The sequence below is a fragment of the Protopterus annectens genome, chromosome 8.part0 (genome assembly GCF_019279795.1).
Source record: "Protopterus annectens isolate FY-2018-M chromosome 8.part0, PAN1.0, whole genome shotgun sequence".
In the NCBI taxonomy this organism is placed as follows: Eukaryota; Metazoa; Chordata; order Ceratodontiformes; family Protopteridae; genus Protopterus; species Protopterus annectens.
Window position 1 is genome coordinate 1,565,232,101 of NC_056741.1, and position 72,089 is coordinate 1,565,304,189.

Consider the following 72,089-nt stretch of genomic DNA (forward strand, 5'->3'; position numbering starts at 1 on the left):
TCGACACTGGTGTTCACTCCATGCCTTTGTCACCAGGCACCTGTTGCAATACATCTGTACACATGTGCCTCACTCAGAATATCTCTCTCTCTTATATATATATATATATATATATATATATATATATATATGTATATATGTATATATATATATATATATATATATATATATATATATATGTATATATATATATATATATATATATATATATATATATGTCTGTATACATATACACATATATATATATCGATGTACATATATTGCTATAGATATGGAGAGAGGGGGAGTGTGACAGAGAGGGGGTGAGAGTGACAGGGGGTGGGACAGGGGAGTGTGAGATAGTCATATACAGTCATATCTGTAGATAGTCAGATCTGTCTGTCTATGTATATGTATCTACATATATCTATATCTGTATATGTGTATTACATATATATGTTTGTACATATTCTATCTATCTACATCTGTCTATGTATTCCTACATCCCTCTCTATCTATGTATACATATATGCATATTATATATATATATATATATATATATATATATATATATATATATATACATACATATATTGACATACATACGTATCCATATGATAGATAGGTATATCAACATGTTTGTTTACAAAACTGTATACACACACTAACATACTGCTAAACATACATAACTGTGAAACCTACATTGTACATTGCACTACAACCTACATTCAACCTACATTGATATGTGCACATAGATGCCCTCACATACATATGTATGTACAGCCTTCACTGATAGTTGCTGTATGTCCCCTGCCCTATGCACATCTTCATATACATATAGATACAGACCAATGACACATATGGAGGGTTCACAGTATGTAGACTTTTAAAGTATTACTTTACATTACCTGTGTTTGTCACAGCTGCTTGTGTTGCCTTTTAGATCGGTGTCCTGCTGCTGCTCCAGTTGACAAATGACAGCTTTCTAGTAGGTTTTGTTAATACGTGTTTTTGTTTGTGTTTTTTTTTTTTAACTCTCTCTCTCTCTCTCTCTCCCTACCTCCAGAGAGTGCAATGAAAGTATTGCATGTGTGGACTGGGAGTACAGCATGCTTTTGTAGGTATCTGCATATGTCCATGTGATGGCCTCTGCACCAATTGTTAGCCAGCATTTGCTAATTGCATGCAGCCAGTTGTGTGCTGATTGCAGTTCTCACTGTGATTTCAGAACAGTGCTATAAAAAGGTATGTGAGATAGGCGTAGCCCTTTCAGATTTTAAGGGCAGGGACCATGCTGGTATGCTGTGGACACTGTTCTGTGAGTGTAAAGGTTAGTATCTCTCTCATATTTCCAGCTGTGTTGTAGACTAACATTTCTCCATTCATTTCTCCAGTTTCCTGTACTAAGTGTGTATGTACACTGACACCTAAGACTACTACTACTGTTAATGTGGGTGTGTGTGCTTTCCTGTGGGACATGTGGTGTAACTGGTATATAGCAGTGGCTCTTGCACTTTGTTGCTATGGCTTCATTATTTGCCCTTTACATTCACTACTTGTATGCCTGCTAGGTGTCTTGACTGTAGTGTGTTGCTGTGGCTTTCCTATCTTCCATGTACATTCACACCTTGGAATGCTTGCTATATCTGATAGGGTGTTACTGCATGCAGTGTGGTCTGGCCATGGTGTGGGCCTTGACATCTGTTAGGGTATTTGAGTATGCTGCTGAGCAGGCCCCAGAGACTCTCAGGTGCATCTTTTATCTGCCTCATGGAATGGTACATATCAGTGGGGTACACCCATTAAATTGTCTGGTATTCTGCAGTTGTGACTGTGGGTTAGCATGAGCATATGTATTACTAAACTATTTCTGCCGTGCAAGTGGTGCATACTTTCAGTACTTCATAGTTACCATTGCATGTGTTGTAACACCTTTCTGCCTACTGTTTGTACATTTCACAGGGAGTCTGTGGGGCATCCCTGTAACTCAGTCACTGTTGCTATGTCTAGGCTCTTAACTATTCAAATATGGCAGTGTCATACCTCTCAAGTGTACAGATATTTGCAGGATGTCCACATTTTTGCCTCATATTTTGGTCCATATCTCATAAAACAGCTTTTTCTGGCAAATCACTCAGAGCTCAAGTCAGGCTATAGTGACAAACATTTCAGTTTCAGACTTCGTACCCTTCCAAAAATCCAAAATAATGCAAAACCTGTTACTCTCTCAACTGTCTAAGTTTGTCGGAGCAATATTTGAAATGTGTCCCTGTTTTTGGGCCTTTGCTCCACATTTTTTATTACTTAGTCCAGATGTCTTGCTGTAAGAAGTTGTGGGGTATGGGCAGTGATTATCCTGCTGTGAGTATGTGTGTGGCTTGCAAGGTGCTAGAGTGACATTATTACCTACTAGCTACCAACTAGCATGGCTGTTTCTGTTCACACACTACTATTATAGAAATCCACTACATTTGACAGTAAATATACATGACATGCTTTGTGTACTACACATCCTATATTCCCTTTACATTCATTCCTACTATTGCATGATATATTTATTGTAGCACAATGTTCTTATACAGCAGTCATGGCTTAGTGGTAAGTCATGCAGACTACTGTTTCCAAGGTCCTGGGTTTGGGACTGACAGTGGGATTTTATTTTGCTTTTGAGCAGACTACAGGCCTTGTCATTCAGAGTGACTAAGGCACTTTTAAGCAGTTGTAAGCGGGTTAGCGCTGGTTTGCGAGGAGCTCACGCATGCGCACTGTCGTTTAGCTCCGCGCACACACGTGCATACCCGCTTACAACTGCTTAAAAGTGCTTACTCTTGCGCACACCCGCACTAATTTCTTTGAAAGAAATGAAAATGGGGAGACAGGAAAGTGGTGAAAAAGGGGTCACAAAGAGGGTAGGACAGTAGGGAAACAAGCTCGGGTTTTGCAGGAGGGATGTAGGTAAGGCCCATAGCTGCCCATTTCTTCATCAGCAACAGCTGTGCATATGTTTGTAATTTGGTGTGACATTTGAAACCTTCCACCCCTGAGAGAGGTGTAAGGACAACAATAATACTTGTTGTACAGCCAGTTGTAATTGACAGTTTCCATGTCCAGCAGACATGTGTGCAAAATGGGCAGCTATGTATGGGGCATAATTTTTTGTGGGTACAGAGTGCCCTTTTTTTTTTTTTTTTTTTCAGGTGAGAGTGGTATGTCAGGTACAGGAAGTCGGTATAGCTGGGGAGGTAGGTTGGGTAGGTTAACAGACAAGACAAACAAGACGCATACAGGGGCGGTATATGACACATGTGGGGGGGGTTACACAATTGATGAGGACAGATGTTTGGATATCTCGAGCCCATGAGCCCACAGATGGCAACAGTGGAACTGAGATTCCCACCCATGGGCAGTTGCCACTGTGCCTTCACTGCCCAGGACAGGGCTGTGCTGGGGGCTGTGTACACCGGGCAGCAGGCACGCCCGTGAGTTGTGCCACCCATGCCATAAGCTGGCGTAGGGGCTCAAGCACAGCGTCCCGGATCTCCCTACACACCACAGTCCGGACACTACGGAGGGTGAGTGGATGTTCTCCTCCGGCCACACTTGCAGAAGGGGGACGATCCCCATCCCCTGCAGCGCTTCCAACCGCAGGTGGCACAGGGCCACCGGAGGAGGGTCCGGCCTGGGCACTACTGCCAGGTGCACTCGCCAGCTGAGGAGGGAGAGGTGGGTCCGCTGGAACCCGCCTTCCCTGTCGTCCTATGTTTTGCATTATGTTATGACAGTTTGGGTTAGTAACGTACAATACCATTCACAATTAGTTGTAACAGCATGCATTAGTATTCCCATTAACCAAACACCCATATATTCAAGCCATTGAACAGCAAGCATAACACATGCATAATTTGAACAGCAGTACACAATCCAACAACATGCAGGGTTGATTGATGGCAACAGGCCATCAGGTTTGAATGTATGAACAGGGCAGATGCATCAACGTACATGCAAATATGTATGAACCAACAGGACAAATGTCCAGGGGTGTTAATTGTGATTGCACATACCAATTTCACGTGGAATGGATTATATGTGGTTATAGGGTAGGGTGAAGAAAATTTAATTAACTTCAAATACCAATACATATGCTGTACATTTCTACTAGCTGCAGATATATACACACTACAGTTCTGCCTACAGTTTCCTATGTGATAACTACTTCAGGTTGGTGATAGGAATGTTACTGCTACATCAATATACATTTCATTTTTATCCATACACATTCATATCTGGCTCTGTTCAGCTACATCATCCTGCTACATTTGCTTTATTTAGCTATAGACAACTGTGGATGTTTGGTATTTCAGACAACCATACTATCTGCATATTGCAGACTGAGAGCAACATATCCAGATTTTGGGACACACATTCCAGCTGCAGTACCGTTTTCAACACATGTTACTGTTTGGTTCTGCCTGTCACATTCATTTCATTCTGTACTGACTGCAGTATACTTTATTCAGGAGTTATTACTACTTTATTGGTTTATTCATACCTCTTTCTCACACTCTCTCACTTGTTTTATTTTTACAATTCAGGATGGTACTTAATTCTAGGCTTTATTGACATGTTTTACCTGTAGTTATAACAATCCTTTCCAACAGTCTCACTTCTGTCATGTTTCTGTATTTCAACAGGGATATATTTCACACATGTGTTTTACTCAGCTTCTGCAGCTGTACTTTTCAGCCTGCTGCAGGTTATGTACTATTATATTACAGGTGGGACATCTTTATTTCAGACCTGTTTCATTTTTATGTTTGGATTACAGGCTGCATCACACTTTTGTAATCAAGCAATATTTGCAAACCCTCTTACACTGTTACTTGCACATTTTATTAATTAGTGACTACACTGCACTCTTTTGCTAACTGTCATACTTATATATTTATTTACAGTTACAGGGAGAGAATTACTGACCTGTCTGGTGGCGCAACCGCACCAGCCTATCGCCATAGGCTTGACGGTTCGCAGAACGGACACCTGCAGCTGTAATATAAATAAAGTAATATTGGAATACACATCTCCATAATATCAGCTAAGTTAATTTCTTACATAAATAATTACATGTAACTTACTCAGTAGTGGGGCGTTGGGCATTTGCCGGGCCTCCTGGATCCAATGGTTCAGTTGGTCCTGCTTCCATCTCTTCAGGTCCGCATGGTGGTGACAGACCTGCTCACCAGTCCTTGGTATTCCTGTGGCACTGGTGAGATCATGAGCCAACCGGTCCCATGCCTCAGCCCTATATGCTCCCCACAGGACCTGGCCCTGCATGAGTTGGGCCTCATGATTATGGACGAGGAGCCAAACCATATATTTGGACTCCTCAATACCCAACCTCTGTGCTCGGAAGCAACTACCCTCACCTACACCTGACATCCTGGCTGCAAGTCGGTTCTACAATTGGTTATGCTGTGTATTCCCGCCTATGGGGCTTATATATGCCGTTTTTCCCGCACTTATCTGTGATTGGCCATTTTGGAATTGTATCAGCTTCACAAAACCTGCTTTGTCATGCTCGTCTTTCTATTCATTCCTATATATATATGCTATTACTGCATTTCTAAGTGCAACTGCCATGGCTTAGTGGTTCAGTACTTTGATTATGGTGCATGGTATCCTGGGTTCGAACCTGGCCATTGCTTTTTATATTTTATGACTGTCTACACAGGCTAGGAGGTGTGTCTGTGTAAAGGCAGTTTTGATACAGCTTGCTCAACGTTGCCCATCGGTTAGCTTGTTGGCGCGGTGCGCAGCTCCGCGCAAATGGGTTAAGCCGGTTTACGCGTGGTTTGGCTGTCAGCACGCATATTACGCTCAGCTCACCTACGGGCACACAGTTTCAGCGTGTTAAAACACTGCTCAACACTGGGCACTCATTCTACACCTATTAAACCACTGCTCACCTACGGGCACTCATTCTACACCTGTTAAAACACTGCTCACCCACGGCCACTCATTTTACAACTGTTAAACCACTGCTCACCTACAGGCAGATATCCTCAACTTGTTAGACTGTAGCTCAGCTATGGGCACATCTCACATTTTTTTTTTATTTTTTTATCTCATATTTCTTCAAAATACATGGCCCATTTCATTACATTTTATATAAAATATAATTTTATATATGTACATATATGTCAGGGACTTGTTTCGTGCTTATTTCACTAAATATAAAAATTGATGTTGTGGGGGCTCGAACCATGACTGCCTCCTCTTCAGCCGACATCTCTACCGCTACACTATTGTTTCTTGGCTTACTTTGCATATTTAGTTCTTATATGCTTTTCCACTGACTGCTAACTGTGGCTGAGCGGCACGCCAGCAAACGAGCGCACTCACGGGCAAACATCTTTACAACTTAAAAAAAATATATAAGATGTTCATTTATACATTTTATGTTCATAATCTGTGGGGGCATGTGTTGTGTTGTGTTTATTCACATTTACACAGACTCTGTCGTGGGGGTTTACTTTCGGGACTTTTACTCTTCTGGGGGCATGTCCGTTTGCAGGGCTCGCCCTACGGACACGCTCCCTACTGTCTTCCACGGACCGTGTTAGCCTTAGGTGTGATTCAGCATGCCCTCATGCATATGCATGACATGCTGACGTCACACTGTTTAACTGCAGCCTCCATGTAAGCCTTGTAACTCTTACACAGAGGCTTCGTGAATCCTGCCCATGGTCTAGCATGCATATTTTCTGTATGCCTGGACTGTCATGTGATACTGTTGGAACTTGGTTCTTTGAACTTAATATTTTTAGTTGTGTGTACTGGCTATGAGATCTGGTGACTTGGGGTAAACAGAAGAGTTAAGCCTTTTTTTCCCACTAAGTTTTCTCTTTACTATGAAATTGTGTGTCCTTTGATGTGGTATATTTATTGATTGGGTGTCTGGAGGCTAAAAACTCTGTGTTGGGGGGCGCTTGAAATGCAGGGAATTTTTTGTCTTGTAATTACTGGGATGCGATAATGTGTGGTGATTTATGTTGGTAATAAGTTTCTTGCTTTGACTATTTCAATACCATTTCATTGTCACCTTCTATTTTCCACTCTCACTCCCCCCTCTCTATTTATATGGTTACCATGACACTTGTGAGTACACAGTTTCTTGATAGTCATCATGGCTGTATATAAATTGTCCAACTCACAGATTAGCCTGTAATGTTTTAGTCGACAAGGGTTATTTTAACTATAATACTTTTCTGAAGAATTCACTTTGATAGTGGTTGTGCAGCTGTAGAGTTATTCTATATTAGTAAGGGAATCCTGAAAATGAAGTCTCCCATGTAAAGCAGTTACTGATATGGTATGTGTGCTTTGCGGTTGGATTTGTGTCCATGTGCTGGATTAGTGTTTTAGGTAATGGTGATAGTGATGAGTTTGTTTGTGGCTTTGATTGTTTTAGTGTGTGCATGTTGGCAGTAGTTGTTGTTGGGTGGTCTCATGTGAAGTAGTTTACAAATTACAGAAGTGTTTTAGCTTTTCTTCTTTTGTGATTGATTTTGCCCAGTATTGTGCATCAGTGATGGTGTGTGTGCTTCAGGTGTTTTTCTCCATGATGTGTGGGTTGGTGGATAGTGTAGACAATTAATAGTGATATATTCATATATGTGTGTGTGTGTGTGTGTGTGTGTGTGTGTGTGTGTGTGTGTGTGTGTGTGTGTGTGTGTGTGTGTGTGTATCTGTGTGTGTGTGTGTGTGTGTGTGTGTGTGTGTATATATATATATATATATATATATATATATATATATATATATATATATATATGTATATAGACTCTCTGTGTGTGAGTAAAATGCATTCCATATATTTTGTTGACTGCAGTATTTTTTTTTCCGAAGAACTGATCTGATGTCTTGCTTCACTGGCTCAGAACCATGTGTTCTAATAGAAGGAGATTGCAGTGCTGTTTTTTAACCCTGATATCTTAGAGTAAGTGTATATAAAATTGCAGGAGTGTGGGGATGCAGAGGAGCATTTTGTTTATATATGCATATATATATATATATATATATATATATATATATATATATATATATATATATATATATAGGTCTACTACGGTTGATTGAAAACTCACTTGACTGAAAATGAAATTACTAGGACCACTTCACTGAAAGCTCACTTCACTGAAAACTCACTTGACTGAAACTCATTTCATTGAAAGTCATAAATGGCCTTTTCCCCACCGTAGTGTGACCCTGGAGTTAGTATATAAAGTAAGGGGTGGGGGGGCGAAGCCCCCCACATATCTTGGTTATATATTCTGTTTTGGAAACAGTTATTTATTGCACTTGTAAGTATCACTGTGTATAGTTTAAAATGTTTATAATATGTGCCCCCCCCCCCTTAGTTTATATACTAACTCCACGGTCGCACTACAGTGGGGAAAAGGCCATTTATGACTTTCAGTGAAATGAGTTTCAAAGAAATGAGTTTTCAGTGAAGTGGTCCTAGTAATTTCATTTTCACTCAAGTGTGTTTTCAATCAACCGTAGTAGACCGATATATATATATATATATATATATATATATATATATATATATATATATATATATATATATATATATACACACAGTGGATATAAAAAGTTTACACACCCCTGTTAAAATGCCAGGTTTTTGTGATATAAAAATTGAGACCACAATAAATCATTTCAAAACTTTTCTCACCTTTAATGTGACCTATAACGTGTGCAATTGAACTGAAAAACAAACAAATCTGTTAGGGGAAAAAAGTAAAAAATAAAAAATGTACAATAAGCTGGCTGCATAAGTGTGCACACCTTTAAACTAATACTTTGTTGAAACACCTTTTGATTTAATTACAGCATTCAGTCTTCTTGGGTAGGCATGCCATCAATTAAAGAGACTCATCAATGCCAAATAAAGTTCAGCTGTCCTAGTAAGATTTTCCTGACATGTACTCAGTTGCCTGCTACAGCAAAAGCCATGGTTCACAGAGAGCTTACAAATCATCAAAGGGATCTCATTATTGATCAGTCAGGAGAAGGGTACAAAAAAATTTCCACAGCATTGGATATACCGTGGAACACAGTGAAGACAGTCATCAAAAAGTGGAGAAAATATGGGGCAACAGTGACGTTGCAAAGAACTGGACATCCCTCCAAAACTGATGAAAAGACAAGATGAAAACTGGTCATGGAGGCTGCCAAAAGACCTACAGCACCAGTGAAGGAGCTGCAGGGATTTCTGGCAAATACTTCTTGTGTACTATAAGTGACAACAATCTCCCGTATTCTCCATATGTCTGGGCTGTGGGGTAGGGTTGCAAGATGGAAGCCTTTTCTTACACAGAAAATATCAAGGCATGGCTAAAATTTGCAAAACAATACATCAAGTCTACCAAAAGCATGTTGGAATATGTGTTATGGTCTGATGAATCTGATGAGACTAAGGTTGAACTTTTTGGCCACAATTCCAAAAGGTACATTTGCCGCAAAAACAACACTTCACATCACCAAAAGAACACCATCCCCATGGTGAAGCATGGTGGTGGCAGTATCATGCTTTGAGGTTGCTTTTATTCATCTGGAACTGGGGCTTTAGCCAAGGTGGAGAGGATTATGAACAGTTCCAAATACCAGTCAGTTTTGGCCCAAAACCTTCAGGCAACTGATAGAAAGCTGAAGATGAAGAGGAATATCACCATTCAACATGGCAATGACCACAGGCATACATCCAAATCAACAAAATAATGGCTTCACCAGAAGAAAATTAATGTTTTGGAATGGCCCATCCAGAGCTCAGCTCTAAATCCAATGGAAAATCTGTGGGGTGAACTGAAGAAGGCTGTGCTCAAGAGATGTACTTGCAATCTGACAGATTTGGTGCACATTTGCAAGGAAGCATGGGCAAATATTGCCAAGTCAGGGTGTGCCATGCTGATAGACTCCTACCCAAGAAGTCTGAATGCTGAAATTAAATCAAAAGGTACTTCAACAAAGTATTAGTTTATGGGTGTGCACACTTATGCAACCAACTTATTGTATGTTTTTTATTTTTTATATTTTTTCCCCTAACAGATTTTTTTTTCAACTGAATTGTACAGGTTATAGATCACATTAAAGGTGAGTAAAACCTGGCATTTTAACAAGGGTATGTACACTTTTTATATCCACTATATATATATATATATATATATATATATATATATATATATACATATATATATATATACACACACACACACACACACACGTTAGTGTGTGTGTGTGTGTGTATGCATATGTATATATTTATAATGTTTATATTTGTGCCCCAGACACCAGTCAAAACCTGTAAAACAATACAAATAAAAAATAAACATTTTAAACAAAATTACACATTTCATGTTTTTGCAGGAGGCACCCCTTGTAACTTATATATATATATATATATATATATATATATATATATATATATATATGCTGGTGGCATATGCGCAGTTGCTTTTCAGTGTTTTATACTTTTGACAGTGTGTACTTTCACTTTTTTGGCTTTACAGTGTTTCCATCTCGATCATATGCAGTTTGTATGGTAAGTTGATGTTCTGACAGGGATCCATATATACACAATATGGTTACCCTACGTTTCTTTGACTGTACAGTATATTTGATCAACAAATGCAAAGGGCGTTAGAGATTGCTGAAGGTTCATATAGTCAAATCTTAGATATCTCAAAGGTATGTTTCAAGACAGGTAAGTGGGGTTTGGAAGGCATGGTACTGTTTATTCCTTTGCTGTGTGTTTGGGTGTTAAGTTCAGGATCAGGGTTAAGTGAAGGGATAGATATTATGTGTCTGCGTGCAAGTGTGTATATTTTAGGGTTACGGTTGGGGTTAGGTGAGGGGATAGATGCCGTTTGGTAGTGTGTGTTGGTGTGGGTTTCTGTGTCCGAGTATGTCTTACATAGTGGTTGTGTTAAGAAAAGTTTATTTTAAGGTAAGGTGTAGGGTTATGGTTAGCAAGTATTATTAAGGTGGTGCAGGGGTAAGATACTTCATCTGCTCCTGCTGGTCTGACTTCCATTGTTCCTCAAAAGAAGGGTGTGTACACTTTTTATATCCACTGTAGCGTAGCTTAGTCAGTTCTTCAGCTGATAGTGAGTGACATTGCAGTGGCCATCAGTCATTCCTCAGTCCACTCACTTATCTCTGCAACTTCCTCTGGTTTATTCCTTTTAGCCACAACAAACCGGGGGTCAGCCATATCCTCTTCAGGTGCTCCAGTGTCCAAACTGGGCAGTGGGGAAACATCTTTTCAAGAGCAGGGAGATGCTCCTCAATTTAGCCATTGAACGAGACCTGTTGACAGAGCAGAACTACCTTCTCTGAGCTGGTCATTAGGGATATCTGTAAAGAAAAACAAAGAAGTTAAACTTTGTTCATCTGAAGACATGGTGTCTATTAGAAAAGATTATCTTCTTAGCTTATTAGGGCCTTGGATCCGACATCGGATCCGAGCCAGCATACTCAGAACACAGCTTAGCTCAAGCTCCTCCCCTCCCATAATGCTCTGCTGCCCTACACTCCATCAGATCTCATTTGCCGCTCAGTCAGACACACATTGCTCAGCTCCTCTTAGTGTAAGTGTTTATTTGAAAGGTTTCTTAATCTTAATTAAATCTAAACCCGCTCCATGGCTTACAAAGAAAACCAGGCAGAAAATTCAACAGTGAAATAAAGTTTGGATACTGTGGAGAACAACTAAGAACCCTGTAGACCAACAACAATTCAGGCAAAAACAAATGAGACTAAGAAAGCTATACTCGAAGATAAAAAAAAAAACTTTTACTTCCACCTCCAACAGACCAACCAAAATAATCCACAAAAGTTCTGGGCTAGCATAAACAGACTAGTTCAACCAGTCCAGTCCTCATCACCAGCCCCTATAGGATCAAATTCCGACAATCCAAAGCAAACTGCTAATGCTTGTAATACCTTCTTCACTGAGACCATCCAAACACTTGCTAATCAGCTAACAGCCAATAGTTCTGCCCTTCCAACCAATACTACTAACTCTTACCCAACTCTAAACCTGAAACCTGTCCTAACTTCCCTCATCTGCAACCTCTTAAGTAAACTAAAACCTACTACCCCATCAGGTGACCAGCTATCTGCTGAATACCTGCAAAAGGCAGCCAAAGTCATAGCTTATCCTGTATCATTGCTGATAAATAGAACCATACAAGAAAGCACTATTCCTAGCGTCTGGAAAATCTCCTACATTATCCGCCTACACAAGGCTGGAAACTCCAGAGAATATTCTATCGTCCCATAGCACTACTTTCCCCATTAGCTAAAATAATGGAAAAGTACATCCACAGACAGTTACTAGTGGCCAAATCTCAACATGGCTTCAGGCCTTTCTACAGTACAACAGCTGCACTCCTATTCTTCACTGACAGCATCAATAAAAACCGTAAAAACAATCTTCTTTCTTCAGCACTTTTCATCGACCTTTCAAAAGCATTCGACATGGTCAACCACCACTTACTTCTCAATATTCTAAAATCCTTCTCTCTGGACACAAAGACTATAAAATGGTTCCAGTCCTACCTTGATAATAGACAGCAGGAAGTGCTATGGGACTACAACCTCTCATCCCATCTCCCAGTTACCCTAGGTGTTCCTCAGGGCTCTATATTGGGCCCCCTCCTTGTCTCAATATTTATCAATGACCTCAACCTAGCTATTCCTTTAACTAACTGTGTACAATATGCAGATGATTCGACAATAATCTGCTTAGCTAAATCTCAATCCCATCTACAGACTCTAACTCAGTCAATGTTCAATAAAACAGAAAATTGGTTTCTACAACGCTGCCTCCTCTTGAACCCCCCAAAAAACTCTTCACTCCTACCCGTAAATCACTCTCAATGAACTTTTCAGTCTTATCCAATAATGGTACACTCATATGTCCCGATCCAACAACTAAACATCTAGGGGTAACCATTGATAACAACCTGAACTTTGAAACCCATATCAACAATACCATAAAAACTGTCAACAGGAAACTAGGCTCCCTCTATAGGAAAAAACCCTTTCTCTCCCCAGTAGCCAGAACCACTATTGCCTATTCCCACCTTATCTCCACACTTCTCTATGCTTCTTCCATATATACTAACTTGTCAAAAAATAACCTTAACAAGCTAGCCAATGCTTACAATAGCATTACCAGATTTGCTACTGCTTCCTCCTTTAGGACCCATCACTGCCATAACCTGAAACAATTAGGCTAGTTAGAGCTTCTGAATCAGATTCACTTTAAACAACTCACCATTGCGCACAAAACCCTTTTCCAACCTACCAATATCCGAATACTTGCTAGTCTCAGTACCCAATATAAGAACCTTTCAACTTTACTCTCATCTAATAAACTACTAGTATCAACATGTAAATCTAATAACATGGCAGGAGATGCTCTGTTCTCAAATGTAGTTGGAAAGTATTGGAACCAACTCCCCCATGAACTTACATCACTGTCTTCATTTACACTATTTAACCACAATCTGAAACTCTATCTTAAAACCCATTGGTTATGTCCCTGTACAAATCCAGACTAATCTCATATTATATCCCAAATACCCTCTCTTAAGACCTAATTCCTGCTCTATCTGTGTCTTTTTAGATCAAGGCCTATCCTTGACAAAAACATCTTATCCTAATAGAGGTAATTTAAAATACCTAGTTAAATTCTTCTGCATATAATTCTAAAGCATCCTACCTAATGGCAGGCAACAAGTATTGTTTAAACTGTGAGCATTGCTGAACTGTTGAAACTTGAAGTATGTATTTGTTTAACAATTACTTTCTAGTTACTGATGAGGTCTTGTACATAAAGTCTAAAATATCTTATCTAATGCTTGTAACATGTTTTTTGTACAAACTGTGAAGACTACTGAACTGTTTAAAATTTGTAGTATTTAACTGTATAACAACTAGTACCTGTATGTTAGTAGTCTAGTAATCTCGTGGAGCTTATCTCCCCAGGACTGTACCTGAAAATGGACATAAATCCAGTTAGACTATCCCAGTCAACAAATGTAAAATAAATAAATAAAAGTTAAAGTTGAATTAAAAAGAAGCTTAGTAACATAATTTTACATTAAATAGTTTAATAGGTGTTCAGGATGATTCTTCTTCCAGGGCACGGGGAAGAGGTTTCAATGGTAGACATCACCCCATGGACAGAGGAGGCTGGCAAAACCAAGGTTCTGACTGACTGTCTATCCCTGGAGGCAGTCGGGGGTCGGTTATCGCTGCACCCGCTAGACTGGGCAAGTGCTGCAAATGATCAGTGGGTGCTAGCAATTATATCCAGGGCAGTCCTCTGCTGGACGTGCCACCCAGTCAGGAAGAGGCAGCCTGACAGGAGGTTGTAAGCCTTCTTCAGAAAAGAGCCATCCAACAGCTCCCCGCAGGACAGAGAGGATCCATAACTTATTCCCGCTTCTTTTTAGTTCCAAAGAAAACAGGGAACCTATGTCCTATTTTGGATCTTAGTCGCATGAACCAGTTCATGCAGAAGTTGAAGTTTCGGGTGGTCACTGTGCAGTCGATTGTGCCTCTCTTGCACAGCAACGACTGGATGTGCTCATTGGACCTCCAGGACGCGTACTACCATATAAAAATAGATAGATGGTCCAGGAGGTTTCTCTGCTTTTGCTTGGAACTCGATCATTTTCAGTTCCGGGCCTTTCCCTTTGGTCTCACCTCAGCCCCCCCGGGTGTTCACCAAATACATAGCGGTGGTGGCAGCTCATCTCTGGCTGCAGGGAATCCAAGTTTTTCCCTATTTGAATGATTGGTCTTGACAGCCCCCACAAGGCATCAACTACTTGACAATATTCACACCATACTTTCCCTGTCCCATCTGCTGGGTATTACTGTGAACATGGCGAAATCCTCTTTGATTCAAACACAAAAGCTGGAGTTCATAGGCACTCTGTTGGATACCACCTCCCTGATTGCACCCTTACCTCTTCGATGGGTGTCACTTATTCACAACCAAGTTCAGGCCTTGGTGGAGCTAACCTGTCCACCAGCCTCACTCATTCTCAGGGCTCTAGAATCGATGGCGGCCGTCATTTATGTGGTACCGATTGCTCGATACCATATGAGGGCCCTTCAGTGAACCCTTGCAGTTCATTGGTCAGCATTGCGGCATCCCCTAACCTTTCCCATTCGGCTCACCCCAGTGTGTCACAAGCATCTTTTGTGGTGGATTCATTCACCGGATCTTCTAGTGAGCAGGCACTTTGTTCCTCTGACTCCTGTGGCAACAGTCACCTTGGATGCTTCCCTCCTGGGGTGGGTGGGGCATTTCCAGGGACAGATGATCCAAGGGACATGGTTGCCCTCAGAGTCCAAACTGCACATCAACGGTTTGGAGATGAGGGCAGTCCTTTTGTCATTGCAAACCTTTCAAGACTGCCTTCCTCAGGGAACAATTGAGGTTCTAAGACAAGATGGCTATTGTGTGGTATGTAAACAAGCAAGGGGGCACACGTTCTTATCTGCTGTGTCACAAGGCCATGAGGGTCTGGCAGTGGGCGATGGCCACAGGGCGCTTTCTCATTGCAACGCACATTCCTGGAGCATCCAATGTGTTGGCGGACAAATTGAGCAGGGCTATATTGACTCCTCATGAGTGGTCCCTGAATCCAGTGGTGGCTCAACAGATCTTCCGTTGGTGGGGTTATCCGAGCTGCGATCTGTTTGCATCTCCTCGCAACCACAAATGCAGCAACTTCTTTGCATTGATCTCTCAGAGGGGGAATCCCCCAGGGATGCGCTCACCCACGATTGGCCTCCGGGTCTCCTGTATGCCTTTCCGCTGTTATCTCTAATTCCCAGAGTACTTCAGAAAGCCAGACGCCTCAAGAGTCAACTGATCCTCATTGTCTACTTTTGGCCTTGGCAGGTGTGGTACCACCCCACACCTACGGTCTCATTTGAGGCATCCACCCTGGGTGCTCAATCCAATTCCAGATCTGCTATCCCATCCTTCTCTCCAACCACTCCCAAACCTTCAGACCCTACGTCTGACAGTGTGGTATGTCCACTTCCAGTGATTTTGGCTAAGTCCAGGCTGGCTTCACCCATAAAGGAGATTATTCTTGTTTCCCAGAGGTCCTCTACTAGGAAAGTTTATTCCAGTAAATGGAAGAAGTTTTCGGTTTGGGTGAAGGATAGGAATTTAGACCCCTTCTCCACCCCTATTCCTGAAATACTTCTCTTTTTGACCTCTCTCTTTAAGGAAGGGGCTAGATTTTCCACTATCAAGGTATAGTTGGCAGCGATTTTGAATTTTCACCTTGGTGGTAATTCTGCCTTGTCTGCGCACCTCTGTAAGGCCTTTTTAAAAGGGGGTTTTCTATTATGGCCTCCTGTAAAAAAACATTTTCCCCCATGGGATTTAACCACCCTTTGAACCAGCGGCTTCATGTGATATTAAATTTCTTTCCTGGAAGACTGCCTTTTTAGTGGCAATAACTTCAACAAAAAGAGTTTCGGAGTTGCAAGCTCTTACACCGCCCAACTTAATTTTCCACAAGGACAGGGTGTCTCTAAAACCAGATCCAACCTTCATGCCTAAATTGGCCTTACCAGCAAATCCCAATCATTGTATTCGTCTACCAGTATTTTTTCCTAACTATTCCTAACTATTCCAATAAAAGGGAATATATTCTGTACACATTGGACGTTCATCATCAGCTTCGATTTTATTTACATAGAAGGTGATAATTTAGGCATTCAGACCATTTATTTGTCTCCTTGTCTTTGAGTAGGAAGGGCAGGGGTATTTCGAAAGTCACAGTTTCCCATTGGATTTCGCAGTGTATTTCCTTCATTTATTCTAAAAAAGGTATTTCCTTGGCTACACCAGTGAGGCCTCATTCTACCAGGGCAGTTTCTTCTTCCACTGCCTTTACAGATCGTCAATCTTTAGATGACATTTGTGCAGCAGCAACGTGGTCTTCTCCCCACACTTTCATTTCCCACTATAAGTTGGATTTGATTTCCAGAGGAAGGGATTCATTTGGCTTCACGGTTCTTTGGTATGTCCTTCCTTGAGACCTCCCAGAATTTAGGTAGCTGAGAACTCTTACCCTAACGTGAGGAATGGTGACTAGATAACATCAGATTTATAGTTATGTACTTACCATAACTTGGCATCTGTGTTATCTGTAGTCACCATTCATCACGATCCTACCCTCCAGCCCCCTTCCTGGAAGATTGCCTGGATTTGGAGGTTCTGTTTTGTTTAAATACTTTTGTCTGTCTTCCTTCCTTATACAAACTCGATCTGAGGGAGTTTAGGGTAGCAGATCATTATGGGAGGGGAGGAGCTTGAGCTAAGCTGTATTCTGAGTATGCCGGCTCGAATCCGATGTCGGATCCAAGCCCCTAACATGTTGAATGGTGACTACAGATAACAAGTTATGGTAAGTACACAACTATAATTACAGGCTGTTAATCCTTTTTATAGCTTCATAGGTAAGTACTAGGCTATCTGCCCAAGGGCATTTATAAGCCTAGCCAAAATGTGTTGGCTTTTGCCGCCCCCTTAGATTAGTTCCCTGTGCCTCTGTCCAGCAGAGCCACTGCAGTGATCCCCGGGGTAAATTTTCTGTTTCCCATCCAATCATCAAGGTTTCTCTTGAAGAGTGTTAGTGAGGGGCTCTGCCTAATGTAGATTGGAATCCTGTTCCAAAGCATGGGGAGTCTCTGGGGCAGGAATCTATCCCTCCAGCACATCCTATTTATCATTGTGGTGAGGTTTAGATCCTTAGAGCTGGTGGCTCTCAGGGATTTGTTTTTTTTAGTTGGAGCATGTCCATCAATTCCTCAAAATACTTTACCTGTAAATGATGTTAGCATAAATATTCTTGAGAAAGACATGTCAAATGGTTCTTACAGACACGGACAAGGCTTTTTCTTCTTCTTCTGCAGATTCACAAGTCGAGTTCTCTGATTCAGAGAAAACTTTGTCCTCATAATCTTCTTTGGAGGGATTTTCCTTTTCTCAGACTATAGTCGAATGAATGAAGTATTTTATGGGAATGCTGCACTGGATTGAAGAAATATTTTGATATGTTACAAGTAGATATGCCTCGTTCTATTCCCATTCTACCATTAATGCCAGCATTGGAGGATGTATTTAATGTTGTCTATAGCAACCTTGATTCTTAACCATCAGTCCCCCCAAAAGCACATAGGCTTTATAAAGTTTCTCAAACTAACAAGTGTTTATTTTCTCACCTTAAGTCTGGCCCTGCTGCCATATCCACATCTTCTCCAGCTGAGAACAGGCTCTTGGTGTCCTGAAATATTTCTCCTATATACAAGGAAGGTAATATTTTAGACTGATTGGGTCAAAGAATATCTTCTTCCATTTTGGAGTATTACATTCTTAATTATCACTCATATGTGGAGGTTTGCAGTGTTTTATACTGAGTGTGAGAGAATTAGCTACCGTACTTCTCCCTGAAGGTAGTGCCTATCTAATTGATATTGTTGTTAGCATTTCATAAGTATCTAAACATGTCTTAAGGACTGTGTGTGGTTGTACAGATACTGTGTAGGGCCACTGCTACTGCTACCATTTTGAGGAACTATACCTGGGAAAGTAGTCAAAAATTTTCTGATGAAGTAAAGTCCGAAATTTTAAATTTCAACATATTGACCCTCCATAATCTGTTATTTCTTATTCCTCAGGGAAGCCTTATAGTTACCTTAGCTCTATGAGATGCATACCATCACATTCTCATAGCCAAAGGCTTCAGTAACTTCATCAGGTTTTCTGTGGTTTGATACAACAAAATAGGGAACAGCACAATGGTAAACCTTCACTGTCACACAAATATCAACACAAAACAATTCCAGTGTAAGGAAACACTTGATAGCAGCTTCAGTACAACGAAACATCTTTAATAAAACACAAAGATGTTCATCGTGTTTCACTGTTGCAGTCATGACTGTAGGGTTCTCCCCTGCCGGCAGGCAGCCCTCGGTCGGCCAGAATCCCAAAGTCTGGGTCCGGCATCGGCTGTTCAACCATGCTCCCTGATGTCAGAGCGCCAGGAGTACAAAGCTGACAGCCGACGCCATCTTCTCCAGTCTTTCTTGCCGTGCGGTGATAGCAGTTCGCAAGTGCCAGTCGGTTGACTCCTGACGAATTTTTCTGATATACTTCGGTCCGAAGACTTTCTTCTCCACTCAAAGCTAAGTACCCCATTGGGGAAACTTTTTTCTTGCTCCACTCCGATGTCAGAAAAAGTTAATAATTGTATGTCATGTGGGCAGCAAATACCTCATAGGGATTTTCATTCTTACTGTATTCCTTGCTTAGGCTCTGACCATGACATAGCTAGTTGTCGGTTTTGTGCTAGATTCAATCAACGTACAATTAAGCGAAGGTACGATTTTGCTTTTCATTACTTCGGTAGGCGCTTTAACTACAAAATGCCGTCGGATACGGTCCTGGCTACCGGAGTTCACAAACGTCGCAAGGATAAAGACAGGCCTCCAAGGTCCAAATCTGATGATAGCGCACAAGCGGAGCCAGCTTCAGGTTCGGCCGTCGTCAGTGAGGCGCTTTTGCAGCCCCTGTCGTCGGCCATTTCAGAACCGATGGCCGAAACGGACTCTCATGAGGAGCCAACCAGGCCTTTAAATCTTTCTGTTGCAGGACCTTCGGACAATGCTCCTTCGGATGGGTCCGGAGCCGCTGTGCAGGTACCGGCTTCTGAGGGGGTTTTCAGGCCTACTCAGCTACTAGTAAAGGCAAAGCCAAAGACAAAGGCAAAGACTCCTTCTAAATCAAAGACTTCAACACAGGCCTCTTCTGAACCGGCTCCCAAGTCACAGAAACAGTTACTCAAGATGGCGGAGGATTTACTTACTATGATTAGGGGTTCACATCCCCCTCCAGACAAAAGCCCAAGGCAGGATGTTTATTATGATTCCTCTGATCAGGCTTCTGTTTCCTCAGTTTCTTCTTCTGATCAGGAATATTCTTTCCCTCCTTATGAGGATTCTGATGCTGAAGAATCCGTTCCTTCAGCTTCTCCCCCCCCCCTGAGGATTTCTCTTTTGGGGAAACTTTGCATGAAATGAGGGAACATTTCCACTGGGAAGGACAGGAGTATTCGGAATCCAAGAAAAGACTGAGGGATTTTCTTCTTCTTCCCCAACATAGATCCCTGGCTATTCCTCCTGTTTTGGATATTGTGGCTGATGCCTTTTCGGAGGCTAACTTAACCCCTGACTCTTTTCCTCCTGCTCCTGTTAAGCCTGATAGATATTACAGGGTTCCTGATTCCCATCAGTTTTTATACAAGAACCCTTCTGCTGACCCTGAAACCATTTCTCAGGGTCCTAAGGGAGTTAAGGCCGCTTCTGCCAAAAATCCCATTCCTACTGAAAAGGATTCTTGATCCTTAGAAAGATGGGGCAAAAAGGTGTACACTTCTGCTACTTTGTCCATTAGGGCTTTAAGCTGTCAGTTTCATATGCTTAAATACCAGCAATTTCTCTTGTCTGTCTTAAAACAAAAGCTTACTTCCATTTCTGCCTGTGCAGATGATAAGGAATTACATGACTTATTGCATGCCACTGAACAGGTTGGGAAGCATGGTTTACACTGTGGATTTGATGCCTTGGAGGCTTCTTGTAGGGCTGCGGCCTCTGGCACAGTCATTAGAAGGCATGCATGGCTAAAGGAACAAAATTTACCTGAACAAGTAAAGGCTAAATTATTGGATGCTCCTGTTCAGCATAATGTTTTGTTTGGATCAAAAGCTGAAGAGGTGATTAAAAAGATGGAGGATAAGGCGAAATCCATGCAAACAGTTAAAGATTTCTTACAAGTACAGCCACCTAGATTTAGCAGGAATTGGCCTTCAAAAAATTGGTCCTTTCCCACTTCAGACAGGCCTCAGAGGGGTAGATATAGACATTCCAGAGGGAGGCCTCAAACACAAGCTGCTTATAGACCAAGACAGTGGACTGCTTCCACCCCTAGGGGAGGAGAGGACAGGTCACAATCTCAAAGGAAACAAACTCAATGACTCCCTCTGTTGGGCTACAGGAACTTCTTGCCTGGAAGCCCCTCTCGGAGGAAAACTCTCTCTTTTTTATCAAAATTGGACTAAAATAACCCAAGACAAATGGGTTTTGGATGTGGTTTTAAGAGGTTACAAATTCCATTTAAATACCTTGCCAAGGCCAAGCGGATGGCCAGACCTTCCAAAACATCAATGGACGGAGGCCTTAAACCAGGTGGAAGCTCTTTTGTCTATGAATGCCATAGAACTGGTTCCTCTTTCAGAGATGGGAAAAGGTTTTTACTCAAGGCTCTTTCTAGTCCCAAGGAAGCTAAACTCATGGAGACCCATTCTGGATCTGTCGGTCTTGAACACCTTTCTAGAGATTCCAAAATTCAAGATGCTTACTCTACAGCAGCTACTTCCAATGCTGTCCAAAGATGCATGGATGGTAACTTTGGATTTAAAGGAGGCATATTTACACATTCCCATCAGGCAGGATTGCAGAAAATATCTCAGGTTCAAGGCCGGATCGAGGCACTTTCAATTCTCTGCGCTGCCCTTTGGATTGTCTACTGCGCCCAGGGTCTTCACCAAATGCCTGGCTCCAGTAGTAGCTTACTGCAGACTCAAGGGAATTCAAATTTACCCTTATCTGGACGATTGTCTAATTCAGGCAGACAGCAAGGATGTCTTACTCCAGCATCTAGAATTTGTACAGAACCTCCTCAAGTTCCTGGGATTCTCTGTAAACCTAAAAAAGTCAAATTTGACACCATCACAACAGATAACTTTTCTGGGTGCACTTCTAAACACCACAACCCAGATGGCATTTCTGACATCCGAAAAACAATTACAGCTGGCTTCAACTTTCAGAACCTTGGCAACTCTAACTCAACTATCTGCAAGGAAATTCCTGCAGGCTTTGGGTTACATGGCCTCCTGCATCCTTCTCGTACCATATGCAAGACTACACATGAGGAAAATACAGTGGTACCTAAAAAGTGTATGGTCTCAGCATTGCCACAGTTTAGACATACTGATCTCCGTCCTTCCTTGCCTTCAAAAGGAATTCCTTTGGTGGTCCAGGGCATGTGCTCTAAACAAAGGGAAACCCTTCCGTCTGCCTCCTGCCACTCAGATTCTAACCACGGACACCTCGGATTATGCTTGGGGAGCCCATTTTCAGGGCAATTGTTTGCAGGGCCTTTGGACAAAGGATCAGAAGCACCTGCATATCAATTTAAAGGAAATGTTAGCCATTCAGAAAGCTCTGTTGGCCTTCAGGAATCTTTTACAACCAGGACAACTGCTAATACGGACAGACAACACCACAGTTATGTGGTACATAAACAAGCAGGGGGGATCTCATTCCTGCCCCCTTTGCAGACTAGCCATGGATCTATGGAACACAGCTCTAGCTTGCAATCTGGATCTTCAAGCTCAGTTTCTACCAGGGAAACAAATCTTCCTGGCAGACAGTCTGAGCAGAAACCTTTCGGATCCACACGAGTGGATGCTGGACACCAAAATATTCAGGATGATAACAGCAGTCTGGGGATGTCCTCACATAGACCTCTTTGCATCCCATCTCAATCATCAACTACAGAATTTTTGCACCAGGACTTTCCACAGAGAAGCTTGGAAAGTGGATGCCCTGTCATTCAGTTGGAGGAACCTCTCGGGATATGCCTTTCCACCTCTTCCTCTTCTTCCACGGGTTTTATTGAAGATAAAACAGGACAAGTCCAAGATGATAATCTTGCTGGCTCCAAATTGGCCTCGGCAGTTTTGGTATCCAACTCTAAAAAAAACCTATACCTGGAGCCCCCTTGGGTTTTACCTCAGTCTCCGAACCTTCTGTCCCAACATCAGGGTCAGGTTCTACACTCTCATGTCAGAACTCTCAGCCTGGCTGCCTGGTTAATCCAGGGCCTTTGATTTCTTCTTTACCGCCCAAGCAGGTTATGGATGTCATTTTAGAAGCCAGACGTCCTAGCACTAGAAAATCTTATGCAGGAAAATGTAAAAGATTTTGTTCCTGGATGCAGGCTCAGGATTCTGATCCTCTTCTTCCTAACATTACTTTAATTTTACTTTACTTGACAGATCTCTTACATAAGGGTCTCTCTTTCTCTTCCATTAAGATACCTGCCTCTGCTATTTCTGCTCATTATAATACAGACCCTCCCATCTTTTCCCACCAGCTCATGAGACAGTTTCTCAGAGGAGCTAAGAACTTAAGACCTCTTAGATCTCCTCCCATTCCTGTTTGGGATCTCAACTATGTTTTGGAAAAACTAACCTTGCCTCCTTTTGAGCCTGCTGCCTCTTCTGACATCAAGTTTTTATCTTGAAAGGCAGCTATCCTGTTAGCCCTAACCTCTGCCAGGAGAGTTTCAGAGTTACAAGCTCTTATGGCTGTGGAACCTTATATTATTTTTCATCAAGACAGGGTATCTTTGAGGACTAATCCTACCTTCATGCCTAAGGTGGTTTCCAAAGTGGCTTTAAATCAAACTATCCACTTGCCTACCTTTTTCCCCACTCCTCAAAATAAAGGGGAAAGGATCTTACATTCCTTGGATGTACACAGACAGCTACGTTTTTACCTGAACAGAACCAAGGACATCAGAAAATCAGAACAATTGTTTGTTTCTTATGCTTCAAGTTCCCAAGGTAAAGCCATTTCAAAACAGACCATTTCTAAATGGAGCTCATGAAATCAGATTTTGTTATTCTCACCATGGAAAGCAAATCCCAGGGAGTATACGGACTCATTCCACCAGAGCTGCTGCTACTTCTGCGGCCTTCCTCAGGGGAGTTCCTACCAAGGACATTTTGGAAGCTGCAACTTGGAGTTCAGTGCATACTTTTTCTAAGCATTACAATCTACCTCTCTACTCTAAGTCTAGGGCAGGCTTTGCCTCTGCAGTCTTGCAGGGCCTTTTAGCCGCCCCTTCCTCTTTATGACCACCTCCCTTTCTTTCAGCTTTGGGATTCTACCCTACAGTCATGACTGCAACAGTGAAACACAATGAACATAGTACAGTTGTGTACACCTACCATAAATGTAGTTGTTCGAGTGTCTTCACTGTTGCAGTCTGGGTTTCCCTCCCTCCTGTCCCCTCTTATTTTTACTTTTGTGTATTTCCTTTTTTCACCATTCTTCTGAGGTGTATTTGCAAAGGTTATGGGACCTTTTTCATTTTGGGACTCCTGACATCTGGGGCAAGAAAAACTGGAGAAGATGGCGTCAGCTGTCAGCTTTGTACTCCTGGTGCTCTGACGTCAGGGAGCATGGTTGAACAGCCGACGCCGGACCCATACTTTGGGATTCTGGCCGACCGAGGGCTGCCTGCCGGCAGGGGAGAACCCTACAGTCATGACTGCAACAGTGAAGACACTCGAACATCTACATTTATGGTAGGTGTACACAACTGTACTTTTTCAAACCTGCGTCCTTCCTCATTGTGAACAAACAGAACAAAACACTTCATTTTCCTTTTATAATGAAGCTTAATTGCATCACATGACACACCCAGGAATCAAAAACTTAAGACATTTCAAACGATGCATGAAAAATAAAATTTAAGACATTTCAAATGATGCATGAAAAATAAAACTTCCCAAACAGTTAATAGGTATGAAAACATCCACATAGAACATACCTAAATAATATTCAGACACATATAAGCAAGTTAATTTCCATAAAATCATCTGTTTCTTTTTCAAAACAAGTTTTAGGCTTACAGCCTTATTAATTCCAAGTTTAGCATCTGCCTGAAGCATTACTATCAACTTATTGTCACCCTCTCTTCTTAGACAAAGGGTAGGCACTAATGCTCTTGCAAAGCATATTGGTGAAATGGGTGATGAACACACTTTTAAGATTAGGGTGATAAATGTCCCTAAAAACAGAAGAAGGGATGACAATGATAATATACTAGAAATTAATGAGTATAAGTGGATAGTATCCACCCTATTTTTAAACTCCGCCTTAATTTTATCAAACTCCCTAGCTGTATTTTCAGACCTAATGTCTATCATCTGGAATAGCTCCTGAATAATCTCTACTACCAATTCTTCTGTTTTCATCAGATAAGTGGGAAAGTGCCAGTGTCTCATTTTTATTTCATTACCCTGTGTTTTTAATTTAGACATTATTGGCACATGATCTGAAATATTTATTGGGTGCATATCAGGACCTTCAATTAAATGTGCATGTTCCTGTGAAATGTAAATTCTGTCTAGCCTAGCCAGTCTTAATATCTTGGGGAATAATATGTAAATTCACTCTGAACTCCTATTACTGAATTCACATCTTCCATGCCAAATATTTTCATAAGTTTCTTCAAAACTTTACCATTCTTTGTTATACTTTCCCTTTTGAGCACCCATACATATCTTCACTACTACAAATCAAATTCCAGCCCCCTCGTATAAGTAATATTCCTTGCTGAAAACTGATTATTTCTCCCAGAATTTTCTTATGCTCCATTATAGCAGCTTTAGGTGGAATATAAATACATGCCAGTGTAATCCTCCTCCCTTGCCATTAGCCCCTTGGCACTACAAATCTAGAATTATTATCTTTTGTATCCTCTTCTATCACTAATGGAGCTCCTCTTGCAATTCATATAAGTACTCTTCTTTTCCTTTGTCCCAAATATTCTGCTGAATAGCCATCCTGAAAAGGTTTCTTTATCAAATTTACATGTTCAGTTCTTTCCAAGTGTGATTTCTGTAACATAACTATTTGCACTCTACATTTTTTATATATAGTTCACTATTCTTTTTTTTTTGTATTTATCTTTGAGACCATTGACATTTAAAGACATTACAGAAAGCATCATTGTATTAAAAAAATGATTCCCACCTTTTATGTATAAAACGATTTTTGTTAAATGTCTAGTTCCAGATTTTGTCTTACATGCATACACTGTTTGGCAAGTTGAACTTTTATGTAGTTGCTTCTTGTCATATCCATTTGCGCCTATGTCACATCTTACAAAACTTTTTTATTTCATTGAAAGTCCTCAAAAAACAAAACAATGAACCCCCTAAAACCTATTAATTTAATATTAACACACAAAACTACATACATCTTCAAATATTGAAGTTTTACCCTCCTAATAGGAGGAAGTATCCCAAACTGACAGCCACAGTCATAGACTTAAGTTAACCAAAAAGAAAAGTTATTCATGGTAAGACACCTGGTGCAGCCTGTGCTTCTACTAAGTGCTAACCCTTTTTGTCTTATCTTTATAGATCTCCCAGCTGGGAAAACCCTTGAATGCTTTTAGGGAACATCATCTCCTAGCTAGTTTCTCCTTTCTTTTTTCTTTTTTCCCTAGCAAATCACTCTTCACCAGACTGTAACCAATTTCTCTTTATGAGATTGTCTCCATGGAGACATGAGAACCAGTCAGCCAGTTTCTCATTATCAGATTGTCTCCATGGAGATATGAGAACCAGACAGTCAATTTCTCTTTATCAGATTGTTTCCATGGTGATTTGAGGGCCAGATACAAAAATTGCTACTAAGCATGCATTAATTTGCTAGAAAAAAGCCTCATAATATTCCATATTCTTTTTCATGTGCTTGCTTTTTCTTAAAACTTGTTACTGAATCAATCTAAGGTCCTTAATCTAGTCATTCCCTTATGCAAGAATGAGAAAAAGCACATTACATTTTCCTTTTGTCATGCTCTTTTAACCAGGCTTTTTTACATTGCAGTGCCTGCATTTCTTAAAACCGAATAAGAAGAAAGAGAGAAGGGGGAAGAGCAGCACCTACTTACAGTCCCCATTACACATACAATAACTGAGAAAACTTTATTTTATAGCATGCAAAGAAAACCATACACCACAAAAATAGTACTAAGAAAAAATGTTTTCTTTATTTACAGTTGACTTTCTCCTCCTCTTCCCCTCCCTAAAGTTTTTTTCTGAGCATTAATGACACGAAGTAGGGCATATACCTTAGAGTCTCGTACAAGGGCAAAAAATTTTGAAAAATTCCAACATTTCCAGATTTTCTTGTTCTGTCATATTTCACAAATATAATTATTGTGTTGTAATCCCACATTAAGTTACTGGTTTTATTACAGTTCTTCTCCATTTCCCAGATGCTGTCTCTGCTTCATTTCTAAGTATTCTCAATTCTTCTAGTCGACTCTCAGGGTCCCTTCCTTCTCTCCTACATTTTCCATTGAAACAGTGGAAAAGGTGTCACAGGCACAGTCTCTCTGTGGTCTTTATTACCAGAAGAACAGAAATCAGAATCTCCTCCTGTTTCACAGCTCACTTTTTTGTTGGACAAACTTTTGAATTTCCTCCTTTGCATGTACGTCATCAAAAAATGATTTTGTCCCTCCAGGGAAAAACAGAAGACAGCTGGGTGCAGCAGTTTAAATCTCACACCTGCATCTCGACATTCCCTGAATAGTGGAATGTATTTACTCCTCTTCTGCCTGGTGTACAATGAGTAATCATTCTCCACAAATACTCATTTAGTTATTTGTCCTTCTATCACAGTTTTGTCAGAATCAACTTCTTCTGTTGGTAGGATTGCATCTTTAGTATTAAAGGTCTAGGTTGCTTTCTCATAGCCAGGTTTGGAGCATACACATGATGTGCCCTTTCAACTAACACCTCCTGCTGTGGAATAACAGTCCAGTTGCTTATTTGTGCTTTCATAAAATTAATGCAGTCTGTTCCTTGCAGCTGGTATAACTGAAAATCTTAGGTTTTGGTTTTCTCCACTTGTTCTGTCCTCAAATTATATTACTTTTTCAAACATCCCTTCTTGAGCAGTTTCATATTTAGCCAGCTTTTTCTTCTTTTCGTCTGATTTTTGCAGCTTTATCACCTCATCTGAATATCTTTTTAAAGCTTCTTCCATTTTTTCAAGCCTGTTGTTGTTTGTGTTGATATACTCCATCAGTGTTTCATTTATTTTAACCAGGTCTTTGTGCAGTTGTCTTATAGCTTCCTGTAAGTTACTGGAAGTCATGTCTTGAGGTGGCATTGCTTTTTGCTGAACAGCTGCAGAACTTGCCCCAGTCAGTGTTTCTTCCTCACTTTTTGTAGCTGATTTTTCCAGGTGATCTGTATTTCTTTTTTCCTGCCATCCAGGCAGTAGGGTTACTAGCCATTTACTGAAATTTACCCATAAACTCAAATGTCTACTGGCCTTCCCTGTTGAGTTTCTGTTTTCACACTGGGAGAGCTGGAGTCAAGCTGTTACTCAATGTGCAGCCATCTTAGAGTTTCATACTTCTTTATTGTCCAGAAAATGCATGTTGATGGTGGAAAGCTTACTGTGTGCTTATCTCATTGGCTTGTGGGTATAACTAGTTTAAAACTTCCTTTTTTCTGCTTATATATAAGCTTCACATTTGCACGAGTCTTAATTCAGTTCTCCAGAGCTGCTAATTCTTTGGTAATGATGCGAAGAGAGTTTGAGAGATTTTGCTTGCATCTGGAGTCACCCTTGGCAAGAAAAACAAAATTAAGTATTATTTTGAATTTGTGTTGCTTGCTTTCATTGTATTCTCAAATAGTTCTGTGCTGTTTATTGTTTTTCATGCACTTGCATTTTTCACTGCTTTTCTGCATTTATAGTACCTGTAAATATACCATATCTACTGTTTTCAGTGCTTTTAGGCATCTATTTTTGTGGTTCCCTAACATATGGGCTCCAAACCAGTCATTTTATATTAAGATGTCATAGTCTGCACTCTAGTGGCAGGAACGGGTTGAATTCACCTATCAGAGCTGGGAATTACTGGTGCAAAGCTTATTGTGTGCTTAACTGATTGGCTTGTGGGCATGCCTACTTTAAATCTTGTGTTTTTCTACTTCTATTTAAGCCTTGCATTTGCTTCACCCAGTTAGTGGTGCCCAGTATATATGCAATCACTAGAAGTTGTACTTTACTATAAAAACTACCTCTGATATTTTCCACAATCCTGCAGAGCAACTAGTTTATGTGCTGAGCAGCACTGTTACATTTAGTTGGCTCTAGATTGCATTATTACAGCACTCAGATCAATTCTTAAGGAGTAACTAGTTTGCTAGCTGGCAGCATCGCCAGATAGGTTAGCTGTAGAGTCCACCCCTCATCCAGTTGCAAACACCCCTCATTCTTTTCCCTTGTAAAGCACATAATAAGGACCTGCAACCATAGATAGGCACTTTTTTGTCTCTGCATTGTTGGACATGGGCATCCTGATGCAATGTAGCAGTTGCTTCATGTGCACTGACAACCACTTAATTCTGAAACAGACTAATACAGTATGTTAGAGAAGTAGTTACACAATGTCACTGGAGGCAACAATCTCACATATAGAAACAACATCACCACACTTACAAAGGGCCAGACCTACATATGCAGAGGTGCTCACGTGTAACTTACCTGAACCTCAAAGGCCTCTCATACATAGTCCTCAGAAACTCTGCTTGCACACAAACAAGGCAACTCCCACTACAACACATAAAACCAAATTTCATTGTGTCTCAGCTACCAAGGCCATAAGGCATAACATCACACAACCCAATGTTTTGGTCAGAAGAAACAGACAAGGTTAAAGTTAGTTTTTTGTCAGGGGCCATGATTCACCAGATCATGGAAGCACTCATGTCACTAAACCCCATGTACCAGTATGACTCAGTTATAGTCCATGTGGGCATAAATGAAAACTGAAACATATCTCCTTGGACTATATGAAGAGAGACATGATTGCGGTCTCAGAGTATGTGTCACAGGCAGACACTGTCTCCATTGATGATGCCTCAATACCATCAGGAAATGATTGACATTAATAATTGGCTTAGCTATTAATGTCATTCCAAAGGGGGCCAATATTTGTCAGCCTGAGAAGACATGATTGACAGGCCACTTTGCCTTGCCAGGGATGGTCTTCACCTGTAACCATTAGCCTTTTGGATATTGGCCAAACATTATCCACCCCTACAGTGCCTTTTTAGGCACTGTCAAACAGACAAGCTTTCCAACATAGAAAAATCTGTTCAAGATAAGCTAAAGGGATTACTGCTCTATGCAGGAGTCTCAACAAGAAACTACACTCCTTGGAAGCATTCCTCACTCTGGAGAATGCTGATGTCTGTGCAGTTACTGAAACATGGTTCAAAGCCAGAGAAAGCACCCCAGCAGTGCATGGCTATTATATCTTTCACATGTTCTGATCACCCACTGCACATGAAAGGAGAAAAGGTGGCAGTGTATCTATCTACATAAAGGATAAGCACACCTCAAGTCTGGTCAAACAATGTGACACACCTGAACTACTCCATGTCCAACTAACCATAGGAAAAATCCATTACTGTATCCTTGCTAGCTACAAGTCCACCACCATGAACCAGGAAACCCATACATCTTACCTGAATTTACTAGAATCATTTACCATTCAACCCAATAGCATACCCATAGGTGATTTCAACTACCCCTGCATTAATTTGGAAGAATACATGACTACTAACATGCAGCCTCAAAGATTTCTAGACTTTGTCAATAGAAATACCCTGGAACAGCTAGTCTGCACTCGAACTATGGGTACAAAATTTCTAGGCCTGGTCCTCGGAAATATAGGACAGCATTGCACCCCACCCCCCGAGTCTGGTGTTCTCACTGGTTATATCAGCTCATAAAGTGGTCTCCCTTGAAATTAATATAAAACTAGAACGCTCAACTAAGCCCAAAACCTTTAAGAACTTTTCTAAGTCAATCTGCCTCCTATTAAGTGACAGCACAGCTAGTTTCCAGGCTCCCCCATACCCATAAAACCCAAAAGCCCTGTATGAAATTATGCATAAAAATGGCAATACCAGACAAAATAAGCTTAGGAAAAACTGCAAAAACAAGCTACCATGGTGCACCTCTGGTATAAATAGATTGTACAACAAAGGAAAGAAAATCCTTTCTAAAAGTAAGAGAGTGTGCACAACAGAGCAAAAACTCCCTCATTAGTCTGAACAAGCAAATCATAGGGCTAGTCACATCTTCAAAAGCAAAAAATAGCCTCCCAAGATAAGGATAAATATAAGCCATTTCTCAGTTATACCCAAATTCTTAAGGGCAACAACCAAAAATGTATGGAATTAGTTGTAGACAACATTACTGTACTCATCCAGAAGTATAGCAAATATGCTGGCCAATAGATTCAGCTCAAATTTTATTTCCCCATCCCCTCCATTAACCCCTCCCCCAAGAAATACTCTCCAGCATACCTCTTCCAGTTGTCACCAAAGAACAGGTCACCACTATGTTCTCTAACCCTGAAAAACAGCTTTAATGGTGTCCCGACTGTATCCCAGGATGTCTGTTAAATACCTTGAAACAGACCCTATTAGGCCCAATAGGGTCTCTGTTTAACCACGACCTGCAGACTGGCTTCGGCCCTGTGGAGTGGAGGACAGCAACAGTCATCACTCTGCTTAAAAGGGGACCATCAACATATCTGGGAAATTAGAGATCCATAAATTTGACTAGTCTGTTATGCAAGGCCAAGGAAAGAATAATCATGGATCTGATAAATAACGACATAGGAAAGCTCCAAACACTGAACCCAACCCAGTTCGATTTTGTCAAGGGCAGGCCATACCTGCTCATCTGGCATATGTCTTTGAAAAAGATACTAGGACCATGGATTAGGGTAAGACAATGCACACACTGCCAGCTTTGACTTGGCTATGGCATTTGGCACAATTCTCCACTCGGATATTATAGATAAACTCACAAAACTTGGCATAAATTCCTACATCACCAGATTGATAGATAGTTAAATGGCTGACAGACAGGACATGTTGTTAGAGTGGGTGAATCCAGATCCATCAAGAGGCCAGTTACTAGTGATATGCCACAGAGCTCAGTACTGGGACCTAGATCCCTCAAGCGGCCAGTTACTAGTGATATGCCACAGAGCTTAGTGCCGGGACCTCTCCTGTTCTGAATATACTTCTCAGAAGTCAAGACTAATGTACAAAGCCTTTGACTGACTAAGTTTGCTGATGACTGCAAGTTGGGGGCAATCACTTAATCCCCAAATGATGTAGATATCTTTCAGGAGGGTGTGACTCAGACAAATGATTGGTGACAAAGCCATGGCCTCGAACTAATGCAAAAAATACATAGTCATACACTTTGGGAAGTCAAATACCCCTGCAAATTACAACATTAATGGCACCCACCCTAGAGTGGGCTCAAAGGTGAGAGATCTAGGTACACAGATAGATAGTTGCCTGAACTTTGACCACTATATGTCCAGAGTGTTGAGGAAGCCTTTCTATGTGTCACAGCTTACAAGTAAAGGCATGGCATCCAGATCCAAGGAAGTTATAGTTCCACTGTACTCGGCCCTGATCAGACCAGTAATCAAGTACAATGCCCTTTTGCTTGTACTTGACCAGGCACTTGCAACAGCTGGAGCAACCTCAGAGGTTCCTTACAAAAAAAAATATAGGGTGTAAACATCATGTCCTATGCTGATAGAGTAAAAGCCTTATCCCTTTATTCTGAATTCTACTGATTATTAAGGGGATGATCTGTGCCTAACCTACAAGGCACTCACAAATCCAGCCCTGATGGAACTGTTACACATTTGCAAAACAGGATGCATGAGAGTCACCCAGTCTAGGGAACAAAACATGCTGGAGAGACAGATGTGTGTCTCAGGGAGTACTCCTTCTCTGGAACAGGATTCTTTTAACTGACCCTGTTCAAATGCAGTTTGGATCAATGGATGATGAATCATAAATTCACTCCTGGGGTGGTGCCATTGTCCCTTATGGACAGGTGCAGTCTGTAAAATATTCAAAGGAAATGGCACAAATCTAAGCCATCCTCTAGCCCTTATGGGAAAATTCGGGTAAAATTCAGGTAATAATGGCTAGGCTTGTAAAGAGTCTTAAGCTGTTAGCCTAGTAATTTCCTATTGACCTATGATGCAAAATGTTTTCTTCTGTTATCTTTCTAAGTGAATGATACTAATATTTTAAAAGTGTTGCTGATTTTGAATTTAATTCTGCTATTATTTTTGGCTTTGCTCAAAGAAGTTGAGAGTTAATAGTTTCTGGTGTCCTGACAGTATATCCTTTAAAAAAAAAAAAAAAAAAAAACTTGTGGATCAGGAGTTTCAGCTCTTCTAAACATGCAAGCTAAACACCAAGATTGATCACTCTTGGTTGCTGATCTGCAGCACTTAGATTGCTCATGTTCATTTACTGAGTATCTGCCTTTCCTTAAGAGGGTCAAATTAGAGCCTTGTTTTGGATAAAGGGCATGACGGGAAAATTAATAATCTTTTTTTTTCTCCTTATTTCCCCCAACAAACAGTAGCTTTAGTGGTGCCGCTGCACAATCATGGATAATCGAAGTACCACAGGTGCCTAAAATTGGCTATGATTTTAGTTTTGGAAGAGGGATTGCCCACCGGCAAGATTTAACTAAGTCAAGGGCATTATGTCAGAGGTAAAATATAATATTGACATATTAAAATGTCGACTCTCACTTGTTCGACATGAAAATGTCAAACTCCAAGGTTCCCGAATGGCCAAATTTATTTTTATTTTTTATTTTACATTTGTTGATTGTGATAGTCCAACTGGAGCCATGTCCATTTTCAGTGGAGGCCCGGGGAGATAAGCTCTGAGTTATCAGATACAATAATACAAGTAATACAAGAGTACATAAATAGTATTACCAAAGAATACCTAGGCAGACATGAGCTACACCTGGTTATAGTCAGGAGAAAATTAACAATAAATAGTTAGTTGGGTTATTCACATTTATGTTGAGAGTTAGCCAGGCTTGTTGCAGTGGCAAAGCCAGTTAAATGCCATATGTTGTTTGAGTTTAGTTTTAAATTGTCCTAGGGAGGAGAGCAAAGTAATATCACCTGGAAGTAAGTTCCAGGCTCTGCCTGCAGCGTAAGCAAAGAGGGCATCTCCAGCTGCGTTGTTGATTTTAATTGTTTGAATTAGACGTTTGTTAGAGGATCGAAGCAGTCTTGGATTGTTGTGGGGGGTGATAATATTTTGAAGGGCTGGTATGTTATCTGGGTAATAGAGGATTTTGTTAACCATGATCAGCAGGTTATATTGGATGAGACTGGGAAGTTCTAGCCACCCAAGCTGTTTTAGGTTGATGCAATGGTGTGTTTTAAAAGGCAGTCCAGTGGCAAACCTGGCAATATGATTGTAACAAGTTGACAGTCTATTTAGTACAGATTTGTTTAGATTGGAGAGAAGGGGGGAGGCATATCAAAGTGCTGAGAGTAGATGAGAGCGAGCTATAGCTATCTTAGCTGGAGGTGTTAGGAAGGCTTTTATTCTATACAGTGACCCAAGTTTTTTATTGATGTTCCTGATTGTTTGATTTACATATAGGTCAAACTTTAGGTTATTGTCAATAATGACACCTAGTAATTTTGTAGAGGGGTCAGGGGAAATTATTGTCCCATCTTTTGCATTTATGGTGAAGGTGAAGGCAGCAGACCTATGAGTTGGAGAGAATAACAGCATTTTAGTTGTTTGGGGATTTAGTAACAATCTACGTTCAGAGACCCAATTTTCTACGGTATTAAAGGTGGACTGGGTAGTGACCCTCAGGTCTGTGGGAGAAGTAGCTGAATAAATCAGGGTGGAGTCATCAGCGTATTGGAATCAGCTGACATTTGGTATGACTGTATACAAGTCAATAAAGATGGAAAACAGTAGGGGCCCTAATATGGAGCCTTGTGGTACTCCAAGGGTGTTTGATAATAGATTAGAGAGCTTGTTCTTCCATAGGTCAGCCTGTTGTCTCCCATTAAGGTAGGATGTAAACCAAAGAAGGGTTTTAGTATCTAGGTGGAAAGTTTGCAAGGTGTGAACCAGAAGTTGGTGGTCAACCATATCAAATGCCTTGGAAATATACAAGAATAGGGGAGAGGATATGTGATTATTGTTACGGTTATTGTTTATGGTATTAGTAAAAGCCATTAACGCTGAGGTTGTGCTATGGTGTGGACGAAAACCATGCTGGGTGATGTGGGTTGAAGGGGATTCTGAGGAACAAGAGCCCCAGTCGATGTTAAAGTCTCCTAGTATTAGGGTTTCTTGGGGGTAATGACAAGATAGCCAGTGAAGCGTGTCTTCAAGTGTGGCTACATTATTACCTGGGGGAATATACATACAGATGATGTTGATGTTTTTACTTTTGTTAAGTTGCGATCTAGTGGCAATAATCTCTGAGTTATTGATCTGAGGTGGTTGAATAACATCTATGGTCACATTCAACTCAGATTTATAGAGTAGAGCCACCCCTCCCCCTTTCCTAGAAGCACGATCCAGCCTGTGTATATTATACCCAGGTGGTAGCACTTCATTGTCGGTAGTGTTAGGTTTTAACCAGGTCTCAGATAGACAGAGAATATCAGGGGAGTAGACAGCCAGGAGGGCATGCAGTTCATGTACCTTATTATTAATGCTCCTAATATTGAGATGACAGACAAGGAGAGAGTTAGTTGGTCTACTGGTTATAGTTTTGTGCCTTGGGTTACAGGTCAAGGGGGTATTTGTATCGGTGGTGGATGGGCCTGGATTGGGGTGGATGTCACCACTGAGTATATGGCTTAGTCTATACTCAGTGATAAGCCTCAGGAGTTTATTTAAAAGTTTGTAGTAGTGTCTGGATCTAGAGCTAATGTGCCGGGGATGGTATGCTGTATGATTGAAAATGATGTTGAGTTGTACCCAATTTTAGTAGTATCGCTAAAGGTGGGATATTCTAAAGCTGGGGTGATGGTATGGTCAGCAGGGAACTGATACCCATTAAGCTGCTGGTTTTCATACAAAGTGAGTACATAAGTGGCTAGCAGAATGGGTAGTAAAGAGTAGTATAACATTATGAGGGAGGAGTCCAGTGGTTGGGATGAGTTGTTTGATGACACAACAGATATAAGGTCAGATGATCAGAATGGAGGTAGTAGAGTGGGTGGAGGAAAAATTGTGTTAGTTGAAAGCTGATAGGGTGTAGTGCAGAGTGGAAAGAGTATGACGGTGGGGCTGATTGGGTGTTGTAATAGGGGTGTGGTAAAGTACCTATAAATGTAGAGGTACTGGGAGCAGGTGGAAATTTGGGGCAGGGAGGGGTGTGAAATGAGCCCCAGCACAGCGAGGGCGAGTGGAGCAGGGCTAACTCTGTGTTCAAGTGTTTCCTTAAGCTATGTTATGTAAGTAGTGTTAAATAGATGCTTATATGTAATCTAGATTTTAAACTGAATATTTGACTGAGTTTTTAATTGAGTGTCAGTTTTGTTTTAATCTATAATTAGTACTAAGGTAAGGGCAGTGCTTAGACTGTGTTTTGTACTCTAGCAGGGTATTTCTTTGCTACAGGATAGGGATTCAGAATACAATTTTCAGGGCTAAGTGAGGGAGAACAGTGTGAAAGTAGAATGTTCAGAGTTAGGTTCAGTTAAGTAGTTCTATTACAGGAAGCTAGGGGCAGCTAGTTTTAATTAAGAAAATGTAGAGGGAGCCAGATTACTATAGGGGACAGACTAGAGGGCCTTTAGACCCAGGTCAGCAGAAAACAGTATGTAGTATTACAATACAGTGTAGGTGTTAACCTTAGTCAAAGGTGGGTTGGATTCCAGGTAGATGGTTTGTGGGCACAGTGCTCAGGATAGCTTCTTTCAGGTAGGACATTCTTTTGAAAGTTATTTAGAGGGGGTCTAAATTAGTCAAAGGTGGGTTGGATTCCAGGTAAATGGTTTGTGGGCACAGTGTTCAGGATAGCTTCTTTCAGGTAGGAGATTCTTTTGAAAGTTATTTAGGGGGGGGTCTACCTTAGTCAAAGGTGTGTTGGATTCCAGGTAGATGGTTTGTGGGCACAGTGTTCAGGATAGCTTCTTTCAAGTAGGAGATTCTTTTGAAAGTTATTTAGAGGGGGGGGGTCTACCTTAGTCAAAGGTGGGTTGGTTTCCAGGTAGATGGTTTGTGAGCACAGTGTTCAGGATAGCTTCTTTCAGGTATGAGATTCTTTTGAAAGTTATTTAGAGGGGGTCTACCTTAGTCAAAGGTGGGTTGGATTCCAGGTAGATGGTTTTCTGGGCACAGTATTCAGGATAGCTTCTTTCAAGTAGGAGATTTTTTTGAAAGTTATTTAGAGGGGGTCTACCTTAGTCAAAGGTGGGTTGGATTCCAGGTAGATGGTTTGTGGCCACAGTGTTCAGGATAGCTTCTTTCAGATAGGAGATTATTTTGAAATTTATTTTGATAGGGCTGCCTTAGTCAAAGGTGGGTTGGATTCCAGGTAGATGGTTTGTGGGCACATTGTTCAGGATAGCTTCTTTAAGGTAAGAGATTCTTTTGAAAGTTATTTAGAGGGGGACTACCTTAGTCAAAGGTGGGTTGGATTCCAGGTAGATGGTTTGTGGGCACAGTGTTCAGGATAACTTCTTTCAGGTAGGAAATTCTTTTGAAAATTGTTTAGAGGGGGGCTACCAGATGGTAAGAGCAAGGTTGTCGACTGGGCCGTTCTGTTACACCTGCCCTTTTCCTGACTGTAGTGCAGTCTCAGAGTTGGAATATTTAGTTGGGGGGGGGGCACAGCCCCCCACTTAAATATGTTTGTTTTTGTGTGGGGTTGGTGTTTGGCCAACCGATTTCCCGTTGGAAAAAAATTGGTGATTTGGCCGTTCGGGAACCTTGGAGTTAAATATTTTTGTGTCGAACAAGTGCGAGTTGACATTTTAATATGTCGATATTATAATGTAGACCCGGTCCTAAGGCCCTTACAAGCCTAGCCAAGAATGCAGTCCATGTTCCGACAAGTCAGCACCCGATGCCCCTGTCCAGCAGGGGCACAGGTGGAATCCCTGGGGTGTATACTGAAATTGCCACAAGTAACTGAGTATTTATAAAGTGCATTGTTTTCTTTCTAATTATTAATATCATAATAATGCTCGTAAATCATTTTTATAAATGTTAGTTTTGCCCACATAATAAGAAGAGCATCTGGAACATACAGCTAAATAAACCACACATTTAGTATAGCAATTACCTTGCTTTGGTTTAACCTTCATCCCTGCATGGGCCCCTACAACACGCCTAGTAATGTAAATATATGCTAACAGATAGTAGGCATGTTGTAGGGGTCCACACATGGATGGAGGGAGGGAGAGAGAGCATGGATGTAAGCTTGGGAGAATTGCAGTAAGTGCAGGCTGAATCGTCTGGAGACTCCAACCAGTCACATCCTGAGATGCACAGGAATTGGCTATGTGAAAAGAAATGTGTTGACTCCCCTTCAGAGTCTCTCACATTAGATATGGACTTGGATGAGTGAGTGGGCTCCCATAATCCCCTCTAGAAGTCCTCACAGATGACAAAGTCCTAGAATTACTGAGACATGGGATCTTGGCCATCAAAATTTCCCTTTCAGTATGTTGAAGTACTCTTTGAAGCTTACAGCCTCGCACCCTCTTCCTTTTGGGTGGTCTCTCTGTTGACAGTTTCATAGATTTTGTTCCTGTGAGGTCACAGCAGGAACCTGACACTACTGAAGCGATTCCCTGCAAATCAGATAAGATCTTACATCCACCTAAAGATAGGTAGTATTTGTCAAAAAGCTCCTCTGGTGAATACACAGATAAGTCTGTATCTGTCCATTCCCTGACTAAAGACTCTAGGGCAATTGACAGGATGTGAAAGCATACCTATGCCTCAGACACGTTTGCACTGAGTCTGTTAAACTACTTAATCCATATGAATTGGTTCCAAAGGGGTCTAGGTGAGCAAGCTATGCATACTTCAAGACAGCCTATCACTTTGGTATCTACTAAACAATTGCTGACCACCATGAATACCATGTTTAACATAACTAATCTTTTAATATATTTGTTTCACAGTGCAGCCAATGTAGTAGCAGGGACAGCATAACCCTCAGGTATCATGTGTAATCACCACTGTGCTTAAGATGGCGCAGTGGTGCAGCAGTTAGTGTTGTTGCCTCACCACAAGAGGTTCTCCAGTTTGATTCTTGGCTGGATGCCTTCTCTGCAGAGTCTGCATGTCCTTTCTGCATTCGTGTGAGTTTCCTCCCCGTGCTCCTGTTTCCTCCCACATTACGAAGACATTCGTCTGGAGGATTTCTCATGGAACACGGTGCTATCACACAAGCCGGACTTTCCCAGTTAACAAATGTTAAATAAATAAATAAATGTGTGGCTCTGTCTGTGCAATTTAGCAGTTAATGTCAAGGCATCCTTTACCAATGTCCTTTTTGATGGATCTACACTTTTTGCCTCTACTGTAAAGGAAAAGCTTGTGAGGTGCAAACAGGATGGAAAGATACTGTCTGCCATGGCAGTCAGGTTTAAGAACCTTGAAAGAATGTTAAATAGGAATCGAAAGGATTCCAAATCCCTTTGGTTTAGAAAAATCTCAGAGTCAACCTGTAGATTCCTCCTTAGATAGCCCTTTTAGGCAGTCAGAGATGCTTATCTCTCCACCATGCTGCATGGATGGCCATCAAGTAGAATAATTGCGTGTGAAAAATTATATATACAGAGTATTCAATACCATTTTTTCTAAAACCACCAGAACAAAGCTCAGTCAATTCCAACATGCCTTCATAGTGGATAGATTCTGCCAGACTAACCTGTTCCAGATGTATGATTGTGTTACCATGGAAGTAGACAAAGGCAGAATTTTACATGTGATTTTTGGTGGCTTCAGCAATGCATTTGACTCAGTCTCTCACAACAAAATCATCACAAAGATGAAATTGGCCGGAATATAAAATAAGTTGTGTGGCTGATATTTAGGGAGGTTGTCAAATGATAAACTGGTGATATGTCTCCTTCAATGAATTAAGAACCAGATAATTTTCTTTGCTGATCATATTATGTTTGTGTGATAGCACCAGATGAGGATTGAATCTGAAGATGGACTTACAAACACTGACGACATGCTCTTAGATGCGGCAGCTTCATTTCAGCCCTTCCAAAGTCATAGTGCTGCACATGAGAGTGATATTACATGGGGAAATGTGCACTCAGGAGAGTCAAATCTTAACTTTCTTGAGCAAGAGGAGAATATGAGGCAATTATATATAATTTGTATCACTTGGCACTAACTGAGATGGCAGAGGCAAACAAAAAGGTGGAGGGTTTACCTTGACTTGCCCATTTTGGTGTTTGTTTAAGCAGGCTGAGTTTTTTTTTATCTTCATATCTTCGTATTTAATGGAATGCTACATATTGTAATGATGTATGTAGCCTCAAAATATTGTCTATAATTTTTCTTCAAGATCATACTCTTCATTTTTGTAATGATTTAGGAATGATTATACTTTTTTCCAAGTTGGTGTGACCCTAAAGTGAGATCACAGAAGTATGAGGTGGGGGAGGGGACTTGTCACCCTGCATAAATTTTTATGCTATAATTTGACATATTTGACATATTATTCTACACTTTAAATACACAGGTTTAGAAGTTATATGTACATGAGGTAGTGAATAACATCAGAAATGAATGAGCCTTTGTGTTTAGAGCTTATGCCTTTAGACTAAGGAAAATAAACCCATGCTGGAGTGTATAACAAGGGAGTGGAGTCCAGAGAAGAAAAGGCAATAGATGTATACCAGACCAAGGAAAATTCAGCAATCAATACCACGCAGCCAGTGACCACACAAAGCAGTAGATAAAACCGTTTATTCTCTCTGATGTCTCAGCACAATTGCCTTCGGGGAGTATGATACATTCACAAACAGCTGCCCCTTATATAATAGACACAATTAAACACTTAATAATTCAATTAAAAAAACAGTTGAAGTCACAATTAAAGTAAACCCTGCCAGTTGAACTCCACATCCATTCCCTTAGGAATCATAGTATCAAATTTCAATATATACAAGGCTTCTTTATATAAAAGTCTATTTTAATACTTTTTTCTTCAACACAAATGTTACCTATTTTTTCTAGAATGGTTCCTTTTATCCCCATGGACTGCCCCTGATGTACTCTATGAAAATGTTCTGCCACTGAACTTTGTTCCTTTCTATTGTCAGTATCCTGAATATGCTCCAAGAGCCCTGTTTTAAAGGCTCTTTTGGATTCTTCAATGTAAAATTTGTAACATGGACACTTCAGGACATAAATAATGCCCTCAGTGTCACATTTAAATTGACCCTTTACTTTAAATCTAAGTCCATTAATTCTGTCAAAACTAGATTACACCTTCCACAAACCATTGTGCCCTGATAACTAATCATGATGTTTAAATTGGATGGGGGCATAACAAATTTTCCCCTAACTAAGAAATCTTTTATATTCCTTCCATCTTTATGAGATATTTTAAGAATTTTGGGTGTTTATTCATTAGCATCTTTTAAAGAATTTAGGAAGCCCCGATAGTATTTCACCAAATTTACTACTATATCACTAAAACAGCTATAAGTTGTCACAAAATTTTTCTCTGATGTGTTTTTCTTATTCACAACAACTGCTGGTTTATATTTCACTCTATTTTCTTTATTATGTTCATTTATCAATTTGAGCCAACCACTACGTAATATTTCCTTGTTGTACCCCCTGGATTCAAACATAGCACAAGTTCTCAGTACTACTTCTTGAAAATCTGTTTCATCACTGCATAGTATAACCATACAAATTCACCATAAAGTAAAGCCTGTATAGTTTAAGGAGGGTGACAACTAGAGGCTTTTAAATACTGAACATTACCCTCAAATTTTCTATGTACCTTGATGTGTAATCTATTCCCACTGGTAATGTCCAGTTCCGCATCCAGAAATGAAACTTTTTACCCTTCTGGATGCAAGGGTAAAAGGCAATAGTATGAGCACAGCTAGAGTATGTCATACAGTTCTGAGAGTCTTACAGGTAACAGAATGTCAGAAGTGCTGGGAAAATACATAGGAAGATGGATGAGATAGTAATGATATGATGTACAAGATGAGGCTAAAGAAGGTAAACCACTGAAAAACAGTGGAATGAGAAGGGATATTATGTGGATGTATATAGCAGTAAGGGAGAAATACGAAGGAATTATAATGAAAAGGAAGAGCAGGACAGAAAGGAGGTGGCATCATCAATGATCAAAGAGTTGCCATTTAATTTAGTATGGGAAAGCATTTTAATAGAGAGGATGGTCGACAGGTGGGACTAACTGCCAAAATGGTTGGTAAATGGCCAAGGCCTATAAGGAGCTTATGATTACTGAATGTAAAATAAAAGAGAGAGAGGCAGTTGCTTGGATAAATTAGGTAGTCTCACAATGTTGTACCACCCTATTTTACATTAGGACAAACAGGATGTTGAGTTGCAAAACTAGTGGACTCTAGTCAAGTGATGTCTTCTTCTTCCCAATATAGAGAGAACCATACACCGGAGCTGGAAGCTGCTGAAATTTAATGTCTTCTGGTACCTTGGCTACACAAGCCTTCCCAGGAATAAATTCACAACATTCAGCAGTACTTTTTATAACAACATTAATTAAACAATTAAGCAATTAACTATTTCTTAAAAATATATATTTAAAGAACCATGGTAAAATACATTTTCATACATAAACATTATAAGCTTAAATTAATTTCTAAATTTAGACCCCTAGGGGCAAGTGTGCCAAAATTCAGTATAAATCTGCTCTCCAAATTTAACAACTTTTGAACATAATTACCACCTCTTTCACAGTCAGGTTTAGCCAAAACACAGAAAAAAAGAGATTCAGTAGCACCCCCATGAACTTTATGAAAGTGGTCAGAAATAGGGTTATCCAACCTACAATTCCTAACATCCCCCAAATGTTCAAGAATATGTATTTTCACTTTACGTCTAGTTTGACCAATATACCATCTTAGGGGTGTACAACCACAACCCACGATGTATACTATCCCACAGGATAAGCAGTTAAATCTGTCTGTAGCCACATACCTAACACCATTCACCACAGTACCTGACATTTCTATGTTTTTTGAATATCCCAATACAGAGAGGCCTGGTATTACCATCTTCTTCTTCTTTCGGCTGCTCCCATCAGGGGTCGCCACAGCAGATCAACTGTTTCCATTTCTTCCTGTCCTTTGCATCTTGCTCTGTCACACCAACCTCCTGCATGTCTTCTCTCACCACATCCATAAACCTTATCTTAGGCCTTCCTCTTTTCATGTTACCTGGCAGCTTCATCCTTAGCATCTTTTTCCCGATATACTGTGCATCCCTCCTCAGCACATGTCCAAACCAACGTAATCTTACCTCTCTGGCTTTGTCTCCAAACCTTCCAACCTGGGTTGAATCTCTAATATACTTATTCCTAATCCTGTCCATCCTCATCACACCTAGTGCAAATCTTAACATCTTCAACTCTGCCACGTCAAGCTCTGACTCCTGCCTTTTTGTCAGTGCCACTGTCTCCAACCCGTATAACATAGCTGGTCTCACTACCCTCTTGTAGACCTTCCCTTTCACTCTTACTGGTACTCGTCTGTCACAAATCACTCCTGACACTCTTCTCCACCCACTCCATCCTGCCTGTAATCTCTTATTCACCTCTCTTCCACACTCACCATTACTCTGAACTGTTGATCCCAAGTATTTAAACTCATCCACCTTCACCACCTCTACTCCCTGCATCCTCAACATTCCTCTATCCTCCCTCTCATTCACACACATATATTCTTAGTTCTGCTGACCTTCATTCCTCTTCTGTCTAGAGCATAACTCCACCTCTCCAGGGTCTCCTCCACCTGTTCCCTACTCTCACTACAGATCACAATGTCATCTGCAAACATCATAGTTACTGGGACTCCTGTCTTATCTCATCTGTCAACCTGTCCATCACCATTGCAAATAAGAAAGGGCTCAGAGCTGATCCTTGATGTAATCCCACCTCCACCTTAAACGTATCCGTCAGTCCCACCACAGACCTCACTGCTGTCACACTACCCTCGTACATATCCTGTACCACTCTTACATACTTCTCTGACACTCCCGACTTCCTCATACAATACCACAAGCCTTCTCTAGGCACCCTGTCATATGCTTTCTCTAAATCCACAAAGACACAATGCAACTCCTTCTGACCTTCTCTGTACTTCTCCATCAACACTCTCAAAGCAAACATTGCATCTGTAGTGCTCTTTCCTGGCATGAAACCATACTGCTGATCACCAATCATCACCTTCCTTCTTAACCTAGCTTCCACTACTCTTTCCCATAACTTCATGCTGTGACTGATCAATTTAATCCCTCTGTAGTTACTACAGCTCTGCACATCACCCTTATTCTTAAAAATCAGTACCAAAACACTTTTTCTCCATTCCTCAGGCATCCTCTCACTTTCCAAGATTTCATTAAACAGTCTAGTTAAAAACTCCACTGCCATTTCACCTAAACACATCCATGCTTCCACAGGTATGCCATCTGGACCAACAGCATTTCCATTCTTCATCCTCTTCATAGCTATCCTTACTTCCTCCATGCTAATCTGCTGCACTTCATGATTCACTATCCGCACATCATCCAACCTTCTCTCCCTCTCATTCACTTCATTCATCAGCCCCTCAAAGTACTCTTTCCATCTGCTCAACACACTCTCCTCGCTTGTGAGTATGTTTCCCTCATTGCCCTTTATCACCCTTACCTGCTGCACATCTTTACTAGCTCAGTCCCTCTGTCTAGCCAATCGGTACAGGTCCTTTTCTCCCTCCTTAGTGTCCAACCTTTTATACAACTCGTCATACACTTTATCCTTAGCCTTCGCCACCTCTCTCTTTGCTATGCACCTCATCTCCTTATACTCTTGTCTGCTTTCTTCATCTCTCTGACAATCCCAATTCTTCTTCACCAACCTCTTTCTCTGTATACTCTCCTGTACTTCTTCATTCCACCACCAGGTCTCCTTGTCCTCCTTCCTCTTTCCAGATGTCACACCAAGCACCTTTCTAGCCATCTCTCTTACTAGCTCTGCTGTAGTTACCCAGCTATTTGGTAACTCTTCACTGCCACCAAGTGCCTGTCTTAACTCTTCCCTGAACATCACCTCACAATTACCATTTTTCAATTTCCACCATTTGATCATTGGTGCTGCCTTCAAACTCATCCTCCTCTTCTTGATCACCAATGTCATCCTACAAGCCGCCATCTTATGCTGCCTAACTACACTTTCCCCTGCCACCGCTTTACAGTCTCTAATCTCTTTCAGACTGGCCCTTCTACATAAGATATAATCCACCTGTGTGCATCTTCCTCCACTCTTGTATGTCACCCTATGCTCCTCCCTCTTGTTAAAATACGTATTCAACACAGCCATGTCCATCCTTTTCGCAAAATCCACTACCATCTGACCTTCTGCATTCCTTTGCTTAACACCATACCTACCCATCACTTCCTCATCCCCTCTCTTCCCTTCACCAACATGCCGATTAAAATCTGCTCCAATCACCAGTCTCAAACCACTGGGTACAGTCATCACCACTTCATCCAACACTCTCCAAAATTTTTCTTTCTCGTCTATCGCACACCCAACTTGTGGAGCATATGCACTAACAACATTCATCATTACACCAATTTCCAGTTTCATAAACATCACTGTATCCGACACTCTTGGAATACATATACAGTAAAGAATGGACAAATGCATTATGGGTCTGAACAGGGAAGAAGCAGCTACTTGATAAACAACGTATACAGTCAGCAGTTTTGCCAAATTTGTATACTTGTATGCTTATAATGTACGAGTTTCTAATGTATCACTTGCGTTATTTGTAAATGTAATACATTATGTGGAGGTTAAAATAAGACAAAACTCTTGAATAGTTTGGAATACTACCATATCTGGCTGCTTATGTCTTTTTCACAGGGCTTGCAAGTGTTGATTTGAAGTAAAATTTCCAGTCTAAAAAGATATTCATAGAGTTCATTTGATTGAACCTGGTGACACAGATGTTCCTTTTAGTTTTATATTTTTCTTGGCACAGGTGATATCGTTTTTCTATTTCTGCTTTCCTGTCAAACCAGTTCTTTGATGCAGTATCTTTCTAGATGAATATGCCATATAAACTTTCAGTTTTTTTGTATGGCATTTTCTTAGTTTATTATTTACCAAAGCAAATATTACCTTAGTAAATGTTTGTATTGTGAGCATATATGTGATACTTTGTGTGTTGTTTCTTCTTTTGTAACTTTTCTCCTCAGACCTCTGCTTGAAAATGAGCATTTTACCCAGTTGAACTTTTTCTGTCTACAAATGAAATTATTTAAATAATAAATAAAAATGTTTTAGCACAAATTTTGCAACACCTCCAGTAACAGTGAACAGTTAGTTTTAAATAATTTTTTTTAAAGAAATCAACCAACTTGTGCTGAAATCAGAATTACCAATGCAATTTTAACCAGAACTAGGTGCTAATGTATATGCTGTCAAGAAAAGTAGTATTTTATTTTGCTTTACAGCTTTATTCACCAGTTGCCAAAAAACACAGTAAGCTATCTGTAAACAAATATGAAACAATAATGCATACAACATTTATGGCTTCTGAATATTTTTAGAAACATCAGCACTTTGTTTTGTTGAAGTGGTATTTCTTGTATGAATCTTCGCGACAGGTTCAAAAGGAAAAAATATTTGACAAACCAGCAAGCCACATCTTAGTGGCTGTAACCCATCTAATTGTCTTACCACTGCAGCTATTGATGAATGGGGGATATTGAAAAGTCATATTTAACTGAAAGGCCTGGGTGAAGAGTAGGGCAAACCACTGATTTTAATTAGTTTGGATGCAAAAAGCGTTTGATCAAGTGGCTAGGAATTACGTCTGGTGAGCGCTGGCTTTGATGGGGTTTCCCTCAGAATTTATAACACTGATTAAAGGGTTGTATGAGGATTCGAACACAGATAAAAGTAAATGGGGAAATGGAGGAAATGAGTACCCCCAGGCATGAAAACATTAGTAGGTAAAATCTGTATGGAAGAGAAGATTGTCTTGTTTACCAATGATGCGATAATATATTTAACAAACATTGTGAAGCTCTTTAAATTAGTGAGGCAGTTTGTAGGAATATCTGTTATAAAGTTAATGTAGATAGGGCTAGGGCAATATGTGTGAATTATGTACTCATATGCGACTTGATGTAAAACTGTCCAAACACTGTACTGTAAAATGAAGTATTTGGTGGTTTGGATAGGGAGTAAATTGGAGGAATCACCTAAAGAAACGTGGGATGAGATAAACCAAAAGATTTCAAATTTGACAGAAGTGAGGAGTGACAGTGATGGATTTGGACCAGAGAATCTTAGCAATAAAAATGTTTGTAGTGCTCTTAATACTTTATTCAAGTCAATCATTTATATATGAACTTGACTAGGCATTCTGGATATCCTTACAGAAACAACTGAGGAAGTTCATATGGGACAGTAAAACACTGAAAAGGCCAGTGGTAGAGGGGGGACTATCCTTGCCTGATTTGCAGAGATATGACAAGGCAACACAACTAAGACTGGTAATTTGCTGAGAATGGGGAGTATGACTGAAAATGAAAGACATTGATTTTGGAAGGGTGGGGGCAAAAGACAGAGTGCCCAAAAGGGGAACCTATGGGATGAAGGTTTGAGTAAAGAAGGATGTAGGAATCAGTTATGAAAGGGTTAAAGCCTGATAAGAAATACATTGGGGTCTAAGAAGTTTAGAGAATAGAGGTTTGATGTGTGGTATGTTGGATTGTGAAGACAGAGGATACAGATAGACACCCGAATCAACAATTTTTTTTTGAAAAAAAATTGAGAACAGAAGTAAGTAGAATGGACTGTGAGGATCTGCTCAAGAGGTATAGACTCAGACAACTGGACACCATGAAATATAAAGGATTGTATCGTATCTTGCAGAAGTATGATAGAGAGATACAAATGCGTGGTCTGTGAAGGCCAGAATTAGATTATTAACTGAAGTAAGGCAACTGGGAGCCTGTAATAAAAAATAGTGAGTAGGATATAAGAAGAGGGGCAATGGGAAATATATGAGCAAAGACAGGGATGGCAAAGGTTGGCTGGGCAAGTAATCACAGGTCCAATGGAGGGAAATATATACAGCCCCAAGAATAACAACTAAAGCTAAAACATTTTGAATATTTGAGTGGAAATTCCTCCACAAGTATTTTATATGCCCAGTAAATTGAATAAAATGTTCCCTGTGGTGAGATTAGATAACTGGAGACATGAGCAAAATCAAAAGGGGACTGGAACCTTATTTTCTGTAAATAACTCAAATTACAGAAATTTAGATTAAACCTGCAGGAATTAATAAGCAAAATACTAGGGGCTGAGTGGCAGTCACAAGAGGTAAACTACTATGTAAGGTAACAGGGGGAATGCCTGGGAGCATTACTTATGCACTACTACTTTAATACTGTTGGCAGTAAAGAAAGTCATAACAAAAAAATGGAGGACTACATTAGAACCAAAGACTGATGAACTGATAAAACAGATGGAAAACACAAGGGAATTTAGAAGTGGCAAGGATTAAAGGAGCAGGTAATAGTATGCACAGAAGGAAATGGAAGCTCAGGCATAAAATTTTAAAGGAGGGATAGAGCTATAAGAGGAATATAAATAGTTTAGTAATAGTTTAATGGGAGAAGCCATTCAAGGTACTGGACTCAAAAAGACAAGAATGCAAGGGAAAGAAATTGGCTGTCAGAAGAGGTAAAAGAAATAATGCATAGTAAAATGTTTGAACTTGTTTGAACTTGTTCAAAAAACAATGTAAACCTTAGTTTTGGAATTGGATCAGATTAATACATCTGGTAACAGATGGCAAGTAAACATTAGAGATAAATGGATACCATGGTTGTGGACAGCAGAAATTAAATAAGTAATTATGAAAGGAAATAAAGGCAGCTTTGGTAAAAAAAAAAAAAAAAAAAAAGATAATGCATTGTTCATGCCAAACACTTTCAACAGCATAAAGAAAGAGTTTATTCATAAATGTCACCTGATGTTCACAATATCTTACACATACTAACTGTATACTATGCATTCAGAGGTCTACAACTGATTGTGACTTGAACCCTCAGGTTCTCCTCACAAAGTTTAGAATGCAAATTGATGAAAACAGGAAAAGCACCTAGTCTGACTGGGAACAAGCTCACAGTACTCCGTATGAATACATTATGCAGATGACGAACACATTTAAGGGATTAAATCTGGTGGACAGAGTGCTTGAAACACTGTGAGTAGAAGTTTAGGATATAGTTCAGGAAATATTCCAAACTGAAAGACGATTAGTAAGGCAAAATTGCTGTGTGTGGAAGCATTAGAAGTGTATGAGATAAAATCAAAGCAAAAGACAATGGAGGTATAGAAAATATGACAAACAAATTCAGAATTTCACATAATAGCAAGAAGAGTTACGAAGGCATATGTAAATGAGCAATGCAAAGAGCTTGAAGAAGATAGTAGATGGGCGACAGTACCTCTTCAAGAAGACTGGAGACGTTAATCAAATCTTCCATGTGATACTAAGCAAAACTTTCATGTAAGAGTGGCTGTGATAAATGTATGTGTGAGTGGTAGGGCACCTTGTTGAACATTCAGCTAGTTGACAGATATTTTGGCTGTAACATGCTAATCAAAGCACTGATTACAAAGTTTAGAAAGGAAAAAAATCACTTAATTACGACTTTGCTTTTTTTCATAGTTTTTCTTTTGTGGTTGTTACTCTTACTTGACTGTGGAGCTAGTATATGTAAATTGGGGGTGGGGGGGCGTCAGGTTAAAGCGCATAACCCAGATGTGCAGACATCATCAAAATTGGGGATTAACCTCTCCAGTAGTACCTGTGGAATGGGCCTTTGTTTTTCCACTACCCACAGCAACAGTCACCTTGGGTACCCTCTTTCTGGGCTGGAGGGAACATTACAATGGGAAAATGGTCCAAGGAATATAGACACATGCAAAGGCCAATCTTCACATCACTACCCTGGAGATGAGGGGTGGTTCTCCTCAAATTGCAGGAATTTCAGAACTTCCTTCCTCCAGGAGTGATATCAGTATGTCTGCTGTATGGTACATAAACAAGAAGAAACTAAATGCTACCCCCTTTGTGGAAAGGCCATGAGGCAATGGATGATTGTTTTGCAGTACTTTCTGATCACAAAGCACATCCCTAGAAAAGCCAGCTGTCTAACAGACAGGCTCAGCAGGTCTATCCTAATGCCTGATGAATGGACTTTCAGTCTGACAGTCACCAAGAAAATCTGCAACTGCTGGGACCAGTCTTGCTGAGACTTTTTTGTGTATTCCCATCCATTGCCTAGTGTACCTTGATCCCTCCTTTGGGACAGTCACTGTGAGAATTATAGTCTTTCAGTGGCCCCCTTGAACATCTATCCATCTTTCCCCGTTTCCCTTATGACCAGATTCTTAAAGGAAACAGCTGCATACATAGCCACAGTGATCCTCATTGCCCCAATCTGACCCAGGCAAATTTAGTTTTCTTTGTTCTGGACACACTAACGAGGAACCCATGGCTTCTAGAGCCCCACTTAGATTTTTTTTCTCTCAGACATCTAGGCAGCCGAACCCAGATCTACAGAACCCCAAGTTGACCACATGGTTTCCCCATTTCCATTAATGGTGAAAGACTCTTTCTTATCCCAGAGTGTGGTTTGCATTTCATCAGCTTTGAAAGAAGAATTCATTCATAAAATTTGCAAATGTGAGTGGAATTGCTTTACCTTATGGGCTAATGAACAAGGTATAGATCACTTTTCTGTTTTTATTCCAGTTGCCTTACAATCCCTATTTAATTTATTTGAGGTTGGTTGTAGTTACTGTTTGACAAAAGTACAATTTGCATCCACCTCCAATTTCCACAGTGGTTTTCATGACTATTTGGTTGCAACACATAAGCTTTGCAGGGCTTTCTTAAAATGAACCTTCATTCTTGAACCTCCAGTAAAAGACCCTACTCCCCCCTTTGGGTTGTTCTGGAATCTCAAGTGAGAGTCCCCTTTTTGCCAGTCTCTTCTGCAGACCTAAAATTCTTTCTTGGAAAACTATATTTAAGTTTGTGTAGTCCAGCCACTGGAACACACAGACTGATCTCCAAAGATAACAGTATTCTTGCAATGACCAATTTCTTGCTTGCTGAAACTCCTGTCCTCATCCCCTATTCGACTGCTGCTTGCTGAATCACCAGATCTTATTCTTGCCATTTTGGAACAATGATGTCTTAGACTCAGGTCGAGTTGGGGAGTTTTCCAGCACATATTTTCCCATCAGATAAATGTACCCACTGCTTAATGTTTGATGTTTGAGCTTCTTTATCAATGTTTTTTATTCATTTTTTGTTGCTTGTAACTTCTCTTCTCCCCTGACCTTCCCAACCCCATTTACAAATAATAATAACTACACTATTTTTTTTTAATTTTCCTTATTGGATTTTTCCCTTTTAGCTAGTGAGGTAGATTTTTATTGTTGCTGATTTATACTGTAGTACTATTCGTTTAGTTGGTACAGGAGTCAGCCCTTGCCTATCTGTTATCACTGGTTTTGCAGATGTTGCCCTTTTACCTTTTAGTAGATTAAATTTCCTTTGCTGTTAAGTGAATTAGTTTACAGGAATTGAAGTACCTGCAGTTGGTATTCTTTTGAGGATTTTCCTGTATGAAAGGTAAGACTTCTGTTTTTGTGAAATGTATCAAAAATTGAGTATAAGATCCAACCCCAAGATCTACACTTTATGTGCCTTGGGGTCAAACATCTTGATACTGACAGTCTAATATGTGATAATGACATCTGTAGAACTTTAATGAATATAAAGAATAAGTTAGTGTTAAAGGGATCGACTAAATCTGACACTTCAAAGAAAAAAAGAGACAAAAAGTGGATCAGACAGGGACTACCTTGTAAGACTTGAAATGAAAACAAAAATAGAAAAGATGATTAGAAGAAGCTGGGAACAGTCAGTTTTGAGAAACATTTTCCCTAGCCAAAGAACTGAGGATGTTAGCTTATCCTGCAGCCAGAACCTAACAACCTGTTGACTGTAGACTGTTGCTTCCTGCTTCTCCATCCTATCAAGAATCCTATGGACAGATGGACTTAGCTCCAAGTAGAAGAGCAGGGAGCATCTCCTCTCAGCAGAAGCTTTCCAAATTTTTGCCATCCAGACCAGCATTTACACTATCTGTTTCCTTATCAAGGTCCCTTTGGAGTCCCATTCAGTTAGATTGGGTCACGATTATGTCAGCCATTGAGAAGGCTAAGATCCAGAATGGTGTTCTGTCTGCCCTCTGGTTTCCAGGCTAGCAAGAGAAGAAATGCTTCCTCCAGATGTTACTCTGTCTTTCCTCCATTTTGGTACTAAGAGCATCACATTTTACTTGGAACCTGTGCTGATATATTTGGTTTCACAGGATTCATTTTTTCAGCATCAAAGCCCTTGGAGCTAGTGGTTGGGTTTGTCCCAGTACCATCAATGGGGAGCCTCACTAGGCCCAAGGGGGGGGGGGGGTCAGTGACAAGAGTTACTTGACGTTGACTTTGGTGCTGAACCTTTCTGGTCCTTGTCAATGATGGCTGTTAGGGTTTTTGACCCATCAGACCCATCTTCATATAAGTCCATTTCAATTTTAAATCATGATTAAAAGTGTTTATATATATAATAGCTAAAGAGTGGCAAAGGTATTACCAAACATTATAGATATTGATCATTGTGGTTTTGTGGAGGGGAGGCAAACATTTGACAACATTAATAGAACAATGAAGATCCAGGGGAAATCAAAATATAAGACAATACTGCTGTGATAGCTGGGTCATGATGCAGAGGAAGCATTCAACAGAGTAAGCTGGGGTTTCAAAGGAAGTGTTTGCATTCCCAGATACAATAAGACAGGGATCAGAAGCAAAATTAAAGTGTGTATATGTGTGTGTGTGTGTGGGGGGGGTCTCTCTGATAAGTTGCACCTGAACAGAGGAACCAGGCAGGAATTTCCTCTTCCCCATGATATTTGCATTGTATTTAGTGCCACTGGCAAAGAAAGTAAGGGACTCAGAAATTCAGGGATATAATTGGTATGGCAATCTTGAAAAGCTGCCTTTATTTGCAGACAATAGTATTTTATAACCTGATAAAACTATAAAAGGACATCTCAGTGTTGTAGAACATTCTGAGCCATTTTTAAGTCTTTCATGATATAAAATTAATAAAGACAAAATAAAGGCTATAGCTCTGAACTATGTGCTCATACATGAATTTGTTCAGCAATACCCACATTTATGGGGACATGATAAAATTAGTATTTAGGAAGGAATATGAGTTAAAAAGGATTATGTTATGGCAACTAAGGATATGTGGAAAGAGATTAAACAAAAGATAATACAAAAACTGAGAAACTGGAAGCTCTTGTTCATGGATATGGTTAGCAAGATACAAGCAGTGGAAATGTTTTTAGTCCCTTTTGTTTTATACAGGTCAAGCATATTTTTGTCAACCATAGCAAAAGTTGTGTACAGTAATTAATAAAGAGTTTCAGGATTTTATCTAGGAGAGGAAGAGGGCAAGGGTCAAGTGGGATAAGTTAATCCTCCCATAGGAAAAGGTGATTTAGGATTGCCTGATTTTAAAGGATATTTTAGTGCTACAGAGTTGAGGCTTATATACGTGACACATGCAGAAAGTTATAATTCAATGTGGAAAGGGATGATGAAGTGGGGGAGATTCATGAAATAAGGAGAGAGTAAGATTTTGGATGCAGATCCCTAAGGAGAATAATAACAGCCATAAAGAATATTATATTTCTAAAGTAGCAGAAAGCATTCTAAGAACTAAGCCAACACAGGAATGGAGAAAGAAGATTCTGCAGATAAGGATGACTGCAGTTATGGGTACACATAATAGATAAGAGTGTGTTGGAATTTTCTGGAGACAACTGGCAAAGTAACCAAGGTATTGGGAGCAAATAACTAGAGAGAGAAAAGTAGCAGAGTGGGAAGAGGCCAAGAAAACATTTGGACTGCAGGCTAGAGACTGCCTTCCCTATCAGGGGTTGATATCAGAGTATAGACAAAGGGATAATTATTAAGGCATATGAAATATTGCAGGATGACTATAGGAATCAATCAGAGGAGGTTAGTAAAGACTGGGAAAAGAAACTGTGTTGACAGTTTACAGGGAGACAATGAGAAGACATCTGTATTGCTACCAAATATACAACAGAAAATTTAGGATTTTTGATTGTGTTTGGATAGGTATTTTTATACCCCAAGCAGTCTCCAAAGAATTTTTCTTCAGTTAAATGGAAAATGTTGGAAGTGTGATGGGGAAGAAAGAGGTAACTGGGAGCACATGTTCTGGGAATGTAATGAGTTGGCAGACTTCATAAATTCCACATACAGAGTACTCTGTCAGAAATATTGGGTGAGAAAATCAGTATAACTAAGGAAATATTTTTTTTTTGAGCTGGGATATGGGATTGGAATTGCCTAGACATAATAAGGCCTTCTTAGGTATAATTCTGGTGGCTGCCAAAAAAAAGCAATTGCTAGAAAATGGAAATCAAAGTATAAACCAACTGTATTCAGAGTTGTGAATATTGTAACAGAGACAAAAGAAAGGGAAGTGGGATCTGTAGAAAAGGGTAGGAGAAAATTACATTGGAAAAAAATGGAAATTGTGAGAAAAATAGATGCAGAATAATGTTTTGGCAGGAGGAGTGAGGTTTAATTGAAGGCAGGAATTGATCGATTTATGTAATGTTGGATTGATGATAATTATATAAAAATATATGAGATGTATAATGTTTATTTATTTATTTATTTTTATTTATTTATTTACATTTGTTGACCGGGAGTGTCCGACTGGACGTAGGTCCATTTTCAGCGGAGGCCCGGGGAGAAAAGCTCCACAGTTAAAATAAACAGAGAATAGTTACATTGGATTACATAACGATTAACAATTTAACATAGCAATTACTTACAACATATTTACAGATGAAGAACATAGTACATCAGTAGACAACTAGAATATTTATCTGTGAAGTACATAACAGACATTAACAAATGTTACAATGAGATGTTCCTGCTGCATAATAAGTACTAGGCTTATGAGCATCTGAGCTTGCTATAATCAAGGTAGTTAGTGGAGTGGAAAGAAAGGTAATGGTTGGATGGGGTGGGTGATATTAGAGTGGGAGTTGCAAGGGCATAGCCAGCATGTTTTTAGGTGCGCTTTTAGTAAAGTTTTGAAGTGAGTGCATGATGGTACAGAGGTAATTGTGGGTGGAAGGGAGTTCCACAATTCTCACAGCTGCTGGAATCTAGTTTTCTGCTCCTCAGAGATCATTACAGAGGAATCAAAAAAGGAGCCAAAATCCTCAGGTTTGGGAGGTCCTAGTAGCCCCAGAATGAGCAGTACTTCAAAAGGAGTTCTTGCAGTAGGGGGAATTATTATGGTAGCTGTCTCCAGAGGTGAGCTGCATCAGCAGTGGTTCTGAGGGCTCACCTATTGGCCTAGACAGTCTCAAACCTGAACCATTACCTGACTGTCCCACTCAGGAGGCAGACAGCCAATGTTATTTCCTGTACCCTCTTGCATGGTTGGCCAGTCACGTGAGATAGTTGGGTTAAAGAAGTAATAATATCCAGATTCAGTATAATTTTTTAAAAAGCCAGCTGTCTTGTCTTCCAAAAAGTGGCAGAACAAGAGGTTCAAAACCTTTTACAAAAAAGAGTCATCTAAAAGGTCGCACCAAACCTGGGTGGGTCCGAATGTTGCCCAAGAGTCTTCTTTGTACCCAAAAACCTAGGACTTGTAACCCATATTGGAGCTCAGTCATCTAAATCATTATGTGAAAAAGGAGCATTCCAGATGGTGATGGTGTAATCCATTCTGCCATGTTTGCAAAAAGGGGATCAAATGTGCTGTCAGGATCTCCAAGATGCCTCCCTCTACATTATGATGGTCAGAGCATCCAGGAGATTTTTGTGCTTCCAGGTGAGAGCCAGTCATTACCAATTCATAGTATTACCATTTGGTTTCAGCACAGCCCCCCTGGGTGTTCGCCCAGTGTTTGGCTCCAGTCACAGCTCACATGTGACTCCTTGAATCAGAATATTCCCTTACCTGGGTGACTGACTCATTGCAAGTACTGTAGAGGAAGCTGTCATTATGGAAAGAGAATACATGTTCCAGTTAAGGCTGTCTTTGGTGTTTTGTGTCAGTCACCACAAACCACAACCAGAATCCTCCCATTTTCTCATGTTCATAGATTTTCATTTGCATACCTCAAGACAATTAGCCATACTGCTACAGAAAGATGGATTATTATTTTCCAAGTAGTGAAGACTCACCTAGACGGATGCTGCAATGACTGATACTAAAGGCGCTTGGGTTGATGTCAACATCCATGCAAACAGTTCCACATGCAAGTGTACACATGAAGATATTACAGTGGATCTTGAGAGCTCAATTGGATCAAACCCCAAACAACATTTCACAGATTAATATGACTTGACCTGCAGGAAACACCTGTTCTATTAGACAGAAACACAGAACTTAGCAGCTGGCATCCCATTCACACAACAAATACCAACAGCCACAGTCACAATGGGTGCATCTTTACTGGAGGGCACTTTTTAAACAGGATGTTTCAAGGATCAAGTATGCTTATGAGGCCAAGCTGCACATGAGCATCTTGGAAGTGAGAGCGGTCTTCCTAGCAATGCAAGCATTTGAAGATCAAGGTGCAGTGTCCAGCCAGTCTGACAATATCACAGTGGTGTTTTTACATCATCAAACAGGGAGTAGCTCGCTGTTATCCCCCCCCTTTGTTGAGAGGCTAAGAGAGTATGTGAATTGGGCTATCACTTCACTTTGCTTTCTAATAGCACACATCCCGGAGGTTGAGCAGACAGATAATGCTCCCTCAAAAATGATATCTCAATGACTCAGTAGTTCAAGCGATTTTCATGAACTGAGGAGTTTGTTGTGATCTTTTTGCTACTCAATTCAACACCAAATGCAAGTGTTTCTTCTCCATTGTCCCTCAGTAGAGATAACCACCAAGATAAGCATTTTCTTCTGTTTGGGCCCCAGGGCTCCTTTATTCCCTCCAATTCTCCTAATCTCCAGGTTACTATAGAAAGCCAGGATGTGGACACCACAGGTTTACCCTGTTATGGAAAAGACCCCTTCTGTTACCACAACACCAGAAGTTCTTACTCTGTCCATCTGAGCAGTTTCAACCTGGCATTCAGGCCTTCAGATTAACCACATGGCTTCTTCAATTCCCGTATTGTGCAGTGACACAAAATTCCCATCATTGGGGAAGAAGTTAATAATAGCTGCTCAAAAACCTTCTGAAAGATCAATTTACAGTGGTATATGGCTCAAATTCCATCTTTGGGCATCCAGTCAGAATACTGACCCATCTGTAGCATTGATTTCCCAAGTGTTGACATTCATTTCACATCTCATTCTGAAAGTCTCATAGGAAGTTAATAGGCTAATGGCCCTAGGATCATTACAAGCTTAGCCAAGTTCAACCCTTATTTCCATGATCAGCACCTGTTGCCCCTCTCCAAGAGGGACACAGGTGGAACCCTTGGGGTGAATTTACGGTTACCCATCCAATTATCCAGATTGCGTTTGAAGGTGCCCTGTCTGACATGAAGTGGGAGTTTGTTCCAGAGGTGTGGTAACCTCTAAGATACAAATCTCTCCCTCAAGCAGGTTCTATTAATGTTACATACCAGGTTATGGTCTTTAAAGTGAGTAACCCATGTATCATTTGACTTATGGAAATGCAGCATTTCCAATAAAGCAGGGTCAGAGATTGCCTTGTATGCAAGGCAAAGATTGCCTTTGAGTAGTACCTATGAAACAGAAAAAAGTGACAGTGATTTCAGATGATCCATTGTGGTTTCTGCAGTTACTCAGGTTCTTGGAAAGGTACATACCAAAAGGGGTGTTGTACTCAATTATTGACCTGATGAGGGAAGAGTATAGGGAGCTTCTTTTTTTCTGGTGGCAGTGCCCTTACTTATGAGAAGTGCAATATAGAATGCTTTTCTTACCACTGTGGAGACATGGTGGTCAAAGATAACGTTGCCGTCAACTTGTTTGTCCAGGTCTCTCACCACTGAGTGCATACTTAAGGTGTTCCTGTTGATGTGGTAGTTAGCAGGAACATCACCCATACAGAAAGGGATGATAATAAATTTTTTTTGCATTAAGTTTAAGGCCATGACTTTGGCACCAATCATTTGTTTGTGTAAGACCCTCTTATAGGATGTTGACATCATTTGGAGATTCTATGACTGCTCCCAGTTTACAGTCATCAGCAAACTTCGTCAGCCATAGACCTTTAGTTTTTGCCTATAATTCAGAGAAATGGATTCGATGCAGTGGAGGTCCCAAGACTGACCCCTGTGGAATATCACTGGTCACAGTTCTGCTGTTTGAAGTGGATTCCCCTATCTTGACTATATGGATTTTGTCAGTGAGCCAGTTGGCGACCCATCTAATGATATAAGGGTTGATATCTAGCTGGGTGAGTTTGTCAGTGATGCCTGAGTGCGGGATAGTGTCAAATGCATTGGCTAAGTCTAGGTAGGCTGTATGCACAGATTTCCCCTCATCCAGGGCCTTGGTGGCTGTCTCGAAGAAGTCCACCAGGTTTAACAGCCATGATCTCCCCTTTGACAAATCCAAATTGAGTAGGGTCAAGTGTTTGGGGATTACCTATATCTTTGCTGATAAAGTCCATAATAATTCACTCCATGACCTTGCAGATAAGGCTGGTCAGGCTAATAGGTCTATAGTTCCCAGGGTCAGTGGAAGTACCACCTTTTTGCAAGGGAATAACGGTGGCCATTTTCCATTGAGCTGGGACAAAGTCGGTGTTTAGACTATGATTGAAAAGAGTACGCAGTGGTGTTGCTAATTCTTGTTGGAGCACATGTAGGATGCATCCTGGGATGTAATCAGGTCCCATAATTGCTGTGTTCCTGGCCTTAGAGAGAGCGTTAACGACCTGCTCTTTAGAGATACAAAGTAGGGGACAGGTGGCAGTGATGTCATGGGGTACATGTGGTGGGTACAGGGGAGTGAAGTTTTCACAGTACCTGTTGGCCAACAGGTTAGTTATGTCCACAGGCTCAGTATATGTGGTATCATTAACTACCAGTTTGGCACAAATCTGGGTCTTTCCATTTAGGTTACGGATGTAACTAAAGAACGCCTTATAGTTGTCTTTAGTTGAAAGTAATTTGGATTCATAGTTTGCTTTGGAAGACTTCACAAGAAGTCTTATTTGCTTGTTTAAGCTGATGAGAAAGTGTTTCCAGTTTAGGTCTCTCTCCCTCTTACTCTTAGATAGCAATGTCTTCCTCTTATTGTAAAGCCTGTTAATGGCAGTTGTCTACCAGGCAGGTTTGCTCTTCCTTGAGGAGCTTGTTTTGGTCCTATCAGGTATGACTGAGTCAATGTAGTTATACAGTTGTTTGTATAAAGCATTGGTGTAGAACTGGGCATAGCTGCCAGTTCCATCTGGGAGGTGAGGTGCAGAGAAGCTATTTATACCATCCCGTAAGAGGTTATAATCTGCTTTGGGGAAAAGAAGAGTATATACTGCCTACCTTGACCTGGCCAAGGCATTTGACACAGTTCTCCACTCAGGTATTATAAATATTCTCACAAAACTGAGCATAAATCCGCACATCACCAAATGGATAGCCAGTTGGCTCATGGACAGGACACGTGGTTAATGTGGGCCAGTTAGCAATGGTATTCCACAGGGCTCAGAACTGGGACCAGTCCTGTTCAGAATATTCTTCTCTAAAGTCAAGACTAATGTGGAAGGCCTCTGGATGACAAACTTTGCTGATAACTGCAAGCTGGGGCAATAATTGAATCCCCCAGTGATGTAGATGCCCTTCAGAATGGTCTAGATCAGACAAATGATTGATACCAGAACCATGACTTAAAGCTAAATGAGAAAAAAAGTACATTATCATACACGCTGGGATGTTAAATACCCCTACTGATTACAACATCAATAACACACCCCTGAGTCTACTCAGAGGTGAGAGATCTAGGTACACATGTAGATAGATAGTGTGAACTTTGACCAATATGTGTCCACAGTGGTGAAGAAGCCCTTCTATGTGGCACAACTTATAAGTAAAGGTAAGGCATCCAGATCCAAGGAAAATATAATCCCACTGTACTCAGCCCTCATTAAACCAATACTCAAGTACAGTGCACCATTTTACATTTACTTGACTAGGCACTTACGGCAGCTGGAGTGACCTCAGTTATTCCTCACAAAGAAAATACAGGGTGTAAACAACATGTATTATGTGGACAGGCAGTCTGCTACTGACTATTAAGGAGTGACCTATGCCTGACTTACAAGGCACTCACAAATCCAGCCCTGATGGAGCTGTTACATGACTGCAAGTCAAAAAGCACGAGGGTCACCTGATCTAGATATCTAAAATTAGTCAGTGACTCAAGCAAAACATGCTGGAGGTAGAAATGTATGTGTCACAGAGATTTCCCCTTCCTTGGAACAGGCTTTTTATTCACATTAAGCAGAGCCCTTCCATTGCCCTTTTCAAACATAATTTGAATCACTGGATGGGGAATCGCAAATACACACTTGGGGTACTGCATATGTCCCTTATGGACAATTGCAGTTTGTAAGAGATGCTCAAGACGTAGGCATACATCTGTGCAATCCTCTTGCCCCTAGGTCCATATATTGAGCAAAATTGGGTTATATTGGATAACCTTGTAAAAGGGTATTAAGCTGTTAGCCTAGTAATCTCCTGTGAACCTATAAACATGATGGTGGTGATGGAAAGGGTTGACTATTTGAACAGTATGAGTCAGCTTTTGTTGTTAGACACCTATAAAGAGATATATTTAAAAACTGATCAAACGCTACAAGATATGGTGATGCAAGGGCAGATTTCTGAAAGATAATATAAATTTATGTCTAACCCTAAGACAGTGGTAGCACAGATTGTTGGGATAACGAAAATTCATTCGGATCTTAATAATCTCCCCTTTAGACCAATTGTTGATGGAACAAGGTCAAAAACATGTTCAACAGCAAAATTTTGGATTTGAATTGAAAGGTGGTATAGATAAAATAGAACAGATATGTAAAGATTATTGGGAATTTCTGAGTAAATTGAATTGTGTGGAATTTGACCCTAACCTTATTTTTGCAACTGTGTATGTTCACAGTTTATTTTCAGTGATTCCTCACGAAAAAGGGCTAGAGTATTTTGAAACACAAATAAATATTTTCAAATGGAAAGTTGAAGGATAGCAGCCATGACACATTTAATGGAAGTAGTATTAGAAAGTCACTTTTTACACTTTGAAGGTCAATTTTATAGGCAAACAACAGCTGTGGCCATGGGGGCCGCATGTGCCCCATTGTTTGCGAACTATGTCATGGCTGAGTGGGAAGATCAGTATTTGATTAATGGCCCTTATAATAGGTGTTGGGTCATGTACACTCGATTTTTGGATAAAATCTTTATTTTATGGAAAGATACCCTCAGTAAATTGGAAGAATTTTTATATTATATAAATACTACAGTTGATTTTTTGTCTTTTCCATCATGTTATGACACAGAGAAAATTCATTATTTGGATGTAGAAATATCTAAGAATTATGAAAAAGGCAATTTAATTTGTAACATTTACAGAAAACCTACATTCTCCAAAATATATCTTCACTTTTCTAGCTGGCATCCCATTCATCAGAAAAAGTCTGTAGTTAAGGTTCATCTAGTAAGGATAGCAAGGATGGTGTCTGAGATGGATATGTTTAACAGTGAATGTGAAATGGTTATCTCCATGTTCTTAAAGAGGGGTTATCCTATTGAATTTTTGGAAGAAGTTAGAAATAAAGTAATCAGGAAGAGAGAGAATTCTACCAGCCGATTCTTTGTAATGGAAAAATCATAGAGCAAAGAATCAAGAACAATTGTTTGGTAAATAATAGGAGAGCATTTATTTCTACTTATACCTTGGATAGTAAGGCTATTGAGAATGTGATTAACAAAACTGGCAGATATTCAAGGATAATTTAAGTGTAAATGAAAAAAAATGGGAGAAAAAACAGTTTTAGTATTTAGAAAAGACAAGCCTTTTAAGAAGTGGTTAGAATGGGGATACAGGGGTGCAAGAAGGAATGGATTTGGTACAAGGAAATGTGGATGTTGTACCCAATGCCCCTACATTATTAGTAGAAATTAATTTGTCATTAGGAATGTTACATATAAAATTATGGGTCGCTGTAACTGTAATAGTACAAGCATAGTTTATCCTGCCCAGTGTAATCAGTGTTCGGTATTTTATGTGGGGACGACCTCAAGAAGGTTAAGAGACCGAATATACGAACACTGTTTAGACATTAAAAATTGTAAGACAACTAATGCACTATATAGGTATTTAATGGGTTTTTCCAATCATTCGTTTTTTTGTTGTGAATAAAGTTTCAAAGGAAGTTCAAGGTAGAGTTGTAGATGAACATTTGTATGTGTGTGAACTAAAGTGGCAAATTAGACTTGATGCAACTCACTGTCCAGGTCTAAATGAAGCATTATCTATTTATTCTGTGTTAAAATTGAAGAAATTAGATTTTAAATGATTTTATTGACCATTGTGATAATCATGTGACACACTTTATATGGCTATTTTAATGTTGTTTTTATTGTGACTAATTAGTTCTGAAGTTCCCGTGGGAACGAAGGTGCTTAACCCTTGTGTGTTTATTTTATTTAATAAAAGTTTAAGTGGCCTTTGGTGTTCAGGTGTCGTTTGGACTGCATTTGCACTTCTGGTATTTGTTACAAAATTGGGTTATATTGGTTAACCTTGTAAAAGGATCTTAAGCTGTTAGCCTAGTAATCTCCTAAGAACCTGTGAACATCCTTTTTTTTTTTTAAATCCCACTGCGGGGGTTTGTCCGAAGAAAAATCACTTGGCGGAGACAGCAAATATCATTAAATCTGGGTTTGCCCTTCTCCCTTCCCTGTATTAAAGCAGCCGGTCCTCACAGACACCTTAGACTTTGTTTCGGGAGCAGTTTCAGAAGGGATAAAAGTGCATGGTGTGTCAAGAACAGATGCAAGCACTTAAATATAAATGAAATGCTTGTCCTAATCAAGGCACTCAACTTTCTGAATATCTTTGGTCTCTGAGGGCTCTTCAAGTTGCTACAGATAATACCACAGTTATGTGGTATGTCAACAAGCAAGTGGGAACCAGGTCATACCCTCTTTGCAGACTAGCCATGTTAGCTTGGGATATAGCTTTACAGCATATCTCACTCTATAGGCATCCTACATCCATGAGAGCAAAATTGTCAAGCAGACAACCTGAGCAGGAGAAGGGCAGACACTCGCAAAAGGGAGCTAGATCAGGGGGACTTCAAAGATGTGATCCATCTGTGGGGAGTTCCTCAAGTAGATCTATTTGCCTCCTCTCTGAGCAATCAGCTTGCAAGATCTTGCTCCAGGACTCCATGCCAGAAAACATGGAAGACAAATGCCTTTTCCTTTTCTTGGGCAGGAATGTTCCTGTATGCTTTTCCAGGCTTTATACTGTTATCAAGGGTACCGCTGAAGATTTAGAAGGAATCTTCGAAGATCATCATGGTAACTTTCATCCAGCACAGGCAACAGTGATTTTCCCTTCTTTTGAAAATGGCCTGGGGCAATTACTACAAGCTTCCTCACGTAATGCATCTGCTTACACAAGATCAGGGATGTTTGATACACCCTGACCCCAGTCAACTTCACTTGTCTGTCTGGATGATAGGGATTACTTCCCTTTGGTCACCTGTTTATTGAAGATGTGCAGCAGGTACTAATGGAGGCAAGAAAGTCTGCTACTAGAAAAGCATACCCATTCAAAGCTAGTTGTTCTCTGGTTTTACAATATTTTTGTGAGTTACTATCTTATGGCCTTTCTTACTTGTCTATTAAGATTTATTTATTGGCCATTTCAGTATATCTACCCAAGGATCCTCCTCTTTCAATGCATTCTCATGACAAAATGTTTTTGAAAGTAGTTTTGGTGGCTCCTCCGTGGAATCTTAATTTTGTGTTAGAGAAGCTAACACTTGCTCCATTTAAACCAGATAATCAGACTGACTTGAGATTCATAACATGAAAAACAGTTTTATGGATAGCTCTGACTTCTGCAAGAAGGGTATCTGAGTTGCATATTCTTATGGTAAGTCAGCTGTGCCTCATTTTCCATAGGGACAGGTTTTATTTGAGAGCTAATCCTTCTTTTATACATAAAGTGGTATATGAGTTTACATTAAGCTAAACTATCCATCTCCTGTTTTCTTTCCTGAACCTAAAAATAAGGGAGAACTGATACTTTACACCTTGGATGTCCACAGACAACTCAGGTTCTATCTCGAAAGAACTAAATCTTTCAGATCTTTGGATCAGCTATTCATTTCTTGTGAAGGTAAGTGGAAGGGACAGCCTTTGTCAAAGCAGACTATTTCCAACTTTTTTTCTCAGGCTATTACCTTTTGTCATAGTTGCCATAACAAAGCTATTCCAGGCAGGGTCAAGGCATACTCTACCGGGGACTTGGCTTTATCTATGGCTTTTTGAAAAGAGTTGGATACTAGAAGGATTCTAGAAACTGCAACTTGGTCCTCTGTGCCTACTTTCACAAAGCACTGTAAGCTTGATTTCTTCTCTATGTTTAGATCAAGTTTTGCTAGGACAATTCTCCAGGTGCTCCTGGACCCTTCTCCTTCCACCTTCCAAATATAGTTAGCTATGGAAATCTACCCACATAGCTGAGGCCACTGCAGCAGTGAACTGTATGATGAACACAGTACAGTTGTGTAAGTAAACTTACCATAACAGTAGATGTTCAAATGATCACAGTGCTGAAGTAGCCACTCCCTCCCTATATCCTCCTTGTTTTCTGGTTTGCTGTTTATGCCAGGATGCAGATATTCATTTTTTGTTGTTCGTTGCATTGTCCTTTCAGGGCTCAACCTCCCTGTCTCTGTTGACATGAAAGCTGTGAAGATCTTGGCACCCAAGCGTGTCTTTTTAGTCAGGTCAGCTCAAACCTACTGATGGTCTGGGTGTGTGGAAGGTGCCCTGAAGCTTTGGAGATATTATTATTTTAGTTGCTACTCAGTCATTGTGTCCAGATAAACTGAATTTATCCAAAACTGATATGTTAAACTCATTAAGACTTGATATTACATAATCAGCATCTAATTTCAGCAGTATATAGAATATTTTTGGACATGGGAATGCTTGCTTTCATCCCACACTTTAGATACTTAGTGTACTCTATAAGAGAGCAAATGTACAAATTAATTATTTTTAACTTCATTATCCACTCATTATGGTGTATCATCATCAGCCCCCTTTTCCCAGTTGTTACATGGAATTGGGGTGTAGTGTCAACTGTTGCCATCTGTGTCTATTCAATGCCACTGTCCTGCCTTCTTTGACACTCATGCTTGACTGTCACAGGTCTTCTCTCACACAATCCATCCACCTCTTTGCTGGACACCCTTGTTTCCTCTTGCATTTTTCCTGTCTGTCTCAAATCTTCTTTATCAGATTGTCTTCTGCCTTTCTACACATGCCCAAACCACCATAATCTGTTCTTCTTGGCCTTTTCTGCAATCAGAGCTTCTTTAACTTTTCTTCTGATGTCATCAATTCCTCATCTGTCCCTCAGTCTGCATCCTACCACTAGTCTCAGGCACTTCATCACCCGTAGCTACCTCAACTGCTCTACCTTTACTGCCCATATTTCTATACCACACAGTACTGGTCACACCAGTTTTGTACACCTTACTTTTCAGCTTCTTTAGCATTCTTCTGTCATATACTACACATGACACTGTACCAGCTGGCTGCAGCCTCTCTGATTCTAGTTTTGACCTCCTCATTCAGACTTCCCATCTGTTCAGCCACCCCTCCCAGATACTTGAAGCTGTTAACCTGTTCCACTATTTTCCCTTCTATCTCATTTCTCAGCTTTTTTCTGAATTCCACCATCTGTTGTACTCAGTTTCATCCCGTGTGCCTTCAGTTTTGCATCTCATTCCCCTATTCTTTACAAACGTTCTTGCTTAGAGTCTGCCTGAAATACCGCATTGTCTGCATACAGAAACTTTGTTGATCTAGCTACTCTGACCTGTTTGTTAATATAGTCTGTCATTAACATTAACAGTAGTGGACTCAGAACTGAACCCTGGTGCGCACCCACTCCAACTGGGAACCCAAATTCTGTTCACGCTCGAGTCATTTGGTCCTTGTACACAGCTTGCACTAATTCTGCCAATGTTCCTGGGGCTTCAAACCACTGCAGGACTGCACAAATCAGCTTTCTTGAGAACTTGTTATATGTTTCCTCTAAGTCTAGGAATGCCTAGTTGGAGTCTTTTCTCATCTCTAACATCTTCTCAGCTATCTGTCTCACTGCAAACATCTGGTCAGTTGTGCTACATCCTGATCTGAATCTGAACTGCTCGTCTCTCATCTTACATTCTACTGCTCTCTGTATTTGTTTATCAATAACCCTCACCACACTTTTCATACAATGTGACAGGAGTTTGATACCTCTGTACTGCCCACAGTTGTTAATGTCCCCTTTGTTCTTGAACACTGGCACTAGTATGCTTATTCTCAAGCAATCTAGGATACAGGTTTCTCTACACACTGCTTTGAGTACCCACAGAAGCCATTTCTCCCCTATCTCACCCACCATCTTTATCATATCTTCTGTGACCTCATCTGCACCTACTGCTTTCTCTGACATCATTTTCCTTAGTGCTGTTCTTACTTCTCCTACGGTGGGCTCCTTCCCTTCTCTCATCATAGGCTTTGTCTGGTGCAGTACAGCTTCTGCGGGGTTTTTTCATTCAGAAGCTGCTGAAAGTACTTCTTCCATCTGCCTTTGATGTCCTGTGGACTGGTAAGCAGGTTGTTGCTGGCATCCCTTATGAAGGGTGTCTTCCTATCTTATTTGTCTTTCTTTCTTTGCCTTGCAACCCGATAAAGCTTCTTTTTGCCACCTATTGACTTACTTTCCAAAAGCTGGTAGAGTGCCTCTGATTCCTTGTTCTTTGCTGTTGCAACTCCTTTATTAGCTTCTATTAGTATTAAAGTATTAGCTAGTATTCCTTCCTAGTCTTATCTGTCATTTCTATCTCCTACTTTTTGCTGCACACCTTTTTTTCTTTTGATGACATAATGGACTTTCTCCATTCCAACAAACAGCTTTCCTTATGTACCTTATTTACATATCTGGCTCGGCTTAGCATACCTTTCAACTGTACAGATTTTGTCAGAATGTTCGGATTTTGGCTTCATATTTCTGGCCAGTTTTTCATAAAATTCCATTTTTTTGGCAAATTAGTGGCAAATCATTTAAAGACTAAAGTTAGAAAATAATGACAAACATTTGATTTTCAAACTTCATATCCTTTAGAAAAATTCATGCAAATGCAAAACCAGTTATTCTATCACTTTTCGAAGTTTGTAAGTGCAATATTTAAAAAATTGTTCCTATTTCTGGGACTTTGATCCATTTTTATTTATGGCTTTGTCCAGATTTCTTGCTGTAAGAGGTTGAGAGGTATGCTCGACTGGATATCTGTTATGTAGTCCTCACACATGCTGTTTTGAGGCACTGCAATTCTTCAACTCCACCTATTTTTTTTCTTCTTGAGGTGCTAGAAACATGAGTAATTTCTTGCATTGTTGTGCTTTCTCTCCAATCAACTTTGAGATCTTCAGCCTCCTAGTCTTTGTTGACATTAGAGCATTCTCTGACCACTGCTTGCAGCTGATTGTGACAAGCCATTGTTTATGCAGTGGGGCAATTATTTCACTGGGAATAACTGCTGGTTTTACCCCAGTGCCCTTTTCTTACTAGGAGGATGTTGGCCACTCTTGAACCGTTTTGGCTACTGTCAAGCTGTAACCTTTTTGCTATGTGTGAATAATTGCTCTCCTTCTTTATTCCTATTGCACCACCACCACTTCCCAGGCAGTCCTCATCTCATGTCCTGTCTTCCTGTGTAGTCTGTGCTGCGTGTATTCATTCAAGTCACAATTATTATTATCCTTCATTATTGGCTTTTAGTATAACTGGGCCTGCAACTGGAAAGATTATGAATACTGTCCTGTCCTACTGTCCTGTGGCTGTGCTGTGATCTCTGTCTGTGGTCTATGCCATCTGTCACACCTTCTTTGAAGTGACTGAACACCACCTCACCACAATTTCCATACCTCTTCTAGTCTGTCCTCTCTCCCAGTAGACTCTCTCATCTCAAGTTGCTTTGTGCTTCTTCAGTGCCCTTCCACCTTGTCTCCTGGATACGTAGGAAGTCCAGCCTTCTCCTTACTATCATATCATCCACTTCCATGCTGCATCCTGTCAGTGAACCTACGTTAAGTGTAACAATTCTTAGCTCATGTTTAGCAGGTTGATTGGTTTTACTCCCAGCTTTCACTCAGCAGAGCTATCCCAGGTAACCCAAGTTGGGCATTGGACACAGGCCGGCCAGTAGCTTATTTTCCCAAGACTGCTGGACTTTATGGTGGGCACACACTGACCAAAGGGACACATACACCCCTCCCACAATTAGCATGAATCCCTGGCGTAGGTCGGAGTCGGCCAGGTCTTTAACCCACTTATCACTGCTAAATCTCCATGCCCACTAGTCAACATGACCAAATCACCTAGAGCCATATTATTCACAGTCGAGTGGCTAGTCCTGCCATGGCACGTAGTCTGTGATCCATGTTGTGCTATCATGAGGATACTGTGCATCACAGTATATGCCTAAAGCTTTTGGTTTATGAAACTCTTCCCCCTACAGGACACCATGTGGAGTCTGTGCTGCTGCCCACAGCTCCATTCTTTGGTGAGTCTTAGATGGAAACACTCAACATGTTTTTCAGAGGTGGGAGGAACCCCACAGGGACACAGAGAAAACATACAAACTCCAAACAGTCATTGGCCAGAGGTGAAGACCAAACCTTGTACCTTATGATATGTATTGGTTAGATTACCCCCATCCATAACATTGGCAGCAGTTTTTGAAAATTACAGTGGGGATTATTTGCCATGTGATCTTCAAATGCAGATTTTATTCTCATTTTTAAAGAAAGTATACTTTTTGTTTTGTGCTTGTTGACTCATATATGATAATGAATAAATTTGTTATTAGGATTTAAGTTTGTCATGGGTTCATGAAAGATTAGGGATTTTTAAAGCATGCCTTTCAACTGACCCTGATTTTGCTTTGAATTTTGGCCTTCTCCTGCTAAATTATTTGATTTTATGGTAAATCACTGTGGATTACAGTTAATCAGTAATGACAGCCACTAAAGTTTCATACTTCTTGTTGTTCAGAAAATGCAAAACCTGTTGATGTAATGTGGTCCTATCTCACCTACATTCATTACTAATGGGCTTGGAGCCGAGAATCGGCTCAGATTTAGCCGCTATAACTAACATGAAGTCTCTAATTGGCTGGGCTAAGCCTGTATCCCAGGATGCACCACACCCAAACCCCCAGATCTTGTTTGCCACTCGTTGAGTGAAGACATGGTCTCGAGCTTGGCTGTGGCTAAGTACCTTATTTGAGCTATTTACTTAGTTTCCTGTAATTTTTTTTCCAACCAAAAGCTATTTTAATAGCTACGTTCTGTGTATTTGGTTTTTAGTTATAGTCGTGGTATCCTTGTGTTTGGCGGGCTAGGCCCGTTTAAGTTAGTGGGCCTTAGCCCTGTTTGGTGTGTTTCCTTGTTGGTTTTAGGGGCGTTTGGGTTGGAGTCCCTTCCTCCTTTCCCTTTCATGTTGGTGTCTGGTTTTGTGTGGAGATTTGAAATGTCAGGCAAAAATCAGAAGGAGCATAGGCCTTCTGGTTTTAAAAAGTGCGCCAAATGTTCCTATAAGATGTCTCTGACTGATGGCCATGCCATCTGTGTGTACTGTTTGGGTGCTATACACTTGCAAGAGTCCTGCAGTGTATGTCATTCATTTAGTTCCAGGGTCTTGCAAGAGAGAAAAAATATGTTGATTCTCAAGGGCCTGGTAAAACCTGCCTTGAAGAAGCTTTGGCGTCTTCTCCCCCTAGCGGGAAATCTAAGACAAAATAGAGATCTCCAGCTCCGTCTAGTTCATCGGAGCCATTGGAAAAAAGATTTAAAGACTGTTTCACCTTCCTTGGCTCCATTGGTCTCGGAGCCGCAGGAGATGCTGTCGGTACCGGAGATGACATCTTCGGTTCCACTGCCGCTGGAGCCGAAAGAGGTTTCTGTTGTGTTGGAGCCGACTTCAGCTCCAATTGTCTTGGAGCCGATTCGAAGCCATTCTCCTAGCTTTACGTGGGATCCATTAGAGAACCAAGGCGCAGAGGGGAGGAAAGATGTGGTTCAAGAAGTCTCAGAATTCTTTTCCTGACCATCATGGTGACCCCCCCTCCAGAGGCAGAGGAGGGGGGAATTACTCTGGAAGACGTCGCCCTAGGGGCGGGGGAGGCCCCCACAACTCAGGAGACTGCGAGTCCTTTCGTGGTTCCTCCTACCAACGTCCCTGAGGGACTGCCCGGCTGTGCCTCTCCGGAGCCAGTCGGGGGTCGTTTCTCAAAGCATTTTCAAGCCTGGGGAAACATCACTCAGGATCGATGGGTGCTTCGAATTATTGTCGGAGGTTACACCATTCCCTTTATCGCACCCCCTCCACCATACAAGAGAGTCCCAGATGTTACACCCAGTCAAAGGGATCAAGCAGCGTTAGAAGTCTCAAAGCTGTTGGAAAAAGGAGTCATCCAACCAGTCCCCTCAGACCAGATTGGATCAGGAACTTACTCAAGGTTATTTTTGGTGCCAAAAAGAACAGGGGACTTGAGGCCCATCCTGGATCTCAGCCGTTTAAACCGCTTCGTCAGGAAGTCCAAGTTCCGAATGGTCACTCTTCAAACCATTTTCCCCTTGTTGGAAAAAGGAGTATGGATGTGCTCCATCGATCTCAAGGATGCCTATTATCACATCAAGATAAACAAGGCCTCCAGGAATCACTTACGCTTCCGGCTGGGAGACAGTCATTTCCAATTCCGAGCCCTGCCCTTTGGTCTCACCACAGCCCCCAGGGTGTTTACCAAATGTCTGGCAGTGGTGACTGCTCACCTGAAACGTCTAAGATTCCAGGTGTTTCCTTACCTAGACGACTGGCTTCTCACCACCCCCACCAGGCATCTACTTGTTCGAGCCACGGAGGCCACCATCAACTTGGGTCAACTCCTAGGGATTACTTTCAACTGGCAAAAATCTGTCTTGCTGCCATCACAACATGTTGCATTTATCGGCGCAGAGCTAGATTCCGTAGAAATGAGAGCTTTCCTTCCTACAGAAAGAATAAAAGTGCTACAGGCTCAAGTTTTGGCCTTATTACCTCTGAAAATGGTCCGAGCCGGACTTGTTCTTCAGTTACTAGGTTCCATGGTGGCCACCATCCTACTAGTACCCCTGGCCAGGTTACATATGCGGATACTCCAGTGGCTTCTTTCGTTCCAGTGGTCCTTTCAAGAATTCCCTCTGTCTCATCCGATTCTTATAACGGAACAATGCCGACAGGACCTGCGTTGGTGGCTTCATTCACCCAATCTGAACAAAGGGAGATCCCTGAACCCTCTGCCCCCTACTGCCACAGTGACCATGGATGCCTCCCAGACAGGGTGGAGGGGGGCATTATCTGGGCAGGATGGTCCAAGGCACGTGGCAAGATCATGAGGTACACTTGCATATAAATGTCCTGGAGATGAGAGCGGTGCTACTAGCGTTGCAGGCACTTCACAGCTGTCTTCCCAAGGGAACTATTTCAATTCTTTCTGACAACATGTCAGTCGTGTGATACCTGAACAAGC